Raw genomic sequence first — 72,089 nt, forward strand, 5'->3', positions numbered from 1 at the left:
TGAAGAAACAAATGCTCATTGCTACAACAAATACGCAATGAGAACTTACATATCATTCTATATTTGCTTTAATTGAGAGATCAAGTAACTGCTTTTTGAGCATCTACAAACTGCCCATGGATGTGGTAAAAGAAGAAGATAAATAAACAAGCAATACAACAATATGCCTGCCTTAGAGACATTACACTCTTGTGGGAAAGACCAAAAGCAACAAATACAACAAAATGCTTATACAGAACATATATATGTATAAAATAGTCTGTGAGCACAAAAAAGGGATATATTTAATTTTAGCTGGGTGGGAAATAAAAGGCTCGACAAGCGAGCACAAATTTTTTCCAGAAAAGTTATAAACCATCCTAAAATCCACAATCTTAATTTTCTTGATTTAATGACAGCCTTGGTATGACTGAGTAGACTGTTCAACTGAAATTATATATTCTTTGGGTAGGTAATGTATCGTTACTTTGTGCTGGTGTTCACCAAAACAAAATAAAACAAAAAAACACACACACTGACTAAACTGAAGAGCTGGTGTTTTTAATCATTTTCATGGCAGTGACCACGTAGAGGGGTGGGATAGGGAGGGTGGGAGGGAGGGAGACGCAAGAGGGAAGAGATATGGGAACATATGTATATGTATAACTGATTCACTTTGTTATAAAGCAGAAACTAACACACCATTGTAAAGCAATTATACTCCAATAAAGATGTTAAAAAAAAAACACACATCAATATAGCCAGTCTTTCTTTGTAGGTATATGTGGTTGTTATATCAGAAACCCTTTATAATATGAAAACAGAATTCACTCTCTCTCACTTTCCTGTACAGACTGTTATCTCTCAAAATAACCTATTTCATTTTGAGATACCTATAACTTTCAGCCCAGAAGCTTGTACCATTTTAATAAACTGCAATATGATGTGTCCAAATAATGGAATTACACTTTAATTATTTTTAATTAAATTTCAATAGAGCCAAAACCAAGTTCAAAATGGAATAGGTCTTCTATGGTCTTTCTTATAATGGTTTATTCACATTTGTATCCATTCAGATCTAATTCCGTATCTATCCAAAATCAGGCATTAGATATATGGTTATTTGAGCTTTTATACTTTCTGAAAAATGGACATTTAAAGCAATCTGCAATTTACAATAAAAAATGTTAGGCTTGAGGATCATATTCATGCATATAATTTTAAACTGAAAATGCATAAGAAACAAACTTTCTCACGTGAATTTTATAAAAAAAGAAAAAAAAAACTCACAGCATAGTCCAGGTACAGAAAACTTCAAGAGTGCCACACAATTTGTTTAAACTATTTTTTTGTTTCAATTTCTTCTGAGATTAAACAGACTTCTACGTCTATTGCATCAATGTGTTCATTGACTTTCCGGACTAATCAGAAGTTTTCAAAATGCAATGATTACATGAAATTAATGAACTCCTTTGTCCTGTGTAAATCTGGAATTAATTTGGTGATGTACAGTGAATGGAATCTGAAATATTTCAACAAAATTCAAAATAAAATATTTATTTCAGTTAGTTTTTGCCACAATTGACCTTACTATCCTGACACTTCCACAGTCATATTTCAAATGAAAAGAAAAAATACTTTATTTCAAGTGAGTGAAAGTTGAAATAAAGAAAAATTAAAAGACTTTTAGAATTGTTGACATTCTTAAAACCAATACTAATGTATCAAACCTCCAATTATTTCTATTCACTTTACATATACACACACATCTCTATATTTATATCATATGTATCATATTTCTTGAAGATTTGGGTTTTAATTTAAAATAATTTCTTGAATTATTTTTTATACTGTCTTCCATTTGGTTTCCTCTACTCTCTTTCTCCACAGTCCTTTTAGTTGGAATTTGGTTGTCCTAGATTGCTTAAATATGTTAACCTAGCTTCTCTAATTTTTTTGGCTGTGATTGTTTGTTTTTCTGTTTATGTACTCTTCAATTCACTGAATATATTTTTTCTCCAGGGACAGTTTTGGTTTTGTTGAGAAATTAATTATATGATTAATAAAGTAAAAGGAGAGGCTACTATGTGGTTTTCATTCATGAATGAAACCTGCCAACTGATGTATTTCATTCTAGAATGAGTTGGTGAAGAGTCTGACATTCCATTTGAGCATTCCCAAATGGCAAAATTCAGATGATTTATTCTGGGTTACAACTGCAGCTATTCTAGTCCTTTCCGTCATATAATTACATTTACTTCTATGCATTTACCTAAGGGGGGGATGTTTGCCATCTAATCATCCTGTGTGCAGGAATGGGTGATTTGGCATTGGCAGATCATCTCTCTCCTCTTTCTTCAGCCTTCTCTGAGGATGTCCTGCACTACGACTTCCACTGCCTTACTTTATCTAGCAAACATACTAAGTGTTCTTCTTCCAGGTATTTTTTACAACCGTTTTCCATTAACTACCTCTCCATCACTGTTCTGTTTATTGATGTGGGTTTATATGTCTTTTAAATCTTGTAATGAGGTTCCAGGAGGGCTAGCAGATCAATCTAGTTCAAAATATTGAACCAGAATCACCAAATACCTATTAATGTTTGTTGTTTTGATCAGTCTAAACCCGTGGCAAGAGATACTATCTTACTCATCTTTCCTTTGTTAGTACTTGGCATAGTGTCTGGCTCATAGTTGGCACTTGATGATGTCCATATGAGTAATTAATGTTTGTCTGTAATAAGTTCCTTTTGCAACACCCTTTACTGTTCTCAAGGGTATGAAAGAAAGAGATTCTCTTTCTATAGGTACGTGTATGCATTCTTGTTCTTCATAATTCCCCAAAAGGGTATCTAAGAGAATGCCATTGAACATCCTCTAGTTCATCCCAATTTCAGTAAAACATATATGACATCATGGACTTTGGAAGGCAAGTAAATTATAAACACCAAAATGAAAGTACGTTTAATGTGACTGAATTATTAAATGCTCCCAAATGGATTATGTAATTGATCAAGAAACCCATTAGTTTAAATGCCCAAACATATTTGTTAGTGTAGTATATCACATTGACTGATTTGCAGATATTAAACCACTTTTTCATCCCTGGGATAAATCCCACTTGAACATGGTGTATGATCCCTTTAATGTATTGTTGAATTTGGTTTGCTAATATTTTGTTGAGGATTTTTGCATCTGTGTTAGTTGGTGACATTGGCCTATAATTTTTTTGTGGTGTCTTTGTTTGATTTTGGTACCAGGGTGATGCTGGCCTGGTAGAATGAGTTTGGAAGCACTCTTTCCTCTTCAATTTTTGGTCATAGTTTTAGAAAGATAGGTGTTCATTATTCTTTAAATGTTCAATAGAATTCACCTGTGAAGCCACCTGGTCCTGAAATTTTCATTGTTGGCAGTTTGTTTGATTATTGATTCAATTTCATTACTGGTAATCATTCTGTTCATTTTTTCTCTTTCTTCCTGATGCAGTCTTAAGAAATTGTACATTTCTAGGAATTTATCCACTTCTTCTAGTCTGTCAACTTTCTTGCACTATAATTTTTCATAGTAATCTCTTATAATCCTTTGTATTTCTATGGTGTTAGTTGTAACTTCTATTTCATTTCTGATTTTATTTATTTGGGCTGTCTTTTATTCTTGATGAGTCTTGCTAAAGGTTGATAATTTTTTTTTACCTTTTCAAAAAATTAGCTCTTAGTTTCACTAATCTTTTCTATTTTTTTAATTCTCTATTTCATTTATTTCTGTTCTGACCTTTATTATTTCTTTCCTTCTACTAACTTTGAGTTTTGTTTGTTCCGCTTTTTTCTATTCCTTTAGGTTGTTCATTTGAGATTTTTCTCATTTCCCGAAGTAGGCTGTATTGCCATGTACTTTTCTTTCACTGCATCCCACAGATTTTGGATTATTGCATTTCCATTTTCATTTGTCTCCAGGTATTTTATTGATTTCTTCTTTGATTTCTTCAGTGACTCATTGGTTGTTTAGTAGCATATTGTATAGTCTCCACCCGTTTGTGTTTTTGCAGTTTTTTTTTTCTTGTACTTTACTTTGAGTCTCATAGTTGTGTGGTCAGAAAGATGCTTGATATGATTTCAATCATCTTAAATTTATTGAGACTTGTTTTGTGACCTAGCATGTGATGTATCTTGGAGAATGTTCCATGTACACTTGAAAAGCATGTGTATTCTGCTTCTTTTGGATAGAATTTTCTATATATATATAAAGTTCATATATAAAAGTTCATTTACATATATAAATAAAGTTCATTTGGTTTAATATATCATAAGGCCAGTATTTCCTTAAGGATTTTCTGTCTGCATGATCTGTCCATTGATGTAAGTGGGGCCCATAAAATTTTAAAAATATATAAATAGATAATCTGAAATATGTAGTACTGTCTTAGAATATGGAAGGACAGGCAGTACTGCAGGCTAAAAAGCTGGTGATCCTTATTATGTTTTGGCAAACATTTGGTTAAATTGCTGTTATTTGTTAACCTAGAAGGCACACCACATGCCCATAAGCCTATAGCTATACTGAATAATTCGGGGTATATCATATGTTTGGAGAAGTTATTCAACTGTAATTAGAAGGAGATATTATTTTTGTTCAGAGATTTGCTCTGAGGTCTCTCCTTTAGAATTTCAGCTAGATCTTGTGAGTCAGAACTGAGGTTAAAAAACAGTCTAAGACAGGTGTTTCAGATAGCTTACTGCTGCAGATGTTCTGATTAAAAACAGGGGGAGACAGATGATTCACTCACAGAAGCCAGTAACCAAAAAAAGATAATCAATAGATTTAAACATGATGTCAAGAATAGATTTTTAGGTTTGGTTACTCAACAGTGGAATGAATCAACTAGAAACCTACTACATAAATTTACTGCCAGAGAAATAAGTCTGAATTACAAAATTATCTCAGATTGTTTTATTCCTATAATGGCCCCGAGATTTCCAAACCTTCCCTAGCAGAAAATAGATTCAAAAAGCTCACCATTTCTGGAGAAGGCACACATTTCAACACTCATTAAAATGTGACCATGCAAAAAAAAAAATGATAGATTAATCAGTGTAGACTGAGTTTCACTGCAAGACTAAAATCTCTAGAGCATAAGACCAAAAAAAAAAAGTCTTATTTCTTATATCTACCATGTTTAATGTAAAATCAGACATCTCGCCAGGGCAGATGGCTCCCATGTAAATATATGTTTCCACCACCATTAGGATGCTTCCATATTTAACTGGCCAAAGAAAGCCATGTGGCCATATGTAACTTCAAGTGGGCATAGAAGAACAATTTTTTCCTCTGCCTATAAGTGGAGAGAAGCTCATTAGTACTGAATATTAATAATATCTACCCTAAACCAATTTTAAAACTATCTCTCAAAGAACAAAACCAGGAACCATAGAAAACAAGGTATACAGAGTTATTTCCAGAGAAAAGAACAAGGTGCAGGCTGATGGGCTAACAGAAGTACTTAACTCTATTGACAGAATAGGATTCTCCTCAATTCCAGCCTATCAGGAGTTGATAACTGAATGTGTTTGCATTCTTCCTTCTTCCAAGTGGGAGTTTTTATTGTATTCAACAAGTTCCAGTTTTGTCATTTTATATTCAATGTGAGAAGATAACTAGCATGTTTTATTAAAAAAATTAAATCAGTTTCATATGCTAATTGGATAGAAGGGAGATCACATTATTCAGAGATCCTGAATTTTAAACTGGATGAAATAACCATATGGGACTTTGGATTTTCTTCATTGGAGAGAGAGTAAATGTGTTCTATATTTGGAGAAAATGACATGAATTGATATTTGGTGGAACAGAATTGAAGATCATTATTGAGAAAGTAAAATGTTCCTGGGATCCATTATAATCTTCCTCTTGTGTGACTGAACCCCTAAGATTTTAGTTAAGCACATGACCACTATCTCATTCTGGGTCCTCTGAGAAGCATATGACAAAGTACAATTAGATGTAAAGGAGATTTAAACTCCAGGCTAAGTGAAAAAGGATTAAGAGCTGGCGAGGAGCACTTTCAGACTATGATACAGTATGGCATCTGTGAAAGGAAGAATGGAATGTAAAATGATTAGGTAATGAGGTCTGAGTTTAGTGCAGCTTTGAGGAAGCATATGCCAGACATTTAAAGAGACCCAGAAAAAAATGATTACCCATCAGAGAGGTTCTAAACAGAAACAATCTAGCTTTAGTAACCCAACAAGCACAACTGTTGACTTGGTATTGGCCAAAGAGAGCATATCATTGGCTAGAATGCTACAGTGAATCCAAAAGTCCAGCAGCTCGATGACATCTGCCAATTACATTTCTCCTAAACTATTCTCTTAAAGAGAGATTTGAGCCCTGTATTTTCATGACTGACACATTACTCAACTAGAAACTACATTTATTAGTCTCTCTTGAAGCTAGGTATATAAATGACTGATTTTGGTCAATGGAATAAGTGATTTTTGCAACTTATAGCATTTTATAAGGCAATTTCTTGCTTTCCATTTTCTCTTTCCCTCGTTACAAAAGTGTGTATTATATCATGTGAAATAAGAAAAAGGCCTTAGGTAATGATAAATTGAAAAGATATAAGAAATAAAAATTTCTTTATGACTTTCAGGTGGGCTGCTTGCCATGCTAGTTTAGCAGCCCATTCTTAAATCAATTGCCCATCTCTAGATTGTTACTTGAGAGATAATTAATCTCCTAACTTGTTTGGGTAAAAGATGTTAAGAGTCTTTTTGTGGTAGCAATTAAACCTATCTAATACAAACAAACATTACCCAAATATGAAAGCAAAGGTAACCAAGCTTCAGAAATTCGTTCTTTAAGTTTCTATCACTAGTAATCAATAGAACTAGTGCTCAAATTCCAATTGTAGAACAATCTCTAACGAGAAATATTATTAGTGTTTAAGATCCTTCCTAGATTCAGAAAATTGGCGTTCAAATTCTGGCTTCACTATTACTAGCTGTGTGATCATTGATGTCATTTGTAATAACTTCTCTAAACCTCAAGTTCTCTTTCTACTTTGAGGTGGTCATTATAATTGTACATATTTAATAAGATTATGAATATAACTTAAAGAGGATGGTATCCTCAATAAATGTAGAGCTTAAACATTATTGATAATTATTTAATATTATTAGTATTTTTGTTCTATATCCCTTCCATTACTCTCTTTTTCCCTAACTGTTCTAACCCCACACTTACTTGCACTCACTTTTTGTAGGTGCACAAATACAGTTGCTAATATTTTAAAATAATCCCACTATAATCCTAAATGGAGATATCCTTTATTTATATGTTCATTTATAAATTTTATTTTATAAAGTAAAAACAAAAACACAGAACAGACTTTGATAACACAGTATGGACTATTAAAGGGTATTTCATTAGTTTAAAATGTGCAGAAATGAAAGAAAACTTGAAGGATTAGGAGAGATGTCAGAAAAAAGTTTGAAGTATTAGGGGACAATTAAAAATGTGACCAACAGTGAACTAGCTATCAATAACCATACAGATCAGTTAATGAAATATAACCAGTGACTCTGACAAGCCTTCAGAAAATATAAAGAATGTAAATGCTATTTGTTGGTGTGGAAAAGATATTGTCTATGAGGAAAAAATAGATATAGAGTTAGGAAGAGTAAGGTTTTGTTGTTGTTGTTTGAGTGATTGTTCAAACATATTTTTATGAATATTGAAATGAGGGGGAGAAACAAACTTCATATGAGACAAATTGAAGTCAAATTTATTATAATCAATGTATTTTAAATATATTTATTTAGGTGAAGAAATTACACTCTGAGAGTACTGACATAGGGAAGGGAGATAATAAAATGCACATATATTTTATGGCAGTGAGTTTTTGGAATAACGTCTTTTAAAAACCTGGAATTTTAACGGCAGCATTGGGCTAAAAGTGCATTTGGCTTCTGAAAAGGAGGCCTGGAGTTGACTTGAGGTGTTTCCAATTAGAGACAGCAAGTTCTGGCACAAATCTATACACACCATCTGTGATTAAACATGCAAATACCTACTAGCTATGAGAGGTTAACTACTCTCTTGATCAATATCATGTTACTCTAAATTGCTGCTCTAGATGTTTGTTTTTAAACATCTGAACATTTAAGCTCATTCTTTTTTTTTTTTTCTTGTCTTTCACTAAAGACAAACCTTAAGATCTAAATTGGTTCTAGTTTGAACAGAATGAGGTCATCGTTATCAAAAACATTTACTATTTTCCTGTTAGTTTTTGAGGTGTTGCAAAGTAGATAAAATTGCCTCACACCTTTGCCTCTTTCCTCTCTGGTAAAAATGGAAATATTCCTCCCATAGAAAGGCTAATCTCACCATCTCTATGCTATATTCTATCACCTCCTCTTCATGCCTTTAATAATTGTCTCTTTTATTCACACCCAAAGACCAAGTGTCTCTTTCATTCCCACTAAGACTTGTGTCCAACCTTTCTTTATTCACACCTCAAACTCTTGCAGCCTGGGGTCTATACTCAAATCTTTACCAAAACAAGTCTGGTTAAAGTTGTGAATGGTCACTTTGTAGGAAAACTGACTTTTAGCTATTATTTTTCATGGTTTCTCTTTGATTTAATCAACCTCTCTTTTTCTTCCCATGATTTTTTACCTTGAGATCTGCGAAAAAACACCTTCCCATATTTCCCCCTACATATATAGCAACTTTTTCTCCATCTTTTTCATGGCATTTTTCCCTATGCTAAATTTTTATCTGTTGGTGTTCACCAGTTTTCACCACCCACCATCATGTCTTCTAATGGCACACTCTACTTAGTGAAAACATTCATTTCCATGACTTCTTTCATCACCTAGATTTTTAAAATCTTTCCAGAATTCTGCTCTAAGATTATATTTACTTATTTACTTCTATATTAGAAATTCTGATTTGGACATCCTAGAACAAATACTTCACTCAAAATGTTTTCAAACCAATTTGTTTCCCATTTACCACAAAATCTCTCCCTTTTCTGGTGTTAATAGAGATGGACATTGTGTAATAGCCAGTGTCTAAAGCTAGAAATCTAGTTTTTAGTTGTCAATATTTCCTCTCTTTTATCCCTGCATCCAAACACTGATCCATTCTCCTTGTCTCCATTGACATTTCTTATTTCACATGACCTTCACTTCTTATTTCATACCTCTCACCAGATTAATTCCACAGCCTTCTAATTATCCTTCCTTTTTCTATGTTTGTCTTTTCTCCACTCTTCTCCATTTTCCACATTGATTCCAGAATATTCCTTTTACCAAAATAATCACATTATTCCTTTCATACTTCTTTATTGATGGGAGAATCAATAATAATTCAGACTAAACTAGAAAATATATAGAAATAAAACTTCCATTTGATCCTAGAAGAATACTTCTTATCTCACACAAGCAACTTCTATCAAAACTACAGGGCTTCCCTGGTGGCGCAGTGGTTGAGAGTCGTCTGCCGATGCAGGGGACACGGGTTCGTGCCCCGGTCCGGGAAGATCCCACATGCCGCAAAGTGGCTGGGCCCATGAGCCATGGCCGCTGAGCCTGCGCGTCCGGAGCCTGTGCTCCGCAACGGGAGAGGCCACAACAGTGAGAGGCCCGCACCGCAAAAAAAATAATAAAATAAAATACGGCGTTGTTTCTCATCATCAAAAAAAAAAAAATTAAAAAAAACAACAAAAAACTACAAATAGTTTTAATTTGAAGCAATGGGAACTAGGTTGAAGGTATGTAGAATTCAGTGCAAGTTCTAATCATGTTCCTGTTTCAAAGCATTGCTGTAAAGATAGGATATGATAAGCCAAATGTATTTTGCGCTCTATATAGTTTCAAATATAAGCATTATTTGTATTCATATCACTGTTCTCTACCTTCTTTCACTAACTCATTGTGGTTATGCTTTTCTACATGCATTTTCTATTCCTACTCTTTGCTGTAATTAAAACCTGATTCTCTCCCTAAATCTTTAAATAATCTTTTAAAAATCACTGTTTAGCATTATTTAAGACTTCTTAAAATATAACAACAGCTGTTTCACATTTTCCCCCTGTCAATTCCCTGCTATTGTGTTAGCAACCTGACAGCACATTCTTTTAACCATTCAGGATCCTGGACAATATAGTCATTTAATGCCTATGCAGACCCCTTCTTTCTTGCCCAATTAGGAACTAATATGATACATCAAACTTGAACAAATGATCTTTAATTCATGTATAATAACATCTGCTTCTCTCAAGTCATTATTCATTTTACATTTGCTCAGATCCAGTTTCTATTCTAGAATCAGCTGTCATGTTGTATGACACCAAAAATGTTTATTAAATGAATAAAGTCAAATCCGGATATATGTTGAGCCCCTATTATGTTCTCTGCTTTGGTGTGTGTTGCAACTGAAATAGAGAAAACTGAATCAGGGCTATCAAGAAATTAACATAGCAATAAATATATAGCATTTTAAGGAAATTAGCACTAGCCTGGGTAAAGTTGGATTTAGAGTAGGGAAGAAGATGGTGGTAGGAGAAATTAAAATGATAGATTATATTACACAGAATATAAAATGAGGAGGAAATGAAATTTTTCTATTTTGTTCATTGTTCTTTTTGTGGTTTTTAAACTCATTTCTTTATCTCAGTGGTTAGAAGGATAGCACATAGTTGACACTGTTTTGTTTTTTTTTTTTAATAAATTGCTTCCCTTAGAAGAGAGAGACATGGCTTTACAGAGGATTTGGAATTTTAAAAAAAAAAGCATTAAGATTTCAATGATCAGATATGCAAAGTCAGAAAATTCTATGTTCATAAGATGCTGATAATTATGGACCTTCTCCGACTAAGCCCTCATTCTCCTATAGAAGAAAAGCAACAATAGATGCTTTCCCATTTTGTTTTCCTTCACTGCGGGAGTAAGGATAGAGGGAAGTCAGAAATAGAGTTTAGTTAAATATCACAAGAGATTCTGAACGCACTTTGAAGAATCTCTACCTATTTGGACACCAATGGAAAACAACATTGATTTCTGAAGCAAAATAAGCATAGCACATTGAATTATAATTTCACAGGATAACTATGCAAGGGAACTGTATGGTTATGTCAAGGGGGAAATACATAAGGGGAGAGACCATTAGTGAAACATGTCAAAATGGGATTCTTCCTATCTCAGAGGTGGTTCAGGCTAAAGAGGTCAAGACTAAACTACAGATCCAAATACCCCACATTCTAAATCCAGTTGCTAAACCACCTGTACAAGGTATGCTAAGAGATTATAATAGTGGTTCTACTAGCATTAGGCTTTCATCCCCCACCCCCAGGCAATATAAGAAAGACAAAGAATTTATTGAGCTTTTGATGGGACTAGAGAGTGAGGTTTTCTTCACAATAGAGTTGTTAGTTTATTATGTAATATATGGATGATTTCCATCAACTCCAGTCCAAGGAAAAAGATATCAAAGAGAACAAATTTGGAGATCTTTAAAACAAAACTTTATAGATATAGTTTAAACTATCCTTGTACTTCCTCCACAATCTCACTTTTTTCTTCAAAGCTAAGTACTACTGCATCTATGTTCTTATCATTTGGTGCACATGTACATACCTATATTTGCACATATCTATATACATATGTGTACATATATACTACATATACATGTATAAAAAGTGACAAAACACTGGTGTGTATAATCAACAAAACTTGCTATCATAATATATGTTTGCAACCTTTTTTTACACAAAATTGTTTTTACAATCTTGTAATACTGGATAATTCAATTTGGATAATTCAAGTATTCAAGTACAACTGCATTCACTTTGCTGTTGTTTGATGATCCATTGTATTTATAGTTTATTCATGCTTTACAATCTTGAAATCTACTTCATTTGTTTTCTTTTCTAATGCAAATAATGTTGAAATGAGTAACATTACACTTATCTCATCATACAAGTATAGGAAAGTTTTCTCTGGGATATATTGGTACCAGGGGTTTTCCTGCATCTTAGAATATGAGTATAAGACTTTGTCTGATTTAATAATAATGATAGCCAAAATGTTTAAGTTCTGTTTCTGAATAATCTATTTGCCTATCCCTGGTTCAACACCCAAATTCTTGAATTTTATAGATTTGTGTCTTAAACCTTTAAATGTCATATCTTCTCTCCTTGGGTTTATGTTATATTGTCTGGTCTATTCGTGGCTTTTAAAATTCCCTAAAAATTTAATGAAGGGTTTTTCAATTTTAATGGAAAAAAAAAAGTGGTGGTTTTGATTTCACTGCTTTGAATTTATAAATTAATTTATAGAGAATTGATATCTATTGAATATTGAACATTCCCATTCATGAACACGGTACATCTTTGCACATAATTATCTTATTTTAAAACATTCATTAAAAATTATAATTATACCTATAAATATCTTGCCTTTTTGGCTTATTCCTAGGTACTGGAACATGCTACTACTATTGTGAGATATTTTTAAATTACACTTTCTAATTAGTTGTTGCTAGTATATAAAATTTTTTAAATGAGTGTATATCCATGAACTTGCTATGCTCAGGCAATATTTAATAAATAAGTATTTTTTTTCTAGTTTTTCTATTGGAAATAAGAATACTCTCTGTAAATGAAGAAAAGTAATCCTAATTTCTCATGTGCATCTATATCACTATTATTATCATTATTATGATTTCACCTAGGACCGCCCATGTAATACCAAAAGCAGTAAAATAATGATGATGTTTTTACTTTTATCGATACCTAAAGAAACATTTCTAATAGCTCTCCATTTACTAAAATGTGTGTAGGTTTTTGTTTTTATTTTGTTAATGTGGTTAGGGATATTTACTTCTATTCCTTCTTTGCAAAAATGTTGAATTTTAGTAATAAGTATTCAGTATTTAACAAATAATTTTTTGTATATGTTGAAATCATTATCAAAATGTTACATTTTATTTTAATAATAAGGTAAAACGTACTGCTAGATTAAACAACCTACTGTTAAATAGTCATTCCATTCCTGGTTCCTTGGCTCTCCAAAATATATGCACCTTCTTCATGTATGAGGTTGACTACCTTATTCTCATTCATACTTCTGAGTTTCCACTGTTGCATGGAATTATTTTTTTCCTCCTCTAAAACCTTGAAGGACAATATAACCTCACTTCAATTCTAAAATTTCTTCTCAGACCCTTAGAATCCATATCAATGCCAGGTTCCCTTAATTTATATTGTCTTTACAGTCATTACAGCATGTAACTATTTAACTCAAGCCACTTTTCTTTCCCTAAGTTTATTATAAACTGTTTGAAGGAAAGAATCTTGCCTTAGATTCCTTTGCATCTCTTCCATTTTTTACCATACTGTGGTATAAGATGAATAATTAATATATAATGATTGATTCATTCATTAAAAGAGAACAAAGATAGAGACAGAATACATAAATGGGGAGAAGAACACACACACACACACACACACACACACACACAGAAAAATATGCAGAGAGCTCAAGTTATGTATTTGCGATAAAGGAATGAACAGTAGGAATACAGTAAAACGTTTTTTTTAAAATAGCTTACAAGATTGACCAAGGCAAAAAGATGAATAGAAGAGTACTTTAGTGGATAGTGTTTGAAAGTAACTACTTTGGGAAATTTTGATTTTCTGTTCAATTATTACTGCTATTTGTTCAATTAAAAACAAAAAACAGCATTCACAACTCAACAGCTCACCTCTGAATGTTATGGCAGTAAGGGGCAAGGAGAAAGGGTACTGATTAGACAAGAAGACAGATTATATATATACACATATATATATATATATATATATTTCTAAACCAATTTGTAAAAACTGTATTTGTTGCACTGTGCACAAACTTTTTATACTAAATAAATATCAAACTACATTCTTCTAAAAGATGTTTCTAATATTTCTTAAGTTAACTCCATATATATTATGTACAGTGAAGACATTTTTAAAAAGCAATAACTTGGGCAAAACAACCCTAATGGTTTGTTAAACCATTCCTATGTTCTTATTTAAAAATCGTAAGATTGTGCTTCTGTATAAAGTTTGTACATACAGCAGTGTAAAATACTGACACATTTAAAAAATAAAAACAAAGTTGAAACTCAGAATCCTTTTGATTATATGCTCTTATGTTTTTGAAAAAGAGAAAAAATAATGCAAGACTCAGAATTTGGGAGTGGTTAGTGTGCCTTGTTTTCATTTTACTTTTTGACTGGCTGCCTGTATGCTGATGACAATGTAGCTGAGCTGTTTGTGCTACTGCTGCTGCTATAGCCATATCTTTTAAATAAAGTTTTGTCATTAATTATCTGTTTGACTCTGAGCAAAACACCAAAGAAATTATCTTAGTCCTTTTTTACACTGATGTGAGATGAATAGTTCGCCTATACCAACATTTCTTAAAGTGTGTTATTTGGAACAGTAGTCCCACGATATATTCCTCAAACAGCTATTTGTATATGTGTAGATAGATGGATAGATAATATGTATGTGTGCCTGCGTGTGTGTATACACACATTTTTTTCCCTAGAAATGCTGCCTACTATATCATCCCTTAGAGATTTACAATGCTCTTGAACCATATTACATAAGATCTCAGAATTCCTGCTGTAAAGAAAATTGTTTGACCATTTGCTCCAACATTTTTACAAAATACTTTTAAAACACAGATCTATGACATTTTCAAGGTCACCGTCATATCATAATTATTCTTATTTGATAACTCTAACCCTAGCAACCTATTTTGAGGGAAAATAATTATTGAGCTGCAAAAACAATGCCCCACATAATAATCTCATTGACTGTAGCATTTTAAGCTGACAATTTGTCCCAGGCTAAGAGTTTTTAATATTTAAGACAGACTAGAATACTAGCCTAGTATTGGAATACTAGAATACTAGAATACCAAAGTTGTCTTGGGTGAAATAATATAAGAATTCTGGGCATGATTATCACATGGAGAAAGACCCAAGAATTCATTTATGTGCTTATCTCAAGAAACAGCAGAAGAAATATTAGACATGTATAAGTTGTGTTCACACATGTTTATACGTTCGTTCTTTGGAAATAACCATTTTTCAATTTGCACATAAATCTTTGATTTTCAGGATACTGCAGAAACTTCTTTTTTTAAACATGATGTAGTTGAAGCTTTATGTATTTATATATTATTCTTCTGATAAATTAGTCAAAAATAGAACAATGCTTAAGTGGTATGATTTTTAATAAATATCTTGAGCAGTGGAAGTTTCAGAGTTAAAAAAAATGAAGGTATAGAACAGAAACATAATTTAGGGTTCTTTAAGGGATCTTCTGAGCACTCTCAAAATTAACAGAAAATTAAACTTGATTTTTAAAATAATTGCATTTTTAAAGAAAAGCCTTTTTTCTTTGCTAAAAAATGAATAGTGCTGCTTTAATAAACATTGTATGTTTAATTTTTAGTTATAATAAGCAAGTTACGAAAACTCCAGTCTTGTGAGAATTGAAAGAAGGAAAAGCAATGGGTAAAAAGAACATTACAAAGACAGAGTGAAAGAAATTTTCATGACTTTCCTGAACAAATAAAAATATTTGTGAAGAGAGCTTCAAGATGGAGGAGGAGTAAGATGTGGAGATCACCTTCCTCCCCACAAATATATCAAAAATACATCTACATATGGAACACCTACAGTACACTTACTGGACACTGGCAGAAGGCCTCAGACTTCCCAAAAGGCAAGAAACTCCCCACATACCTGGGTAGGTCAAAAGAAAAAAGAGAGACAAAAGAATAGGGACGAGACCTGCACCTCGGGGAGCGAGCTGAGAAGGAGGAAGTTTCAACATATTAGGAAGCCCCTTCACTGGCAGAGACAGAGCATGGGGTAAGCGGGGGGGGGGGGTTGGTAAGCGGAGGGGGGAAGCTTCAGAGCCACGAAGGAGAGGGCAGCAACAGGGGTGCAGAGGGCAAAGCAGAGAGACTCCCGCACTGAGGATCAGTGCTGACCAGCTCTCACCAGCTTGAGAGGCTTGTCTGCTCACCCACCGGGGCGGGTGGGGGCTGAGAGCTGAGGTTCGGGCTTCGGAGGTCAGATCCCAGGGAGAGAACTGGGGTTGGCTGCTTGAACACAGCCTGAAGGGGGCTAGTGTGCCACAGCTAGCTGGGAGGGAGTCCAGGTAAAAGTATGGAGCTGCCTAAGAGGCACCACTGGTTTCAGGGTGCGCGAGGAGAGATTTCAGAGCACCACCTAAATGAGCTCCAGAGATGAGCATCAGCCGCGGCTACCAGCGCAGACACGAGAGACGGGCATGAGACGCTAAGGCTGCTGCTGCAGCCACCAAGAAGCCTGTGTGCAAGCACAGGTCACTATCCACACCTCCCCTGATGGGAGCCTGTGCAGCCCGCCACTGCCAGGGTCCCATGATCCAGGCACAACTTCCCCAGGAGAACATACGTAGTTCCTCGGGCTGTTGCAACGTCACACTGGCCTCTGCCTCCACAGGTTGGCCTCACATTCCGTACCCCTCCCTCCTGCTAGCCTGAGTGAGCCAGAGCCCCCAGTCATCTGTTACTTTAAACCCATGCAGTCTGGTGGAGGAGGAGCAGATGCCCTTAGGTGACCTATACGCAGAGGTGGGTCCAAATCCAAAGCTGAACCCCAGGAGCTGGGCGAAGAAAGAAGAGAAAGGGAAATTTCTCCCAGCAGCCTCAGGAGCAGCGGATTAAATCTCCACAATCAACTTGGTGTACCCTGCATCCGTGGAATACCTGAATATAAAACAAATTATCCCAAAATTCAGGCAGTGGACTTTGGAGCAATGATATATATATTTTTTCCTTTTTCTCTTTTGTGAGTGTGTATGTGTATGCTTCTTTGTGTGATTTTGTCTGTATAGCTTTGATTTCACCATTTGTCCTAGGCTTCTGTCTGTCCTTTTTTTTTAGTGCAGTTTTTAGCACTTGTTATCATTAGTGGATTTGTTTTTTTGGTTTGGTTATTCTCTTCTTTCTTTCTTTCTTTTTAATTTTTTTATTTTTAATAATTATTTATTATTTTAATAACTTTATTTTATTTTATTCTTTCTTTCTTTTTTTTTTCCTCCATTTTCTTCAGAGCCGTGTGGCTGACAAAGTCTTGGTGCTCCAGCTGGGTGTCAGACCTGAGGCTCTGAGGTAGGAGGGCCGAGTCTGGGAGCAGACCCACATAATATCAAAGGGTGAAAGCTTTCTCAGAGATCTCCATCTCAACGCTAAGACCCAGCTCCACTCAATGACTGGCAAGCTATAGTGCTGGACACCCTATGCCAAACAACAAGATAGGAACACAACCGCTCCGATCAGCAGAGAGGCTGACTAAAATAATAATAAGTTCACAGACACCCTAAAATAAACACCGGACACAGCCCTGCCCACCAGAAAGACAAGATCCAGCCTCATCCAGAAGAACACAGGCACCAGTCCCCTCCACCAGGAAACCTATACAACCCACTGAAACAACCTTACCCACTGAGGGCAGACACCAAAAACAATGGGAACTATGAACCTGCAGCCTGCAAAAGGAGATGCCAAACACAGTAAGTTAAGCAAAATGAGAAGACAGAGAAATACACAGCAGAGGAAGGAGCAAGGTAAAAATGCACCAGACCAAACAAATGGAGAGGAAATAGGCAGTCTACCTGAAAAAGAATTCAGAGTAATGATAGTGTAGATGATCCAAAATCGTGGAAATAGAATGGAGAAAATAAAAGAAACATTTAACAAGGAACTAGAAGAACTAAAGCGCAAACAAACAATGATGAACAACACAATAAATGAAATTAAAAATTCTCTAGAAGAAATCAAAAGCAGAATAACTGAGGAAGAAGAATGGATAAGTGACCTGGAAGATAAAATAGTGGAAATAACTACTGCAAAGCAGAATAAAGAAAAAAAAATGAAAAGAATTGAGGACACTCTCAGAGACCTCTAGAACAACATTAAACATACCACCATTTGACTTATAGGGGTCCCAGAAGAAGAATAGAAAAAGAAAGGGGCTGAGAAAATATTTGAAGACATTATAGTTGAAAACTACCCTAATATTGAGAAGGAAAGAGTCAATCAAGTCCAGGAAGCACAGAGAGTCCCATACTGGATAAATCCAAGGAAAAACATGCCACACGCATATTAATCAAACTATTAAAAATTAAATACAAAGAAAAAATATTAAAAGCAGCAAGGGAAAAGCAACAAATAACATACAAGGGAATCCCCATAAGGTTAACAGCTGATCTTTCAGGAGAAACTCTGCAAGCCAGAAGGGAGTGGCAGGACACATTTAAAGTGATGAAAGGTAAAAACTTACAACCAAGATTACTCTACCCAGCAAAGATCTCATTCAGAATTGACGGAGAAATTAAAACCTTTACAGAGAAGAAAAAGCTAAGAGAATTCAGCACCAACAAACCGGCTTTACAACAGATGCTAAAGAAACTTCTCTAGGCAGGAAACAAGATAAGGAAAAGACTTAAAATAACAAACGTAAAACAATTAAGGAAATGGTAATAGGAACACACATATTGATAACTACCTTAAGTAAATGGATTACATGCTCCAACCAAAAGACATAGACTGGTTGAATGCATACAAAAACAAGCCCCATATATATGCTATCTACAAGAGACCCACCTCAGACCTAGGGACACATACAGACTGAAAGTGAGGGGATGGAAAAAGATATTCCATGCAAATGGAAATCAAAAGAAAGCTGCAGTAGCAATACTCATATCAGACAAAATTGAGTTTAACATAAAGACTATTACAAGAGACAATGCAGGATGCTACGTAATGTCAAGCGATCAATCCAAGAAGAAGATATAACAATTGTAAATATTTATGCACCCAACATAGGAGCACCTCAATACATAAGGCAAATGCTAACAGCCATAAAAGGGGAAACTGACAGTAACACAATCATAGTAGGGGATTTTAACCCCACTTTCACGAATGGACAGATCATCCAAAATGAAAATAAATAAGGAAACACAAGCTTCAAATGATACATTAAATAAGATGGACTTAATTGATATTTATAGGACATTCCATCCAAAAACACCAGAATACACTATCTTCTCAAGTGCTCATGGAACATTTCCAGGATAGATCATATCTTGGGTCATATATCAACCCATGGTAAAATTAAGAAAATTGAAATCATAGCGTTGTTCTGACCATAACGCTATGAGACTAGATATCAATTACTGGAAAAAAACCTGTTAAAAATACAACCACATGGAGGTGAAACAATACACTACTAAATAACAAAGAGATCACTGATGAAATCAGAGGTAATCAAAAGGATACCTAGAAACAAATGACAATGAAAACATGATGACCCAAACCTATGAGGTGCAGCAAAAGCAGTTCAAGAGGGAAGTTTATAGCAATACATTTCTACCTCAAGAAACAAGAAACATCTAAAATAAACAACCTAACCTTACACATAAAGCAATTAGAGAAAGAAGAACAAAAATCCCAAAAGTTAGCAGAAGGAAAGAAATCATAAAGATCAGATCAGAAATAAATGAAAAAGAAATGAAGGAAACAATAGCTAAGATCAATAAAACTAAAAGCTAGTTCTTTAAGAAGATAAACAAAACTGATAAAACATTAGCCAGACTCATTAAGAAAGAAAGGGAGAAGACTCAAATCAATAGAATTACAAATGAAAAAGGAGAAGTAACAACTGACACTGCACAAATACAAAGGATCATGAGAGATTACTACAAGCAACTATAATAAAATGGACAACGTGGAAGAAATGGACAAATTCTTAGAAAAGCACAACCTCCCAAGACTGAACCAGAAAGAAATAGAAAATATAAACAGACCAATCGCAAGCACTGAAATCAAAACTGCAATTAAAAATCTTTCAACAAACAAAAGCCCAGGACCAGATGGATTCACAACTGAATTCTGTCAAACATTTACAGAAGAGCTAACAACAATCCTCCTCAAACTCTTCCAAAATATAGCAGAGGGAGGAACACTCTCAAACTCATTCTATGAGGCCACCATCACCGTGATAGCAAACCCAGACAAAGATGTCACAAAAAGTACAGAACAATATCACTGATGAACATATAGATGCAAAAATCCTCAACAAAATACAAGCAAACAGAATCCAACAGCACATTAAAGGATCATACACCATGATCAAGTGGAGTTTATCCCAGGAATGCAAGGATTCTTCAATATATGCAAATCAATCAATGTGATATACCATATTAACAAACTGAAGGAGAAAAACCATATGATCATCTCAATAGATGCAGAAAAAGTTTTTAACAAGATTCAACACCCATTTATGATAAAAATCCTCCAGAAAGTAGGCATAGAGGGAACTTACCTCAACATAATAAAGGCAATATATGACAAACCCACAGCCAAGATAATTCTCAATGGTGAAAAACTGAAAACATTCCCACTAAGATCAGGAACAAGACAAGGTTGCCCAATCTAACCACTGTTATTCAACATAGTTTTGGAAGTTTTAGCCACAGTAATCAGAGAAGAAAAAGAAATAAAAGGAATCCAAATTGGAAAAGAAATAAAACTGTCACTGCTGGCAGATGATATGGTACTATACATGGAGAACCCCTAAGATGCTACCAGAAAACTACTAGAACTAATAAATGAATTTGGTAAAGTGGCAGGATATAAAACTGATGCACAGAAATCGCTTGCATTCCTATACACTAATGATGAAAAATATGAAAGAGAAATTAAGGAAACACTCTCTTTTACCATTGCAACGAAAAGAATAAAATACTTAGGAATAAGCCTACCTAAGGAGACAAAGGACCTGTACGTGAAAAACTATAAGACACTGATGAAATAAATTAAAGATGATACAGACAGATGGAGAGATATACCATGTTCATGGATTGGAAGGTTCAACACTGTGGAAATGACTATACTACACAAAGCAATCTACAGATTCAATGCAATCCCTATCAAACTACCAATGGCATTTTTTACAGAACTAGAACAAAAAAATTCACAATATGTATGGAAACACAAAAGGACCCCGAATAGCCAAAGCCATTTTGAGAAAGAAAAATGGAGCCGGAGGTATCTGGCTCCCTGACTTCAGACTATACTACAAAGCTACAGTAATCAAGACAGTATGGTACTGGCACTAAAACAGAAATAGAGATCAGTGAAATGGGATAGAAAGCCCAGATATAAACCCACTCACATATGGTCACCTTATCTTTGATAAAGGAGGCAAGAATATACAATGGAGAAAAGACAGCCCCTTCAATAAGTGGTGTTGGGAAAAGCGGACAGCTACATGTAAAAGAATGAAATTAGAACAGTCCCTAACACCATACACAAAAATAAACTCAAAATGGATTAAAGACCTCAATGTAAGGACAGACACTATAAAACTCTTAGAGGAAAACATAGGCAGAACACTCTATGACATACATCACAGCAAGATCCTTTTTGACCCATCTCCTAGAGAAATGGAAATAAAAACAAAAATAAACAAATGGAACCTAATGAAACTTCAAGCTTTTGCACAGTAAAGGAAACCATAAACAAGACAAAAAGACAACCCTCAGAATGGGAGAAAATATTTGCAAATGAAGCAGCTGACAAAGGATTAATCTCCAAAACATACAGGCAGCTCATACAGCTCAGTATCAAAAAAACAAAAAACCCAATCCATAAATGGGCAGAAGACCTAAATAGGCAATTATCCAAAGAAGATATACAGATTGCCAACATGAAAGGATGCTAAACATCACTATTCATTAGAGAAATGCAAATCAAAACTACAATGAGGTATCATCTCACACCAGTCAGAATGGCCATCATCAAAAAATCTACAAACTATAAATGCTGCAGAGGGCATGGAAAACAGGGAACCCTCCTACACTCTTGGTGGGAATGTATATTGATACAGGCACTATGGAGAACAGTATGGAGGTTCCTTAAAAAGCTAAATATAGAACTACCATACGACCCAGCATCCCACTACTGGGCATATACCCTGAGAAAACCATAATTCAAAAAGAGTCATGTACCACAATGTTCCCTTCAGCTCTATTTACAATAGCCAGGACATGGAAGCAACCTAAGTGTCCATCGACAGATGAATGGATAAAGAAGACATGGCACATATATACAATGGAATATTACTCAGCCATAAAAAGAAATGAAATTGATTTATTTGTAGTGAGGTGGATGGACCTAGAGACTGTCATACAGAGTGAATTAAATCAGAAAGAGAAAAACAAATACCATATGCTAACACATGCATATGGAATCTAAAAAAAAAAAAAAAAAGTTTCTGCAGAACCTAGGGGCAGGACAGGAATAAAGACGCAGATGTAGAGAATGGACTTTTGGACACGAGGAGGGAGATAGGTAAGCTAGGACGAAGTGAGAGAGTGGCATGGACATATATACGCTACCAAATATAGATAGCTAATAGGAAGCAGCCGCATAGCACAGGGAGATCAGCTAGGTGCTTTATGTCAACCTAGGGGGGTGGGAAAGGCAAGGTGGGAGGGAGATGCAAGAGGGAGGAGATATGGGGATATATGTTTTTGTATAGCTGATTCACTTTGTTATACAGCAGAAACTAACACACCAGTGTAAAGCAATTATACTACAGTAAAGATGTTAAAGAAAATGTATGTGAAACAAGTGAATGAGGAGAAACCAACAAAAAATGAATGGTTAAAGAGGTATGATTTCTTTAGGTTAATTACTCTAATTCATATAAATGAATAAATAACTATTTATTTATTCAAGTCATAAATAAATCTGAGCAAAGGGAATTTAGAGACCTTGGAGACCTCAGACCTTCATAATAAAAGAGACTCAATGTGTTCTACTTCAATAGGAGTACTTACTACAATCTATTTTTATCTTGTGATTATCAGTCTTTTATCTCATTAGACTATAAGGTATTGGAGGGTAAAGAATGGGTATAAGGGTTTTTTATGTTAGCCATACTCAGGAAGGTAGACAGGAACAAGGCACTCTTACTGCCTTTCCAGGAAGAATAAATAGTGACCATCTGGATTTTGATATCTCTGGGATATCCTGTGGAGTCTGTCTCCTTGAATCTATAATATGCAACATTTGAATTATCTAACAAATCTTAGCTTGTCCTTACGAGTTATTTTCCACAATGGTGAGATCACATTTAATCTTATTTATTATGAAAATCACACTTTAAGATAGGTATATTTAAATTAAAATGTGTACAAGGAAAATGAATAGTTCTGAAATACATGCATTAAAAAAGTAGTTGGAAACTGAGTCTGCTAGCCTGCAGACAGAATGACTCAAGATGAGAGGAGTGGTGGAATATAATGGTTCCTTTCAAATATTTGAAAAACAGACTAATATGAGTGAAATCAGATACAATGGTCCTCACAGATACAATCTGATCTCATAATGCAGTTGGCTAATGATTTCCCTTAAATACCAAGATGTACTTTCCAACTGTCTGCCTCAGAAAGTAGTGAACTGCTATCATTGGTAGTATCAAAGCATAGCCTGGCAAAAACAGGCATTTGTAGAGGAATTAAACATCAGATAGTTAACATTTTTTTAGGATTTTATCTAACCCTCAAGCTAAATTTGTGGTTAACCTCTGCAAATAAGGTCTAGACATCGAAGAGAAAGTTATATTCTCACTATATGTGTTCTGCTCATTCACTGATGTCAAATTATGAAATCAGCTTGTTTCTTTCTTTGCATTACTTATAAATAATTTTTTTTAGGTTGAAGTTGTTCATCTTTTCAGCTTTGCTGTAAATCTGTCATCTCAGAAGGGTTCTTTCACTTTGGTATTTCATCTAGAGCTGAAAACTGAATTGTCTATCACATGGTGAAATCTGTAGTTTAATAATTCATCAAATGTGAGCCAGCCAAGGGAACTTGAAACCTCCTTTTTTGCCTCCACTTGAATTCTTTTGGCCTTTGTTCTGTATCAAAAAAAGGTTTTAACATGTGAAGGAAATCATCAGAAACTTGAACAAGATTTTCTTCTTAGACACGTAAACTTGAACAAATTCTTGCCAGTGACAGGGCTATCAAAGGAGTATGACATCCATCTGGGCAGGTTCTCCCAGATAGTCCCCCAACTGACTGAACTTCAGGCAAGTCACTGGATGCCAGTGTAAGTAAGCACTATCTGGCCAGTCATTTCCCATAGTGCAGCGAGCCAAGAATCCAGATGTTGCTGCTGCTGTTACTATTACTGAAAATAAATGTGTGTCAACCAGGTAACCAGGACATGCAGCTGTACTATTCCCTTTACATCCACTGTACTTTTCATTTTATTTCTAGAGAAAAACTTAGAATTAAAAAAGTTCAAAGAGTTATACACGATGTGGAAAACATTGGGAATTCAAAGGTGCATTAACTACCAATTATATCTCTTAGCTTAAAACAGTATGTTGGCCCTTGTTAGTGTTCAGTGTATTTGGCCAGTGTTAATGATACCTTTTATCTTTGTGGAGGGCATTTTTCTTCACCTGTGGCCTTAACAGCACTATCCAACCTAACTTCCTACTTAATGATATGCAAAGACATGCCTAATATATCTGGCCACATCAAAACAATAAATAATCTTACTGAACATGATGTTAACACACTCAAGGTTCAATTTTCATCAGAAAGATCAAAGACAGTGATTTACTATAAGAGTGTGGTAGAATATGTTCTTCCTATTGTGAGCTGCTTAACAACTTGGTGACAAGCTTTCTAATGATTAATACTAAACATACATTAAACCTCACCTGGAGATTTATTCCATAGTACAATTTTGCTAAATCACATCCAGGAAAATAAGCTATGAACTAATAGTAGCATATGTTTTAGTAAGGATGGTTAATATATTCTCTTTTTGGAGAAACAGATTGCAAACTAAAAGAATTTTAAAATTTTACATGTAAATGTATATTTACAGTCATATGAAATTTACATGTAATCCTACAAATATTGTTACCTTACAGAAACAAATTTCATTTTAATATTCCTTGAAATGAGTGGTTTCTATCATGAGAATTATTCTTCAATAATTTAAATCTTATTGAATTATTATGTTTATATTTCAATAGTTTTATAAATATTTTAAAAAGGAATTAGCTGAAAAATGCCTCATAGACAACTAATGAGTCATCCAATACTATAGATATTTTTTTTAAGTTATTTTAGAACTACACTCGGTGAGTCTATATTATTAACATTTATAGTGAATGCCTGTCATGTAGGGGAAAAAAAGAGCACAATACTTATTCTTTCTTCTTGGGAAAGTAACATCTAACTTTATTAAGTAAAATTCTATTTTAATTTATATATTAATTTATGTATTTAAATATGTTTATTTATTAAATAAAGTTCTTGCCTTTTATTAAACTTTTTAATCTCAAATAGGGACTCTTTGCCCATTTCCTAATGGCTATTAATGGCTCCAAGAATGAAGCTCAAAATCTTTGAAGAATCTTACTCAATATTCAAAAGGCCTGTGGGTCTATTTTATATAACCAGCTCTATCTCTCTGCACTCTTTCCCTTTTAATTCATTATCTACCCTGACATTTCCTAAGAGTGTGTTCTGGGTTAAAACATATTTAGTTTAAAAAAATTAAGCCAAATCCCTAATACATAGTGTATTTTTTGTGAAATTCCCAAGGAGGAGAAGATACTAGTTTATTTGACCACAGATGCCTTTCATTGCTGACCATTTCTCTGGAATAATACTTTAAGGAACACATTCTGCAAAATGCTTCAGCTGCATTTATGGCTCTTTTTTTTTTTTTTACCACCATGCACTGTCATGCCTCTCTACCTGTTGCATGGAAAACATTCTTTACATTTCTCCTCCTGGTAAAGTCTTTGTGTATCCTTCAAGGTTCAGTTCCATTTTCAATTTTTTTGTCAAATATTCCCCTGACACCTTCAGACTATGCTAATTCATTACTCTCACTCTATATTGTACAGCTCTTTTTTCCTCTATTTTAGTAGTTTTCATATGCTATTACAATTACCATATTTCATCAAATATAAAACATAAATGGGTGTACCAAAATTTTTAATCCTCTAAGAAACCAAAACTCACTGTTAATATAATTAATATTAATGTATCATTCTACATAAAATTATATATTATTAGTAGAAATAAGTGTTTTAGACTTATTTAAAATAATTTATTATATGATACTTTTGTGCAGATCTAAGAAGGAAAATGTAAGTGAAATAAAGAGGGTAAAGTGTTTCTAAAGCTATTCAAATTCTGACTTCAACTTTTGCTAAGTTACTTTTCAACTCAGGATTATAAATATTTGTTATATAGTATCATTCTCTATCATCAAGAGCATTCATAATCTATTTCTTAAGAGAGGGCTTCAGTAATATCTTTGGGTTTTACTTCTAAATCATACCCTCCCATTCTGTAATTTTTGATGTTGGCATTTTCTTGATCACACAACAGTGTCCCATGCATGTGAAAACAATGACAACTATATGACAATAACAACTTGACAAAAATTGTAATACACTATTGACTCTGAGTCATCCTAATTTTAGAGATATTACAATGTGAAAAATATACACCTTAGAACTGAGGAATTGTGGTATTTTCCCATATCTCCAGTAAGCAATGTATCTCTTGAGGGAAGGACCTTGTCATCTTTAGAAACATCCACAGGCAATCTCTATTCCCACCTACAGGTGTACACACAGACACACACACATACATACGAACACACTTTTTTGACAAAGATTTTCAAATAACTAAGCTATTGTTGGTGCACTTGTATAAATATCTCCTGCTGAGTCTTATGATACACACTTTTAAAACACTTTTGATGCTGTAACCCCTAAACTGAATAATAACTAGGTGAATAGATATGTACAGGTTTGGAATAGTTGAGCAACTCCTCACTGAGCCTTAAAGATTTACTCCTTATTGCTGATAACTTTGCATATATTGAGCCAATTTGTTTCTTAAAATCAAGAAGGCCTTGCCAATATCTATTTGCAGCCAAGAAGTCTATGGGGATATTGTTATCCAATAAGTATATCTATAGTGTCTAAACAACAGCATAATGCACTTTCTTGTAAGTCTTACGCATACTTAGAGAAACTTTTTTTTGCATAACTTATACACATTCAGAAAAGAGCTCTACCAATTTCTGAGAACATCCTTCCCATATACATTTTTAAAAAATAGAATTTTCCTCCTGATGAGTAAGTCTGTTTGTGCAGACAGATGGAGCATTGACTAAAGTAGCTAAGCAGTTTTAAATACTAACAGAAAATGCTGACTTATTATTTTTTTTTAATCTCACTTTTCTCAGGCAATTGAGCACTTGCATAACTTGATTTATTTCATGATAATTTAACATGCTGTGAAAATCTGCCTGGGGCTATTTCCAAATTCAAAACAGAATTTAAAGTTAATATCCCCTAAGTAGGTATTTTTATCTTGAAGAAACCATTGCTTTCTAGAGAACCACAAGAGCTGTTACAGGTCAAAGTACCAAAATCCATACACTTGGAGTGTTTGGACATTGGATAAAAATATTATTCATAATTTTTGTCATTGTTTTTTAATATCTGAGATAATATTTTAAATGTCCCATCAACTTTTAGGAAATATTTAGTGTGAGATAAGAAGGAAAACATTTAAAGGAAGAAAGAAAGGCCAAAGAAAATGAAAACACTAATTCACAAATATACATTCACCCCAATGTTAATAGCAGCATTATTTAAGTAGCCAAGAGATGGAAGCAACCTACACACACACACACACACACACACACACACACACACACACACACACACACAGTGGAATATTACTCAGCCATAGAAAATGGAATTATGAAATTTTGCCATTTGCTAAAACATGAATCAATCTGGAGGGTATCATGCCTAGTAAAAAAAGTCAGACAGAGAAAGACAAGTACTCTATGTTGTCACTTATATGTGAAACCTAAAAAATAAAACAAATGGATATAACAAAAACAGACTTGCAGATTTAGAGAACAAATTAGTGGTTACCAGCAGGAAGAGGAAAGTGGGGAGGGGCAAATAGGGATAAGGGATTCAGGGGTACAAAAAGATTATGTATAAAATAAATAGGCTACAAGGATATAGTGTACAACACAGAGCATATAGCTAATATTTTATAATAAGTTTAAATGGAGTATAACCTATAAAGATATTGAGTCACTGTGTTGTGCACCTGAAACTAAAATAATATTGTAAATTAACTATAACTCAAAAAAAGTTTAAAGGTACTACTTTGTCTCATAAGTCTTAACACTCTTATTTTCATGTTGTTAGACAAGTGTGTCATATGATTTACTTACTGAATTTAACTTAAACAAAATATGACTGGCCATCAAAATGTTGCATAAGAGTTAAAATAAGCCAGTTATATTTAGAAAAGTGTGTGAATGAAGATGAACAAGTTTTCTCTCTTTAGGAAACAGTATCTTTTAAAATAAAATAAAAATAATGAGAAATGAAGTCAAAAGAAATTAAAACAATGGGTTAAATAGTCTACTGAGTCATGTAAGATACTTCCACTGAAAGGAATTACATGTATAAATGTAACAATGAAAGCATGGTTGGAATCTAAATGGAGAATAGTTTTGATGAAGGTTTTCACATAGTCACATCTTTTTTCAATCTTGCCTTCGGAGCAGAACTAGAAAAAATTAGTTTGCTGCAATCTTGGCAGAGAGTCACGACAGCCGAAGTGTGTGTGTGTGTGTGTGTGTGTGTGTGTGTGCGCGCGCGCGCGCGCAGGCGTGTATGCATGTTTGTGTATGAACATACCAGAATGGAGTAAAACCAAAAAGAATACTGTTCTCAAATATTTTGAATACAAAAAATAAAGGAGTGTAAGCTAATGTCAGGATGTTGAAAATATAACATAAACATTACTTTAAGTAATAAAATATGTAATACTTCACAATTTTGCAGTGTTCTTTTTTACTCTTGTAGTAAGCACTAAAATTATTTAATTTGATTATATCATTTCTGTTACTGACTGACTGGTACAGCAATAAATAGTGCATAAATTTCTCTGAGGAATTTTTGGAAATAGCCTCAAATACTTTGTATTTGTATATAAATGTATATATATATATATATATATATACACACACACACACACACAAATATAATTATACATGATATATTACATATATAATTATACATAATATATAGTATATAATATATACAAAATACTGAAATGGAATCAATTAATCTTAATTTTTGTATCATTCTTAGAAGCTAAAAAGTTTAAACAACTGAATCAATGTTTTAGACAGAGAAGTTACATCTAAAAAGACCAGCACTGTATCTTGTAAGTACCCCTATATTCTATATGTGGACATCATAAAATGATGTAATTTAAAAGTTTGATTTAATTAAAACATTTGAATCACATAAAAGTCATGATGTTCAAAGAAAATATGATTATTTTTTCTATTTCTATAGTTATTTTTTTAAGTATGGAAAAAACCTGAAGGTATAGTCCTTACATACATACACTTTTTAATTGCAGAAATCATTATTGTTTAATGAAGCAGTGTTGCTGCAATGCACAAATGCAAGGCTACAATTTGGAGGTGTAATCTGGATATTAGTTTATTCATTGTCCATTCTATTCTCTTTATAGTGAAACTTTAAATGGTAACAAATATTTTAAAGCAAGATGGAGACTGAAATGAAGTATGGTGATTTGGTAATTGGCTCCCTTTGGAAAATATAATTTGAGTAGAATTATAGAGGTTATAGGAGACTAGGAGAAGTGAGGAACTTGAGACAAACACTGACTACTCTAATAGCATTAAGAATTTTGGTGGTAATAGTGGGTTCAATTGTGGCCACTTCTGAAGGTTCTCTGACCCATTTGATACCTTTATTTAATATAAGAACAACAGGCAAATGTTTATTTCCTGAGGAAAATAATGTCAGTAGGGAGAAAGAGCTTATAAATACAAAAAAACAGAAGGGCTATTTAAAGAACAGTAGCTGAAAAAGGAAGGATGCCAAGGGAGCAAAAGTTGAAGTTATAATAGTGTTTTAGTGAAGACTTAAAATTCTTCATCTTTAAAAATATGAAGTGAAAATAACTATACTTGTATCCTCTCAGCATGGTCCCTAGAGAGTTGTATGTTTTAAAACTACTTAAAAGAGAGTGGAAAACTATATAGATAAATCACTGGACAGACAAAAGTTCCTGCGTATTTTGTAGACTTCGAATTAACAAAAATGGAATGTAACACAAAATAACAGCCTAGAATAGATCCATTGTTTACTAGAGACAACGCTTTCTTGGTTTTCTGGTTTGTTCTATTTATCTCTGTAGTCTTTTTCCAGGTCACACAGCACATCAATATTTGTATTCTTTTAGTACTAAGAAAAGTGTTTTAGCATTATGATAGAAATTATAGCAATAACTCTTTTTTTTTGATCCTACAAATACTACTCTTCCATTTTATTCTAAAATGTGCATCTGAAAGACATTATTTTTTTTTTTTATGAATGCTAACATGCTAACAGGAGCTGCCCTTTACTGGAAGAGCCTCAACTGAAATTAACATGTGGATACTTTGGGAGTAATGTATAATATATTCTGTGGCCCAAGTATATTAAATTTACTAGGTAGGATTTTTGTCTAAAGCACAACTCTAAACAAACTTTGTATTCCCTAGCACTTTGAATATTAATACCCTTTCCTTGGCAAAAGTTCAGATAAGAATTTGACTTAAAAAACAGAAACCTATTTAAGGTGAAAGATTTTTCTACCTACAGATTTTTCAGACCTGACATGCTTCATTTTGTTAAGAACATGAATGTCATTTTTCTATTGTTTACAGTTGTTTTTTATCATTTTTACATTCATCTACTCAAAGGTAAACGAATGGAACAAATTATTATTTCTTAAAATCTAGAGGGTTGTTAATATTAGGGTTTCTTAGTCATTTTAATTAATTAAAAGTTTAATTAATTAAAAATAATTATAAGTTGTCTTAGTGAATTCTGAAGTAAGAGACTAGCCCAAATTAATTTTTAAGTATTTTTTGTTTATCCTTCAACATGAAGAGATGCTGTAATATCATGAGATTAAGGGGGGAGACGCCTCTCTGAGATAACTTCATTTCTTCCATATCAAAGTCATGGAATTAGGGTCTTACTAGGTGTTTCATGACAATATATCCTACAATAAACTCTAGGATTAAAGATATAAATGAGAATGAAAGAAAAAGTTACAGAGAGGGAGTAGTAGGGAGAGATGGGGGTAGTGGAAAGGTAGAAGAAGGGAATGGGAGAGAAATAAGCCAATGAAAAGAATGGAATCCTAATGAAAAATAAATGATTTTCACTATGGTTACCTTAAGCAAAAAATGAGAACAAGTGGTAAGGATACATGGCAGTCTCCAAAAATCCAAGGACATGCATACAGCTAGGTCTCAGGAATAAACTTAAACTAGAGACTGTAATGCCTACTAGGGTCAGATTCATGGGCTCACAAACAGCCACTCAGAGTCTCTCACTCAGAAAGGCTGATGCTTAAAAGTTTATCTCTGAACATTTATCTCTGAAATTGTATTTGTAGGTGAAGTTCCACAGGACACTGGAGCATGTCGTAGGGCCCTGGAGCCTAGGCACCTAGGTGGTCTTGCCTCCTGCCTCTCCTCTTCCCAGGTTGCCTTTTCCCCCCGTCCTCTGGCACCCTGGCCTGCCAGCCCATATCTCCTCTCAGCTGACCACTAGTCCCTGCTGCACTTGCCCCCCAGAGGCTTGGCCCCTGCACTGCTCCCCAACCCCTGATCTACCCAGCAACTGTGGAGACCTGGGCACAAGTCAGAGTTGGGAATGCAGCATGGGCAGCAGACATCCCCACCCCAGGCTGGCAAAGCCATGGCACATCCATCAGACAACTTGGTAGGTTGAGACTGTCGTGTATTCATGATTCAGGTATTAATGTGCCCTGGCACAGAGATCACAATCCCTTCGGAGTCTTCTCTTACTCTGGGTTGGGAGTGATTGGCTTATGGAAAAGATTGACTTTCCCTGGCTGGGTCACAGCATCTTAGACCTGGTTTGGGGGTAGGGGATGCATAGGGGAGCAGAGTGTGCATCCATCAGTGGGTACTTCTGAGGGTCTGCGCTTGCCCTGCAAGTATCCTCATTCTTTTTTTTTTTTTTTTTTTTTTTTTTTTTGTGGTACGCGGGCCTCTCACTGTTGTGGCCTCTCCCGTTGCGGAGCACAGGCTCCGGACGCACAGGCTCAGCGGCCATGGGTCACAGACCCAGCTGCTCCACGGCATGTGGGATCTTCCCGGACCGGGGCACGAACCCGTGTCCCCTGCATCGGCAGGCGGATTCTCAACCACTGCGCCACCAGGGAAGCCCTCCTCATTCTTAAGGAAGCACAAAATTACGTAGGAAATTAAAAACAACTTGATAGGTCAAGAAAGGGACCACAAATGACGGAGGAAAAGCTTTATATTTTTGTACCTTTAACAGCACTTTGTTTTTGCTTTTTTGAATAAGAGGTCTCATGTTTTCATTAGCACTGGGCCCCACAAATTATGCAGCCAGCCCTGACACCGGGAGTACTTTTCTTCTTTATCTCATATTTGTTTCTTTCTAAATATCTGCTTCATTCTTCTATTTTTTGTAGCTCAACTCTTCCTCTGATATTATGACCCATAATGCAAACAGCACACACAAACACACACAAATATAGCTACTGGAAGTATTTGGATTTTTATATGAATCACCAAGAACTGATTTCTTTTCCAGAAACAAATTCGAAATGAAGAGACTCTAAGTTGTCTTAGGTCAATTTTAAGTAAGTCTGCTTCCACTCTAACCACATTAATCTTAGGAGTGGAAGAAAAGATGCCAGGAAAAAGTAGGGCGATAATGCCAAGTACATAGGTAATAGAGTAAAATGCAAATAACAGGGTCTCAGGTTCAGTAGGAATTTTCCAAGCATACCTGTAAAAATAAATCCCATAAATAAAAATTATAATAAACTAGACTCAGTTAAAAATAAACCTATTACCTTCTAAAAGATATCAGAAAATTAAATTGATAAGAAGCAACTTGGTACATGTATAGGAAAACTATACCTCAAAACTATGAGGAGCGGTAGGTATCACACCCTTGCTTCTCCACTTAACATGAGAACTGAAATGACTGAAGCAAATATAACTTATCTGTTTGTTCTAGGAAATGTAAAACTTCAAACTAACACATCTTTTCACTGCTTGCTTCAGAATATTAATATAAACAAGTTTAACTGGGTAACCAATTTCCTCACCCAAGCAAACAGCTTTCTTTTTAGAGCAATTTTCTCACTTGAAGAAAACAGCTTGCTTATATTGTAAAGCAACAGCTTGCTTATCAAAATTCATCTACAGACCCTTAAACTTAAGCATTTTATCATTATAAAATGCCCTCTAAAGCATACTTCATTGCAACATCAGAGGCATTAATTATTCACTTAACAAAATCTAGACAGCTGTTTTTTTTTGATCGGTGCTCAATTTTCTATTGGCATGAACTGTCATGTTCAAATGTATCAGGTATTTTCCATTTTACTTATTTTTAAGAAACATACATGTTCTGTGGTGGAATATAATATTGGACAGCATGGTGGTATTCTGGTTTTATCTTTTGTTTGCTGAAAGATAAGCATTACTTGTTAAATCCTATACTATATATATATATATATATATATACACACACACACACACACATATATTTGCATTTCTTTTTGTCTTCAACCAGGGACAATTTTGCACCCATGAGGATATCTGGCAATATTTGGACACCTTTCTGCTTGTCACAACTGGGACAGGGTAATAGATACTACTGGAGTCTCGTAAACAGAGGCCAGGGATACTGCTCGACCTCCCTACAGTGTACAGAACAGCCCTCCACAACAAAGAATTTCTGGCTCAAAATGTCAAGAGTATCAAGGTTAAGAAACCCCGGCTATAAAATGAATGGTGTGTTTACATCTGAGCCACTAAGTGCAACGAGGGGGAAGGGATATGCTGATATATACAAACTATCAGTGGTTACTCCTGACGTTGAGAGCAGGATTAACCATCCCACGGCATGAAAAAGAGGGAGGTGCGGCTGCAAATATACTGAGTACAGTTTTGCCAGAAGTAATGAGCCCAAATTCAATAGACATCTATCATAATCATCTTTCACCTCCACTCATTGGAGATATATACATATCTATATTTATCTATATTATATCTATATATATTCTACATTTTTTACATTTTATGGTTTAAAATATTTACATTCTGCTCTCTAATAATAATTTCCAGGGAATTCCCTGGTGGTCCAGTGGTTAGGACTCCTCGCTTCCAATGCAGGGGGAACTGGTTGGGGAACTAAATCCCACATGCCACATGGCACAGCCAAAAGTTTTTAAAAAAATAAAAAAAAAATAAGCTCCATAGTTATTTTTGACCCTAGTTCTATTTTTATGTGGAGTCAATACTTTCTGTATCTTCTCCATTTATCACATGGTAGAAATAAAGTTTATTCTCAACTTGTTTGTTCAATAGGAAATCATGGATAAAAAGAATCTCTGAGTTCTCCCAGGTTTGAAGATAGCATTTTAACCAGAACAGTAGTGCATTAGTTATCTGTTGCTGTACAACAAACCACTATAAAATTTATTAACTTAATATATCAACCATATATTTTTGTTCATGAGTTTATAGATAAAGTAGGTATTTCTGCTGATCAGGACAAAGTTCCAGCTTTAGCTCAGCTTCAAACCCATTCTTCACTCCACTGCCTTCTGATGTGAGGGCTGGGACTCTGTGAATCACATTCTACTTTGCTAGTTGGCTCTTAGGCTCTGCCAAATGGGATGCTAGAGGGGATCTGGAAGTCTGGGGGTGAAGAAGAGATTGCTGCCACCTGTTTGCTTCTCCTTATGGACAATGTCATCACAGCAACCCTTCATCCTGGCAGCTGTGACTTATTCCAACCTGCAAAACTAGCTTGTTTTTGCTTCTTCAGATAACCCTGAAGATTCAGCACAAGTTGAGCAGTGGATACTTCTCCAAGGTCTAAGTTGACTATCTCAGTGTTACCCTTGTTATCCATTTTGGTTTATTTTTTTCAATAATTATACAACATTTTTGCAGTAAATATTCTCTATTAAAATAATTACTGTGGCACAGCCTTCTGTATGCTATAGTTCCTCTCTACAGTACTGACCTGTCCTTTAGATTACCCTCACACAATTACTCTCTTTTCAAAAATCACAATTGAAATATTATGGAAAGGAAGTAAGGAAAGCAGAGTAGAAGTACAGCTCTATTTCCCTTCAGAAGGACAAGATTGAACATGGCAGTGTCATAGTCATGACAACAAGTCCCCACTAGTGTTAAATTTCTGGCTGAGGCAATCATTTAGAAACAGATTAATGATCAAATATTCCAGATGATGTCCTTCTATCATTTTCCACATTTCTATGGAGTCACCTATTAACTGTTGACACCAGATGCCAAACATCAAGTGACTCGGTCTGCAAAAGGAATTAGATAGGCTACTTATCAATTTTGCTGCTATAAGTGATATTTTTCACTTAAAAAATAAACTCCTTATCTTTCTGATGTTTTACTTATGACATGACTGAAAGACATCTTCACTCAGAGTCTTTCGGAGTCTCATCCTAACACTGTTTAAAACAGCTCACTTTTCTCTGTGTGCCACGCTGCTTTAACCTGACATATTAAGTCTCGGTATTTTATGTGTAGGGAATAAATACTCACAGTGACATTTTCAGGACTAATGTCAGATTTAGGCAAAGTGAAGACCCACGTGAAGTGTAACACTCTTTAAACAGGTCCTGGATGTAGTTTGACATTGTCTCTGTTCTTTCTTAAGCTATCACTTCAAACTGTTCTTATTTTCAGCATATTTTGCATCTCTAAGAAATAGTGTTCTTACTATCTCTGAAATTGGCTGGGAAGATCTAGTTAGCTCTTTAGTGAGTGTAAAAACACAGAACTCTAGTGCTTATAGTTTTTGTCTTTTTGATTCATATTAGTTTGTTTTGTTTGGGGGGAACTTGATGGTACTCACATATATATGGTACATTAGTCACATATCCAGTAGTGGGATTACTTTCTCTAGACTTTAAGTTACCCACAGTTTTGAGAGAAAAGACTCGGTGTCATGAGTTTTTCTCAGAGAATGAGGTCATTTTGTGACTAGAGGAGATATGAGCAGGATGCTTGTAAATGCTGAACATCAGGCTCTCTAGAGAAAAAAATGGATAAAGAAAGCCCTGTTTTCTAGTATTTGCTGATTTCCATGGTGTTAATACTCCTAGCATGGACAATTTCAAGCTACCAACGTGTTGTTACTGAACACAGAGTTGGGACAAAATCACTCTCAAAGTAAAATACAAGTTACCTCTAGCACACCATCGTGAAAAATAAAATATGCAAATACTCTAGTCCAACTACACAGTGCCCCCCTACTGATTAATCGGAACTAATTTCCAGGATAGTCATCCCTATATACGATAGTAGATGACAAGCTTCAAACTTGTAAAATCACATATTTGGTTAAGCCTTAATTTTTGATTACCTTCTCTGTTAAAGACACTTTGTTCCAAGGAATGCTTTAAAAAAGACACATCAGGCTTCCCTGGTGGCACAGTGGTTAAGAATCTGCCTGCCAATGCAGGGGACATGGGTTTGAGCCCTGGTCCAGGAAGATCCCACATGCCACGGAGCAACTAAGCCCATGTGTCACAACTACTGAGCCTGTGCTCTAGAGCCCGAGAGCCACAACTACTGAAGCCCACACACCTAGAGCCCGTGCTCCACAACAAGAGAAGCCACCACAATGAGAAGTCCGAGCACCGCAACGAAGAGTAGCCCCCGTTCACGGCAACTAGAGAAAGCCCGCGTGCAGCAATGAAGACCCAAAGCAGCCAAAAATAAATAAATACAGAATAGTTTTTAAATAATAATAATAAAAAGGCACATCAACAAAAGAAACTGACAAATACATTTTAGGTTGTTTTTCTCAGATTTCTTTTTAGTTTTCTATTTGAAATTTTATTCTCTCCCTTCCCTCCCACCAAACTCATCACCCATTCTCATGGTTTCCCAAAATTTTTGTAGGAATATATTCAATGTGTCTATGTGCATGTATCCTTCCTTCATATTTAAAGATTTTGGAATAGTTCCATTCCTCCTTTTAGAGGTAGGCAAATTCTTGGTTTTGCAAGGCAAGAGGATGTAATTTCTGAATAATGAGACAAAACTTTTAAAATATTATGAGGTAGACAAGTATAGAGGCAAAAAATAGATATCCTAATGAAAATAGAAAACATTGTCTATTCTAAATAATGGTGATTATAGGAAATTGTTTTCAATTGTTCTATGACCATTGGAGTTTTGTTGTGATTGCAGCTCAATTATAGTGCACAACAGTGGTCTAATTATTTTTGAAGAAAATTTTAAAAAAATTTTTCACAGTGAAGACAATTTTAATGTTTATAAATTCCCTGTAGACAAGGAAGCAAACAAATTTAACTTGGAATACAGATAGCCATGTATAATCATTTTTCATATAAAGCATTCAATTTTGTTAGAAAATAATTGTGTTTCGAAATGCTAATATCTAATACTGATTTTTTATTAACAATGTTCAATATTTTTGAAATGCTCTCTATATGTCAGACACTGTTGTGTTAACTTGTACATATGTGTATACGTGTGTGTTTGTGTGAGTATATATATATACACCCATTTAATCCCTGAATTAAGTGCTGAATTAAGTCCTGCTTTCAGATAAAGAAACTGAGGCATGAAGAGATTAAGTCACCAATGGTAAATGATAAAGCTGAAATTAAAGTTCAAGCAGTCTCACTCTGAGCTTGGATTCTTTAAAGCAGCACTTTCCTGCATCTCCACCTCTATTAACAGATTATTAGACAGGGTGCTGTAAGTATATGATGTGCCAAATGGATTTTAGAAATGGCTTTTGACTTGGAAAATTTTAAACCATAAACTTCGGTTCTTGAAAAATTTTTTGCCTTTAGTTCTGTACATTTCTGCTTATTCATTATTTTCTGTAACTGTCTTTTCCAAGGAGATATGGTTAAATTTTAGTCAAATAAAGTATTTTTCACAAAACTTACATAAAACTACACATAAATCTTGTGAGGTAGTGTTAAAATGTCATTTAATTTGTGTTTTAATTATAGAATTACTATACTATTGTCACACTTTCTTTCAATTAATACCATTCTACATAGTTAATATATTTTACATTATATTGTAATATATAATAACATTAATGTTTCTGCATTAATCCATATCACTTATACATTGATTAGTACAGTAATTACAATAATCATTACAGTAGTTTTCTACCTAGCTAGCCTAGTTACAATCTCTCACTGACACCTGTATAATTTATATTTTTAGTAGCCACCTGATTCTTTTCATATGCAGAATTCTTTCACATATATTAAACAGCACCCTGATTTTCATCTGGAGGGCCATCTTTCCTCTACTCACTCCATGTAATTGAAGGGCTGAAGACTTCAATCTGAACTTGCCCAATTAGACAATCATGTCTCCTAGCCAAGATGTTTGATCGCCTTGAATATATACATTGTGATAGGACACACCTCCAGCTACTTGGATATTAACTTGTTAACAAATAGAAAAACATATAACTTAGTGTACAGCAAAGTTGGGTCCTACCAGAAAATACAGACAGCACAAAAGCAAACACAACAAAGTGATGGGCCTGATGACCCTATTTCAGTCATGACTAAAGCCAGCTATTTGAAAACACATTTCACTTATCTAGCCGCAAGCAAGTCTTCATCTAATAAGTATTAATATATATAATTACATTTATAATTAGTATATAATTATGTTATATATACATATTATAATTGTGTTATTGTTAATATTTACATAAGTGAGAGCTTTTTCTATTTGTCATAAGTAAAAGAAACCTAAATAAACAATCCATTACTAATAGAATACTAATTTTCTATGAATTATATGATCATTTTAAACTCATTTTGCTAAAGTTTCAAGTGTTTTTATTTTCAAATGCCCCTCACATTCTCTCTTTCTCTCCCTTTTATTCTCTCTCTCTCTGTTTTCCACATTTCTTTAATCACACACACAAAAAAGGTATGTTATTTTTTGGAAAATTAGAAAATACAAAGACTATGAAAAATATCACCCTAATTTCATAATTCATAAATAAAAAACTGCTATATCTTTACCTCATATGAGTCTAAATTTTCTACTAAATGCAATATTCTTTTCAAAAATGGATACTCAATATAAATATGTATATAATCTGCTTAGTTTTTTAAGACCATAAATATTATTCTACATTAATAAATATGCCTCTCAAACACTGTAAAATGGTTATATAGTGTGCCCTCATTTGGATAGAACAGTTTGTTTACCAATTTCCTTTTGCTGCTCATCTGGATTGTTTCCAGATTTGCACTATCATAAATAATGCTACATTAAATATTAATATGTAAAAATATATTTGTGTGCTTCTTGGATTGTTTTCCAAGAATAAAGTATTAGAAATTGAATTACTAAGTTAAAATTTATACACAATTTCAATGTCCTTCTATTAGGAAACACAGACAGCACATGATCATCCCCCAGCCCCCCTCTTAAAAACTCTTGCATTCTTTTTCCACTAGACTTGTATTTGAACTGTTTTCTGGTCTCTCTACCCTATTAGAATAGCCTTGAAAAAAATCTTTCTTACCTCTATAACTCTGTCCAGTGCAGTTTTTGCTTTGATAATTCCTATCCATATGGAAAATGAATTCTAGAAGAGGGGACAAAGAGAGCATATATTTTTAAATATCAAAACATTTTGAATACCACTTTCTGAGCAGAACAATAACATTCACTATACCTCACCCTTCCCACTTGTAAAATGGTAGTGATAATGCAGTATGGGATCTGTTTCAATGTATAAATGGTATATACACTTTGAAGCTAACTGGTGCATATTAATTATTCAGTATACCTTTGTTTTCAATATATACCATTGGGAATGCTATAGGAATGTTTCTCAATATTTTATACATTAACTTGTTCACTTCATCTCCCTGACTTTAAGATAAGGTCCATGAATCCAAACTCTACTACATCTGTAGACTAATTATAGTGTTAACTTTTAATGGTCCTTCACATCACTCTCCTTTAAAAAGCAGATTGGCAGATCAAATAAGCATCATGCCTTTTATATTCTTGGCTTTCTGAATGTTTGGATATTTATATATTAACAGTTTTCCTGTATGGAAATACAAAAGGCTATCTATGGTAATCTTTCCTGCCAAAAGCTACATTTCAAGGAATTATTCCCCAGCCCTTCAGATCTTCTCCAATGCTCTTAAGACAAAATCTTGAAACCAAATGTAGACTTTGTTGAAGAAAATCCATGTTACTAAAGCCACCAACTAAATCCAGATGTGGAAAAAGTCAAGCCATGGTGAAATTATGCCAGAGCTATGTAGGTCATAATAATTTAGGTGTATAGCACAGAATCACAAGTGTTCAAAATTTCCCAGATTATTTTATTTTCTTTACAAATACTTTGAAATTCACCTATTGATTCTGCTTTCAGAGCTTATTCTCATTGCTGTAATTATAGGTTTCTTTTTTTTTTTTTTTTTTTTGCGGTACGCGGGCCTCTCACTGTTGTGGCCTCTCCCGTTGCAGAGCACAGGCTCCGGACACGCAGGCTCAGCGGCCATGGCTCACGGGCCTAGCCGTTCTGCTGCATGTGGGATCTTCCCGACCGGGGCACGAACCCGTGTCCCCTGCATCGGCAGGTGGACTCTCAACCACTGCGCCACCAGGGAAGCCCTAGTTTTCTTTTTAATAGCATTGTCTTGAGTAAGTTTTTATTACACTCACAATCATGAACATCTAATATTATAAAATAAGACAATAAAGGATATAATATGTGTACATGTTTTCTGATTATTCTTTCCTATGTAGTTTAATCTTGTTATACAAGTCATTACTGAAATGTATAGGAATCCATTAGGGACAATTTACCATGTCATTATTATTGCTGTTTATTAGTGGTTTCCTTGAGCATAATGCAGGGTACAGTAGAGTAATAGCTTTTAAAAGAACAATAAGTAGAATTCCCAAGTGAGTTTGAACATTTTCAGAAAACCTTTCACTTCAAACTCTTCTGCTTTCCTCAATCAATTGGTGCTTTTGTCCTAGTTTATAAAATCCACACTTAAATGTGTGACATTAACATCTGGCTTACCAGGAGTAAATAATAGAGTAGATTTATTTTCTTCTGATATGTATCCTATTGTTCTCATGGTAATAAAACTGAGGAAACTATTATCTGTTAACAACTAAAGGTATTGAAACTATATGAATATGAATATCTGAACTATATCCTTTCATTTTTGCCCTCAGTACCCTGCCAATGTATTCTCCATACTGCTATTTGAGTGTTATTTCAGAAACGCAAGTCTATTATCTATTATTTCATTTATTATTATAAATGCTGAATTCCCAACACAAATAGGATAAAATCTTAAATTCCCAGTGCTGTGTACAGATGCCTTCAGGATCTGCTGGCTCCTGCTTATCTTTCCTTCCTAATGCAAGAGGCTTGCTGGAAGGATTACATGAGGCAATATGGCTGGCATGTAATAAGAGAGGCATACATGCAAACTCCCTTTCACTGCAGGCCTGAATCAATCTGGAGGTAGGTCAAGGAGAGCAGTGGAAAGACTGCAGAGACCCTGACACTAAGCCAAAGTAGTCAGATGAGGTCCATTTTTTTTGCGCTTCAGGCTTCATCACTGCCATCCTATATTGTTTCCTCAGCCTCTCGTCCTAATCACATTCACCTATACCCACTTTTTATTCTCCAGGGTTACTTCTTTCATTTTGAGCAGTAGCGTAAACATATCAAGATCTTTAAGGAAATTTCTTCCACTCAAAATACCCCTCCTCCTTTGGATTCCTTTGCAAATGTCTGATTCAGTCCTCAAAACTTCCCTCTGATTTCACTTCGTTTTTGAAGCCTCCTTCACATATTTGTGGCACCCTAGGATCACTCTGCCTCTGTACATTGAAACTTATTCAATAATTTTTTTCATATCACTCCATTATTGAATTACGTTCTAGATCTATCCTTCCAACTAGTCAGTGGACAGCTTGAGTGCAGAATCATGTTTTATTCATATTTTTTCCTTTAGCACTTAATGTAGTATTTAGAAGAATTAAGCACATAAAGTTATGTGCTGAAGCTGAATTTGAAGAGATGTGTGTGTATATGTGTATGTACGTGTGTATGGTATTAGAACTGTATTAATAACCACACGCATAATACTAAAATGGACAATTTGAATTTAAAAACTGAAGAGCTATAAGGAGTCATGGTGATGAGCTTTTATGATCTTACCAAATTTTCAATTAAACCAAATAAAACAGTTAAACTACATTAAGAAGAATATTGAGGTAGTAGACTCTTATGTATTAAAAGTTTAGATAATTCAGATTATACATTTCAGTTGATCAAGGTAAAGTGTTTTATTTTCCTCAATTGCAATAACTATATTTAAGTAATGAGATATCTTGGTACTCAGATAAACCTGACTAGATGAATGGTTAAATAGTTTGAAAGACCTGATTGACTCATGTCCCAAATTTTTAGATGGATTCTGCCAAATGGAAATCAAGAAAAAGTTTAAAACTGTCTTCTGACAAGACACTTCAAATCTTCCAATATTCTCGTTACTCAGACTCTAAACCTACCTTTATATTTAACACCTTCTTCCTTTGCTCCACATCAACCTACTTAAGGCAAACAATTATTGCGTCTTACAGAATCCTCTCTTTAAATATGAAATGCATCAGTCCACTCTTTCCTTGTCATGATATTACCTATTTTATTCCTTCTCAACTTGTGTATTTCAACAGTATTTTCTGATTTCCTTACTCAATTACTCCCTAAAAGAATTTTAAAAGAGACATATATACTCACATTCTTAAGATGAAATATGAAATTGTTCATCTTGTCTCAATAATTGTAAAGGAATTCTATAGACTGACTTTTAAAACAAACTGTTGCAATGCCACTTAAAGGTAAGTAATAAACTCTAACTATGATAATGACTTAACATCCACACCATTGATTTAAATATTCACGTAAATAACTTTTCAGACAGTCAGAAATTCTCAATTGCTGCTTGAAATCATAGTTGTATGTATTGAATTTGAATTTTACTTTTCTGAAGAACTTTACCCTAAAAAATTTTTATGCATATAAACTTTACCTTATATATATTTACATACAAACTATTTCTCAAGAATAAATTTTTCATATGTTTGTGCGTGTGTGTATGTATATATGTCTATACATTCTTTGCACATAGTTGTAGTCATACAGTTATCATATGAATGACCTCATTACCTTTATTCAGTAACTTTCCACATTTGGCAACTTAATTCTGGAAAGGGGAAGGAGCATTCTGTAAATGACTGCCCACCCCCCTGTGATGGATGGCCACATGCTCTCCCTTGGCAAAAATCCCCAGCCTCATATTGTGCAGCATATTCAAGCACTCACAGATACACACAGACATAGAAGCGCACCATACATACTAGAATCAATTTATTTAAAAAAAAAAATCACTCCCTTCTTCAGTCTCCAGAGAACCCTACAAAGCCATATGTCCAGTTATTCACTGAGAAAAGAGGCATGGAAAGATTGAGAAAGCCTGCTGAAATGTTGAATAGTAATCACTTTACTGATTCACTTATGCCTTTATTTTGAATAAATCTAAATTTGTAGCACTTTATTGGTAAAACAGACACATCAATACAATTCAAACAATATTCTTTAATACTGACTACAATATACTGCAGGTACATTATCATCTGCCTAATCAGATTAGCAATAATTTTTTTCACTTTGAAAATTAAAATTTACTTAAAAGAAAACTAATAACTAATATCAAATTAAAGAAGAAAATGCATCAGGGAAGATTACATAATAAAACTATACCAGAATCATTAATAAAAATGGATAAATAATTTCTAAATAACTGTGGAATTAGATTCAGTGTTCCCGGATGTGGGGTTTGCCTTCTTTTTTTATTTTGCCTATGGATAACTATCATTATTAGTTTTGTGTAAAAAAAAAAAAAAGCATAGGACTTTAAAAAATATGCATGTTGCAATATTACATTTAAATATACATTTGTTTTCATAAGTGGAAACAGACATGTCTCTAAGAACTTGAAAATGAGAAAATAAAGTTGCTTTTTGACCAATATTATAAAGTCATTCTATAATTGATTACATCACAAGTATGTAAGATCACCTTAAACAAATAGAATGACACATAGGACACTGACACATATGAGAAAGAGTGAATAAAATAGTAACATTAATTAAAAATTTGTCAATACACTGAGGGTGTTGTTCCTGCTGGAACATATGAGAAGGACATTCATTGAGGAAGGAACTTCCAAATCTAGTCCAGGGCAAAGACTTCTTAGGCCTAAAGAATGTGACTGGCTTATTCAAATGGTTTACAAATCTGCCTTATAAAAATAAATTACAAGGACTTTGTACTAGTAACAAGATTGTACAAATAAATAAATAAATAAAACATTTTAGTTTCTCATTTTGCCCATGTGATGCAGGCAATCATAAATATATATTTTTTAATTCTTTGAGGGTCTTATCACTAAACAAATTTATGATTATAATTTGGCTTTCCCATGTTCTTTTATAACAAGAAAGAAACATTTAACAGATAATACAAATGCATTTCTTTCAGCAGATATATTTTCACTTTGAATTAATATATTGTAGTTCTGGTTTGTATAAGAGTATCTTTGAACTTGTCTATTACATATATTCACTCTTAACAGAAGGAGCTACTATCATTAGGCAGAAAAATCATGATTTTAATTCTAAAACTTAGATACCTACCAGATTTAAAGACCATCTTGTGGAATCTCTTGATGAATAACCAGATGGTTCTCTCTCACTTACAAAGAACCCTCTGCTCATACTGTGTATCATACTGTTCTTTTAATTAATATGTTTAATGGGTACTTGGTGAATATTTACTAAATAAATAGTATTAGAATATGCTACTGAAATGGAAATTTCAGTTGAATGAAGATCTCTTCAAATACATACAAAAAAAGTCAAGGAATAATTTAGTACTTTCATTCATTCATTTATTCATCCTTTGTAATCATCATGTCTAGTTTCAAATACAATACAAACTTTCTTATCAAATAATGACAAACCAAAATGTTTAAATACATAATGCTAAAGCAATGCAAAATAACAATAATGTAGTAAAACAATATATGACCTGGAATAATTGTAAAATTGATTTCTGAACTTTCTAGAAACCATTACAGGAAAAAATAATAAATGATATGATTTGTTGGGTCCATTATAGGCTTTCTTAGAATATTCTGGACATTGCTTTTTGGCAAAAGCTCCTATTTAAGTATAATAAAACTAGGGCCAAAATGTTAATTCTATTATTGCTAAACTGTAAAATTCAATTCAATCTCATTAAGATTCAGCTTCCTCAATTTGCATACTTACTAAGTTGTCATGGGGATCAAGTGAGGCAATACACCAAGAGGTGCTTCGGATTCACAGACAATTCTATTACTTCTGTCATTTGAGCTCTAAAAAGTTTCTTAGAAATGTTTAGTCATACTGTTCTGCTTTTTTTTAACATCTTTATTGGAGTATAATTGCTTTACAATGGTGTGTTACTTTGTGCTTTATAACAAAGTGAATCAGCTATACATATATATATATCCCCATATCTCCTGCATCTCCCTCCCATTCTCCCTACCCCATCCCACTAGGTGGTCACAAAACACTGAGCTGATCTACCTGTGCTATGCAGCTGCTTCCCACGAGCTATCTATTTTACATTTGGTAGTGTATATATGTCCATGCCACTCTCTCACTTCATCCCAGGTTACCCTTCCCTCTCCCTGTGTGCTCAAGTCCATTCTCTACATCTGCGTCTTTATTCCTGCCCTGCCTCTAGGTTCTTCAGAACTGTTTTTTTGTTTGTTTGTTTGTTTTTAGATTCCATATATATGTGTTAGCATATGGTATTTGTTTTTCTCTTTCTGACTTACTTCACTCTGTATGACAGAATCTAGGTCCAACCACCTCACTACAAATAACTCAATTTCATTTCTTTTTACGGCTGAGTAATATTCCATTGTATATATGTGCCATGTCTTCTTTATCCATTCATCTGTCGATGGACACTTAGGTTGCTTCCATGTCCTGGCTATTGTAAATAGAGCTGAAGGGAACATTGTGGTACATGACTCTTTTTGAATTATGGTTTTCTCAGGGTATATGCCCAGTAGTGGGATCGCTGGGTTATATGATAATTCTATTTTTAGTTTTTTAAGGAACCTCCATACTGTTCTCCATAGTGGCTGTATCAATTTACATTCCCACCAATAGTGCAAGAGGGTTCCCTTTCCTCCACACCCTCTCCAGCATTTATTCTTTGTAGATTTTTTGATGGCGGCCATTCTGACTGGTGTGAGGTGATACCTCATTGTAGTTTTGATTTGCATTTCTCTAATGATTAGTGATGTTGAGCATCCTTTCATGTGTTTGTTGGCAATCTGTATATTTTCTTTGGAGGAATGTCTATTTAGGTCTTCTGCCCATTTATGGATTGGGTTGTTTGTTTTTTTGATATTGAGCTGCATGAGCTGCCTGTATATTTTGGAGATTAATCCTTTGTCAGTTTCTTCATTTGCAAATATTTTCTCCCATTCTGAGGGTTGTCTTTTCATCTTGTTTATGTTTTCCTTTACTGTGCAAAAGCTTTTAAGTTTCATTAGGTCCCATTTGTTTATTTTTGTTTTTATTTCCATTTCTCTAGGAGGTGGGTCAAAAAGGATCTTGCTGTGATTTATATCATGGAGTGTTCTGCCTACATTTTCCTCTAAGACTTTTAGAGTGTCTGGCCTTACATTTAGGTCTTTAATCCATTTTCCATTTATTTCTGTGTATGGCATTAGGGAGTGTTCTAATTTCATTCTTTTACATGTAGCTTTCCAGTTCTCCCAGCACCACTTATTGAAGAGGCTGTCTTTTCTCCACTGTATAGTCTTGTCTCCCTTATCAAAAACAAGATGACCATATGTGCATGGGTTTATCTCTGGGCTTTCTATCCTGTTGCATTGATCTCTATTTCTGCTTTTGTGCCGTTACCATACTGTCTTGATTACTGTAGCTTTGTAGTATAGTCTGAAATGCAAGAGCCTGATTCCTCCAGCTCCGTTTTTCTTTCTCAAGATTGCTTTGGCTATTCAGGGTCTTTTGTGTTTCCATACAAATTGTAAAATATTTTCTTCTAGTTCTGTGAAAAATGTCATTGGTATTTTGATAGGGATTGCATTGAATCTGTAGATTGCTTTGGGTAGTATAGTCATTTTTACAATGTTGATTCTTCCAATCCAAGAACATGGTATATCTCTCCATCTGTTTGTATCATATTTAATTTCTTTCATCAGCATCTTATAGTTTTCTGCATACAGGTCAAAAATTCTCAGTAAAATACTAGCAAACAGAATCCAACAGCACAATAAAAGGATCATACACCATGATCAAGTGGGGTTTATCCCAGGAATGCAAGGATTCTTCAATATACGCAAATCAATCAATGTGTTAAAACATATTAACAAACTGAAGCAGAAAAACCATATGATCATCTCAATGGATGCAGAAAAAGCTTTCGACAAAATTCAACACCCATTTATGATAAAAACCCTCCAGAAAGTAAGCATAGGGGTAAGTTACCTCAACATAATAAAGGCCATATATGACAAACCCACAGCCAACATCATTCTCAATGGTGAAATACTGAAACCATTTCCTCTAAGATCAGGAACAAGACAAGGCTGTCCACTCTCACCACTATTATTCAACATAGTTTTGGAAGTTTTAGCCTCAGGAATCAGAGAAGAAAAAAAAATAAAATGAATCCAAAGAAGAAAAGAAGAAATAAAGCTGTCACTGTTTGCAGATGACATGATACTATACATAGAGAATCCTAAAGACGCTACCAGAAAACTACTAGAGCTAATCATTGAATTTGGTAGAGTAGCAGGATACAAAATTAATGCACAGAAGCTTCTTGCATTTCTATACACTAATGATGAAAAATCTGAAAGAGAAACTAGGGACACACTCCCATTTACCACTGCAACAAAAAGAATAAAATACCTAGGAATAAACCTACCTAGTCATACTGTTTTAAACGAGAAGTTTGCCTTCAAACTGAGTTTAATTGTAATGTTTGAGATGGGAAGAGGCAAAATCTTGGAAACATTATTTAAAGTTTCATTTTGCATCATTCGCATTTACTTAATACCCCTACTAAATTATAATAGTGTCCTTAAATGAACTTCTGCATAAGAAAAAACTAAAACCATATAAATCAAATTCATATCTATTACTTTCCATATTTCAAATATTTTTCACTCATTTTCATTATATTAAGCAAGCAAAGTCAGAGCATTATGTACAACCAATTTACTTCTAAATTTAAAATACGTGTAAATGTGAAACAAGTGACACATTACTTCCAAAACTGAAAATGCAAAAAGTTGATCAAAAAAACGCAGAAATCAGCTTTTATATGTTTGCTTCATATTTCAGAAGAATGACTTCTTTTGTAGCACTACAACATAACTGAAAGGCCTGAATCTTTTCCTTTATTTCACTGCTAAATTTTTTTAAATAACAGAATTCACTTGATAGCTCCACTTCTAACCTCCTTTTCAAACTTAATAATTTGGCTTCTATTCTCATCGCTTTAGCTAGCTGCTCTTTGGATGATTTACAATGACCTTGTAATAGATAAATCTATTACATCTTCTCTGTGTTCATCACTCTTGATTTCTCTGTAGTATGTGTCAGTACAGCCCTTGTCCTCTGCGACATTTTTCTCCCTGAGTTTCTGTGATGTTACACTTTTATACTTTTTACACTCAAAAGTAAGAGAAAAAACAAACTCATTATTTTAATTCCCAAGTCTCTTCTTCCTTTTTCTTTTTTTCATAATGGAATCACAATTCAGATCAGACAGAGTCAAAGCACTGGAGACATCATCTACTATTCATTTGACTTTGTGTGATCCATTTTTTTATAAGACAGCTTGAGTAAAATTTCAAAACCACTAGCTAAATCTGTCACATTTCTACCTAATGTCTTCCAATCCCAATTGAAAAAAAATGATCAAAATTCTTTATGGTGACTTATAAAGCTCTCTCTACTTCTCTTCCTCTTACCATTCCATCCCTTGTCACTCACGCTCCAAGCATAGAGACCTTCTTCCTATCCTTTGAAATCAGCACGTTTCTGCATTTCCTCCTCAGTAGGCCTTGGCACCAACTGCACGCTCTATGTGAAGCGTTCTTTCCTTTTATTGTTGCATGATCTGCTGCTTCTTTACCATCACATTCCTTCTTCTACATCACCTTCCCAGAGAAGCCCTCCCTAACCAGTGTGATTTAGAACATAAGCTCCCCAAGAGTGGAGAGTAGGAAACTTCTCTATTTTGAAAATCTTTCTATTATTAGGTCCTAGAATAGTGTATGACATGTAGTTGACATTAAGTATTTTTTAAGCAATGAATAAATATTACTTCTAATTCAAAAAATATCTTCATTCATCCCTTCTTTCCAACATGTAATAGTTCAGAGTATTGTTGCCTTTCCACTTAGAATACTAACTACCTTGACTAAATTCTTTCCAATCTGGCCTCTCTGATCATATTACTTCCATTCTCAACAATCTGCATTGACTTTCCACTTCTCAAAGAATGAGGCTCCGTTCATGGTTTTCCATTATCTAACCCCTCCTTGCTGGTCCCATGCAGTGCCACTTATAACTCTTCCCTCCTCCCCTTTCCTGAAACTCCTCTTTCCTGAAACCAAGCTATCGCATTCACTCATCTTGATAAACTGGACTTATCTGTCTCTTGAACATATCTTGTACATTTGTCAACTATGGTTTTTGTATTTCATTTCCTAAACTCAGACTGCTTTCAAAATCTCACCAGCTAAAGTCATATATTTGCTAGTGAGTCTCAGTTCAAATCTCATCCCTTTAGGAAGGACATTATTGCTCCCTTTGAGTAGAATTAACGTGTCACCTCTGTGAATAATGTAAGAAGCACTTTCAGATAAGTACAGAGTGAATATCTTACATCAGTTGCTCACTCACCTGTTCCTATACAAGGTTGCTAACTTCACTAAGGCAGGAGTAAACTTAGTACACATTTTTAAGTTCTCATTTTATCTAACACATGTCTTGCACAGAAAGGCACTCAGTAAACAGATATTGAATGGATATTTGCATGTTTATAAATTCATAATAGTAGTATCATCTGACATTTCAGTTTATTACTTTCAGGAATTATTTCATAAAGTATATACTCAAAATTTCCAAATAGAGAGCAATTACTTAAAATTATATATGCATTTAAACTTCAAAGTTAAAGCTGAAAAGCAAAGAGAATTACTATCTTACTATTTCATATATGGATTTTATTTACTGTCCGTTCTCATATTTTTATTTTATGCTTACTTTAGTTTTCAACTGATGTTTTTCTCTTCTTTAAAATTTTTATTTCAATTCTTTGATTTGTTTGTTTTCATTATTCTTTTTAGGACACAGAGCTGAATGTTTGAACTTGCCCATCTAAGTTCTTTATACTTCAATTATAACTGTAGCTCTCGTTTGAAAGTATTTTTATCATTACTAGCTCTGAATACCTTGCTGCTTCTGAGATGTAAGCTGCCAAAACTCCCACCCATCCAACAATAATTCAACTTATCCTAGGGACTGTACTGTTATTTCTTATCTTGGGTTCTATAAAATTCAGTTCTTAGAATTAGTGAATTATAAGTGTTTTTTTATCTCAAAAAACAAATACCACATTCACACATACCCATTCATTGAATTTGATATTGAAAACTTTGAAAGAATTTATTATAAATAATTAAATGTAATTTCTTATTTTAATTAAATTGTTAAATGTAGTTAATGCATCATGCAACCTTGAATAAGTACACAGATTATGTTTGGCAATGATTCTAACAGAGGTTTTATGTAATGATTCAGATCCCAGTGAACAAAATACTTTTTTCTTTAAAAAAAAGTTAACTTTTCTTGTTGTTAATTCAAGAATTTAGAAGAAGTTTTGATTGGTTCCTTTTCTAGGATGTGTCATTCCTTAAATGAGATTTTAAAGTTTTATAAATTGAGAACTACAAAGCAGTCAGTACCTAATTTCCTTGTCACATCACTCTGAAATGTATTACCTGATGTTACATCTCTAACCAGTCCCAACAAAATGTGACAAAGCAGGCACCATTTAATGGTTCCATTTACAGCACAGAAGATTTTTATATCTGTTCCATTTTCCTGTAATTTTATATGGCAGATGTCTTCTGTAGAATAAATTAAGTATTGAGCAAATGATCAGACATTTTGAAATGCACCCTCTAGTTTAAACTACTCTGAAATCTTTAAGGGTAGTGCTTCTTTAAAAATAACAAAATAAAAATGTGAGTTAAAACAAAAAATAGTTCCTTAAGATTGTTCATGAAGGGTTTTTGTTGTTGTTGTGTTTGTTTGTTTGTTTTGGAAATTTCCTTTTTTGAAATACATATTTTTTTTAATATCTTCACATTTAATTTCCAGTTAATTTCTTTGAAAAGTTCTCATTGGAAAAGTGCAGGTATGAAACTAAGTCTTCTCCATTTGCTGTCCCTGAACAACAAAATATGTGGTGGAAAATATGTCTTTATTTTCAGAGCACTAAGAACTATTAAGTCAAATTCAAAATTTAAAGCATAATAAAAATAAAATTGATTTTTTTAAATGAATACACCAATACAACTACTACTACTAGGATAAGTACTGAGCCAAGTGCTGGACTAATTATATTCCTTGTTTTATTTAATTCATAAAACATCCATAGAATAGAGATGTAAAGAAATTCAGTATTTTACCAAAATTCTGAATGTAAGTTGCAAAAGACATATTTTATTTAACATCTAAGACAGAGATTATATGAACTGTTAACTGTTAATAATAACTGCTAACTGTTAATAATTCTGCTTCTTTCCTCCTTCAAACCAATATGTATATACATATTTTGCAAACATTGAATCAATTGTTATACACACACACACAATTGATTTAATGTGGGAAAACATATTTCAAAAACACTGAGAAACCTACTATTATGCAGAAGGTCTTTGTAAGTTTTCAAATATTTAGGTTCACACATCTCTGAAAGAAATCTTTTTTCCTCATGCTATCCAGTACAGGATATCAGAAGAAATGTTGGTTATTGGTGGCCAAATTAACTCATAATTCATTCTCAAGTCAGTTTAGAAAGCCATTTAATAGTCAAGAATTAGGTGCTATAGCTGTTTTCCTATCCAAGTCAATAGTTATTTGTTAAATATTCATTATTCAATATGTAGTATGCCAAAAAAGTATTACAGGGAAATTTAATCTAGCCAAAAGAAATTTATATTTTATTCAGCACATTTATTTTCTCCATTTATATTATTTGTTCAAAGTCTGTTTTTTCCCCAGCTTTGTTTCTTAGTTTAATGTTTGAGATATTTATAATAGGAAAGGGGATATACAAGTTCTGTGTATTTGTTAGGATATTAGCTGTTTTCTTATAATATTTTAACCAACTTACCTCTTGATTGTCTTCTTCTTTACTACATGATTTTGAGGCATTGTATAAATAGTAAATGTGGTGTCTGGCAAAGCAGTACATACATGCACACACACACACACACACACACACACCCCTAAAGTACTTTTTTTGTCCTCATAGTTTGAACACTGCTCATACAATACTAACTGAACAAGCTAATTCTCATTCACAGATCTGAAATTTATTTAGAAAAAATATTCCTATAATTATTGAGTTAAAATTTATTTTAATACATAATGCTTGATATTGTATCATTCCCTCTGAAAATTCCCAACCCCCCACACCATTGACTTAGTAACTGCTGACAATCCAATCATATTAACAATTTAACGTGTATAGGTAAAAGATAAGAGGCATCCAGGTAAAGAATTTACAAAGATGAAATGTCTATTTAACAAGTAATATCTTAGACTCTGTGCGACGAGTGAAATTTGAAATGGAGAGCAGGATAGATGTGGTCTTTCCCTCTGAGTGCTTACAATATAAAGCAAAAAGCAAGCAATTAAAACAAAAGTACAAAAAAAAACAGTGACACTGTGGTAGCTGAAGCTAAACAAAATAGGGAGCATGGTAAGAAGATAAACATTCCTGAAGTACATAAAGAGCATGACTTCTAAGGCAATGCCTGAAAAAAATGACTGAGATGTATTCAGGAAAACACGGCAGGAGATGATCAAGTGAGAGGTTACAGCCCGCACTAAGACTAAGACAGGAGAAAGACGAGCAGAATCAAGCAACCCAAGAATGGAGTGCAAAAGCAAGAAAGATGAGCACTGAAGCCATAGAAGTATGCAGGGGTCAGGCTGGAATGGCTCTGTGAGCCATTTCAAAGACTGCTGAATTATCCCAGGGGCAAGGGAAGCCATTTTAATTTGTATCTTGCATCAGCATATTTTCATTTCACTTCAAAATGTTAGTCTGCTTATGGTCAGGTAAGGAGATTGCAGGGGACTGTAAAAGTTGTGCAACAATAAGATGCAATATTTTAAAAATCTTGCAGATACAAAAAAATGTAGAAAAGACGTCAAAGCTATAACTGGCTTAATGGCGATCCTGAAGAGTACCGGGCCTGTAAGGAAAAACCATACCTACTCCCTAGATTTGCCTCCATATGGCAGGTTGAACTGAGCCAAGGTTGTGAGCAGACACTGAGAAGAACTGTAACGAGGAAAGGCAACAGAAACAGGAAAAAAATAAAAAAACATAAGGAATGGCAAGTCATTACTCATTGACATAGAACATGTGGGCCTATGAACAGAATGTAGGAGAGAAAGGAAACATTTAAGAGTTCTTATGTCATTCAGCATAAAACGAGACTTATTTGCTGTTATCTGTTCCTCTTGCCTCATATTTTGCATTAATGTATATGCACAGCTGTTGTTTCAGACCCCAGAGACTTTATATTCAACCAATTAGTCTATGGTTTTAAGGGGATTTTTTTTTCATAGTTGTCATTCATCAAGCTTTTAAAGTAATAAGTTTAGTTAGAAACACATGTTTTTATCCCTTGTGGAATAACCTCTCAGGTAAATTAATACTGTATTGCAAAACATTCTAAGATCTGTAATATAACATTTAATGTTCAAAATCATTAAGCCATTTGAAAATCATTACCTTCCTATTTCTTAAGTAATGTACTTTTAAATCTTATATAAGGTTTTGCCTAGAATTTTAAAAATAAATGGCAGAGGAGAAATGTATATTAGAATACTGCTGCAAATTATGTTGTACTGGCACTTAGACTCTATTTAATAAAAATGATTGCTTAGATTATTGAGGTCTTGATTTAGTCATTAAATGTTTCCTCTAGCTTTCAAGAAATATTAGAAAAATCATAATCAGAGGAAGGGCCTGTATAAAGAAGAGTTTGGAGTCTAGACAAATGTACTATCTCAAGGAAACAAAATATTTCACATGGTTCTCTTGTTTCCCAGACTTCCCATATACTGCTCCCCAACCATATTCCCACTACATGCCAAATTTTGGTCTCATCAGATATACACCTACACTGCAAATTATAGGAAATGTTATGGAAGGCTTATGATTTCAAGCGAACTCATAGCATGAATTTGAATTTGTATCCAAATTCTATCATTTAATAGCTCTTTGAATTTTTACAAGTTACTTAAAATTTTGCTTCATTTCATTCAACTTTAAAGAGGGATTCATAAAACATACTTGAAATAAGATTGATAATTAAAGTTGATAATTTAATGAGCTGGGATATATAAAAGCCTTAGTTTCTGCTTCATACATAGCAAATTGTCAAGAAATAACAATATTACTATTTTATTACTACTATGTTTATTTCACCCACAACTACTTTCAGTTTTAAAACAGTACATCTGGGAAACTGAATATTTTAAGTAGAAATTGGTGGTAATAATTTATTCAAAAATTGAATTTTTATGATGTGTATAAGTTAGCAATCAAATGCATCATTTGATTATACCTGATACTTGATTGAAAAATGAATTACATACATTGTTAGAAAAGCACTGATTCCTTACAGCATGGATATAAAAAAAGGTGAAGATTGTTTCTAAGACCCATTAGGGAAAAACAAAAAGAAAACGGTGGACAATATCTGAAAACCCAGTTAACAAATATTAATTCTTTAAGTATCCAACTACCTAAGACTGAAAATAGGAGGACTTTAACTCTAACAATAATTAATTGGTTATTTCATTAAGCCATTGCAACATGACTATATGTTTATATGTATAGATATGTTATAGCATTTTTGGTAATGTGCTTGATTGTCCTTAACTCAGCACCACCAGAAGTCCCTTCTAAAGCTGGGGACAACGTTTCCTAGAATTTCCTTCCATACCTGGTCATGGGTTAGAGTTTGCTAATGAGGGGCAAATCATGTAACATTTGGGAGGTAGAAGTGACAAAGAAGTCATTCTGCTCAAAAGGTCATGGCAGCCAGATGCGAGGAATCTGCAGAACTCAAAGACCTTTAAGAACTTCCTTTCATGATGGTGACAGAGGTAGCAGCAAATCAGCTGACTTCTCCATGAGTTCTGGCTTCTACCGAGCCCTGTTCTTCTGGCTGAGTCCTTAGTGATTGAGTATGGATGGCCTTTCAGACCCTCACTGATGCAGGCTCCACTCACATTCTTGTAAGCCACAATTTACATATTAAATACCTTACTTTTTTATTCTAGTAGTGGCTCAATTTTCCTGAAAAAGCCAAACAGCTAAATTTTTCCAACACATGATGCATTTATCTGTGAATATCTCATTAACATTCTAGTGATGATCACATACGATAGGAATTTTAGGCTGTCTGCATTATATATATTTCATATGTCATTTGAATAAAAAAACACAACCCCAACAAGATTTTTTGCATGCACTCTACCAAAATATTTCATTTAATTACCTGAGTTAGTCCTCAATTTATATTAAGAAGTAGAAACTATGGATGCTTTAATTCATAGATTTCAAAAATATATTTAAAATGTGTTTTGGTAACATTGAAATTAACACCATCAGTAATTAGTCATTCTTAGGATACCTTCTACTGTCATCTCCAATTAAAAAGAGTAAGCTTCAATAAAGAGATGGTTCATATGCTTCAGGCAAATACTAAACACTCTCATCTCTATCACTACTATTACTCCTGATAATACCACCTATTTCTCACTTTACAACTGGATATGTTCCCGGAAATCCGCCATTAAGCAAAAAGCCCTTACATGAAAGAGAAATTCCTATTTTAATGGGAAAAATTATATGTTCTATTCCAATCCAAGACACCAAGCCAACTCTTAAAGATATGTAATGCCTTTTGATCAATTGAAACATTATGCATTAGAGTACACAAGTAATAAAAAAGTTGTATATTACATAATATAGATATTAAAAGCTACTGATGTTAATAAAATTAGTTTGTATATCAATATAATGTAAGGAAGACATTTATTTTCCAATCAAGAAGAGAGGTCAGAGACAGTGGGTGGTGGTTGATGGGGGAGGGATGCAAGGGACAAATTTGTGGAAGGTGATGGAGAGTCAACTTTTAGGCAGGCAGTTTTGTGGGGTTCTTTTTCATCTTACACTCAAATTGCACTTAAAATTATAGAAGAGTAAAACAGCCTTAGAACAAAATAAAGGCTAACCATGAAAAAGCTTTCAAATACATGGAACTATCACATATACACAACAGACTGAAGTGTCATAGAAAATGCTACCCCTTCACCACTCTCACTGGGTATGTGTTTGCAAACAAAGTGATTTGTGTTTATCTAAACATGGAGGGCAATTAAATTTTTCTTACTTTAAACTGGTATCATAAACTGGTAAATATGTCATTACCTGAAATCATAATGTCAAAATATCACTTTTTTTTTTCCTCTCATTGTGAGATTTTAATAAAATGAATAAGATCATGGAAAGTACCTGGAACCATACTTTTTTTTTTAATGATCACATATATTCTGTGAACTCATATGTAATTTTCTGTATCTCTTTTTTTTTTAATTTTTGTATTTTATTTATTTGTTATACAGCAGGTTCTTATTAGTTATCCATTTTATACATATTAGTGTATACATGTCAATCCCAATCTCCCAGTTCATCCCACCACCACCACCCTACCTCCATCACCCCCCAACCGCCGCTTTCCCTAAATATCACTTCTTAAAGCCTTTTTTTAAGTACCATTTTTTTCTATTAAGCCTAAAATTGCTCTCCGAAACCTTCTACCTCCTGACCAGAGCTAGCATTCCTACTCAGAATGGTTGCTTGAGTCTGAGAAGGGCTGCAAAAATTGTTGATAGGTGTTTGCTTTCTGGATCAACCCTTTCCTTCACTTGCATTTGCTTCCAAAAGGATTACCAAAAGACAGAAATTCGTGGGAAAGTAATGTTGACCTAAAAGTATAAAGGAATAGAATTCTGCCTCCTGTTTCAAAGTGGCTCTTTCCTTAAACAAACATAAAGCTACGTAGATAAAGTTCTTTTCCCAATTTAAAATCCTTTCTATAATACGTTACTTTAAACTGTTTAAAGACAATTATAGTCTATGCAAGATTTAACACCTGTCCTTTCATATTGGCTGGTATCCTTTACTACCGTACTATCCCTTCCAGCTTTCTTCTAAATTTTTGTTTTAATTCTAATGTATTCTTTCTTCCACTGGATCAAAATGTAAATAACTTAGTTACAAAAATCCTGTTGGCACTGGCTGTGATGTTAATTTCCTTTCTAATAGCTATCTTTCCCTACGTGGCTGAGTGTTGACATCTGTTCTTTGGTGCTACAACAGGATGAATAATTATTTTCATGTGTTTGGTGAATATCCAGTGTTTCCCAGTGGTTTCATGATCATAATGTAAGTACACTGGAAGAAGCATAATTCCAAATTGAAGTTTATTGAAATCCCGAGCTTACTTAACATTTTAAATAAAGGATTCTTACCTCCCTTTATTTCGATTCACAGTTCTTTTAAAATCACTTTAAATTTGAGGAACTTTCTAGAAAAATTGCATTTACTCACAAAATGGTTGGACTGATAACAGAATCCACTTCTTTATATTCCCTAAATAACACAAAACCAGTGTAAGAGTTGCCATTTTTCTGCTCCATCTTAGGCTCCTGTGCTTTCTTCTTATTAGGTTTGACTGGAGCTGTTTGTGTGCAAGTAAATACACATCTAGAGAAAGCATGCCTAGACGCATGAGCTTTTGTATAAATTCTATTTTTTCACCTAACATTTCATAAAGGATCATGAGGGGGTCAGTTACCCTAAATCTGAGAGGAACTCATGTTCATAAATTTAAGTAACTGTATAAAATATAAATGGACAAGAGTATGTATCCAGGCCAGATGGAAGAATTTTTCAGAGGTAGTAGGACACTTTTGCTTCTTTCCTTCAACAGGAAATTTTTACAGCTCTCTGAAACAGTGCCAACATTTTTGGTATACTTCTCTCAAATTCCTGATCACCGTTAGCATACAAGCATGAAAAGTCGCATTTCTATAGTTCACTCTTTTTTTTCCAAGTATGTAAATGAAAATAGTTGAGCTTTGCATAGTTTTATTCTGAGTACAATCTTAAGAAAGTATTCAATCTCTAGCACCAAATTTCCAAAGGAAGAAGGGGTATATAGATCCTATAATTCTCCAAGTCCTTAATTATAGTAAGATAGAATGAGTGGAAAAAAGCCAAGAAAATGGCTACAAATATTCAGGAAAGTTAACCTTTCATGATTGTCTTTGTACTCCTTTAACATGCTGCCTAGATAGGAGTGCCTTCTCCTCTCCAATCCTCTTCTCCTCCTTCTCCTGTCCAGCCCCAGCCTCCAAAGTCCACCCATCTCCTCTCCTCTAGCCTCTGGTCAGTTTGCCTGGTATACATAATCCAAGTTTATTTACCATACAAAAATCATCAAGGCACTCTTTGCATATTTTAAAAATTTAGGAGTTAAAATAAGTTCTTTATTTTAATAATGCTTTATTCAGATATATTAAAGTTATGCAATTCAATGAATAAAAAAGAGAGTGTCTACACAAAACTCAGGGTTTTTTTTTATAAGTTTAGACTTCTTGGTAGTCCATTCTGTTTTCACAATTATTCATATAACCTGTGTCACCTGAGAAGTAAAATTAGAACATACTTATGACCTATGAAAATAGTCAATCATTAGAGATTGTGCTTAAAATATAGTATTGCTTTAAATCTTTCATTTTTTGTAAGATTTTTTTTATTTTCAAATTATCATATTGTTTCTGCTCAAATAGAGAAAAGCAGAAAGATAATATGACAAAACATTGAAATGTCAAACTACTGCCAGGATTACATATAAAATGAAACAATTAAATATTTCCATTACAGCTGTTAGCATGAACAGGTCACAAGTGAGCCAGAACACTGAAAGCAAGATCTTTCCAGCTTCATTGCACTGATTACCAAAATTTTATGGAAAAGAGTCTTTGCAATGACCCAAATATGCAAATATAAAGCTTGTTTCATCTGAATAAAAGTATCAAAGATAAAGTCTTTCTTTAAATGTTGCTTCATTACATTCATATTAAAGTGAGGCAATTCATGAATAACAATATATGCACATAAATTTAATTTTTTTAAATTTATATTTCTTTCTGGAAGTCATTTTCTTTGCAAAGTTTTTTACTTGATCTCAGTTTAAACTGAGAAGCAGACATAGAAAGTGTCATTAACATTATGGAAATGTTGGGTGTTTTGAGGTGTTCCCTTTTCTGACCTTCAACTTTCTCTTCACTTTAAATTAACTTTTTTCTTTTTTTCTTTTTAAGTTGGGCAATGTGGAAAGGATATCAAGTTTATGTGTTTGGGGACAAGTGAGGCTTCATGGTACAGAATATCTCAGACCACAGAAGAAAAAAGAAGCCAGTGGGATGTCAGTGAGAAGGAGCTTTTCTAAGGTCATCACAGAGGAGGAGCCTGTCACTGCCCTATATTAGTTAGTGTTCCTATTACTGCTGAAACAAACTCCCACAAATTTATCAACATAGATTTATTGTCTCACAATTCTATAGGTTAGAAGAATGACCTGTATCACACTGCACTAAGATCAAAGTGTTGGCAAAGTGTATTCCTTTCTGGGGATGCTAGGGGAGATTACATGTCTTGTCTTTCAGTTTCAAGAGGCTTTCCTTGTTCATGGACTTCATCCAAAAGAAAGCCAGCAAAGTTGGGCTGAGTCTTCTCCTTCTGTCACCTCTCCAGTTCTGATTCCTTTTTCTACTTTTAAAGACCTTTGTGATTATATTGGGCCCACCCACATAATCCAGAATAAACTTCCTATCTGATTAACAACCTTAATTCCATCTACAAATTTAATCCCTTTCTGCCCTGTAATCTACTATATTCACTGGCTCTGAGGATTAGGACAGTGCCATCTTTGGGGCCATTATTCTGGCCATCACAGCCCTCTTCCTATAACCCCAAACTAAACTCTAATATTGGCTGCAGTGGTAGTGAAAGAAAGAATGAGGAAGTTAATTCAGTTTTCCAGAAATATTTACTACTATTGTGTGATCTAAAGCTGTTCTAGGAAATAGGAATTTCTATAAAGTCAGAAGTGCACCCTGATTTTGAGTGTTTATGGTCTAGTCATAGAAACAATAACATAAACAATTGATTACAAAATAATTTACTAATTCAAATATGCATTTTTTTTAGTTGTGAATCAGACACAATAGAAGATGTTTGATGAAGATAGAAAATGAAACAAAACAAAAATCTTAATTAAAGGAACTTTGTAAGACTTGTATTTAGAGAATGGCTTTAAAATAAATTGTATAACCATATTGTGGCAGTTTATCAACTAATTAATACCATTTGGTACAGAAATTGCCTTTGATTTTCATTAACAGATATTTCAAAGAACAAAGATCTACTTAGTTATCAAACTGAAATGAGCCTGGAAAAATTATGATCTAAACACTCTCTTCACAACTGGAACTCAAATAGAGCATGGAAGGATTATCTTCAGTAATATGTGTAAATCTACTCCCTATCCTCCCTATATAAAATAATACTGAGATATTTATTTGATTGAATTAAAAGTTGTTTGACTTATTTTAACTTATTTAGGAGGCATAAGGAAGCTAATGATTTGGAATGAGCATATTCCTTGACCTTCTCTGTCTACACCAGAAGGTGCTTGGCAAGTAGGGTCTTCACAAGGGCAGTGGGGGAAAGCAGCCATGAGCAATTGTAAAGTTAGACTTGGGTAGACTCTGTGTCATTGAGTACTGAAAGCCTTCAAAGCATAAGAGTGATGGACATTCCATGTTCCTCTAGAGAATCTAGAAGTCCATATAAGAGATAGAACATGAAAACCCCATGTTTACTTTTATAAGAAAAGAGGAGGAGCTTGAATAAACTATATCTAATTACTTTTTAGAGAAGTCAGAGTGTCTTCTGATAAAGATAGTCACAAAATCACAGTTCAAACTGTCTTCATAAGATTATAAAAAATACATTAACACACTATATAGCTGGAGAATCTAGAGACAAGGGCATATCTGTATTGGTTCATTCAGCAATGTATCAATAAGGTTTCTAATTATCTCCTTTTGTACTGCCTCTCTGCTCAGCAGTCTACAGGGTCAAGGGCAGACTGTAGGGGTAGGGGCTGAATACTACTTTTGCATGACCAACAGATGGGAGAATGTGCTGCTACAAATAAGAACAAATATAATTGGTTTAGTTCTGATTGACCTTGCCCTATTTAGTGACTCCAGGGAAATACAGAGCACCGATAAGCTTTTGGTATAATTGCATCTTGGAACAGAACCCTCTGTCAGAGTAGATGGGATTATCCAGATTGGCTCAGATCATTGAAGTCCCATCCCTGAAGCTGGGGGTAATATCAGTCTCCTTACAGCACATGAAACTTGAAGAGAAATAATGAACACCAAATAAGGGTACCCTAAAAAAAAGGAGAAGGAGCTAAAGCTGCTCAGAAATCAACTAGAAAATACTCTATTTTATACCCTACATGTAATTTTTTTTTAAATCTTTTTTGCAATACGCGGACCTCTCACTGTTGTGGCCTCTCCCGTTGCGGGGCACAGGCTCCGGACGCGCAGGCTCAGCGGCCATGGCTCACGCACGGGCCCAGCGTTCCATGGCATGTGGGATTTTCCCGGACCGGGGCACGAACCTGTGTCCCCCGTGTCAGCAGGCAGACCCTCAACCACTGCACCACCAGGGAAGCCCTACATATAATTTTTAACTGTATCTGGAAAGTAAAAACTTATAGTCTATGCCATTATTTTTTAAATGATGAGAAAATTAAATAGATCTAGACCAATGTGAAATATACTAGGAAACATTCATAGATAAAATTTGTACATACAAGTGAATTACTTTGAGGGATTGAACTAAATAAACTATAGAATATAAACATGAAACTACAGGTATTGAAGCCTTCTGGTGAATTCTACTCACATATTAGGAAACATCAATCTAAGACTCCTTTGAAAATAGAATAGTAATTGTGAAATAAAATTCATATTTTATGGCAAGACAAGAAAAATTCAAACATAAAAATTATCTCTGCTCTTTGGCCTCTCTCCCCACACTGTGCATTGTGTACCTGCATTATGCATTGACCAAACTTCCCCATTGCCAGAAATACCTGCTCAACCATAAAGGGCAACATTAACAAGACAACTCCTTAAAAGATAGCATTCCTTCTTGATCTTGTAAGGGACCACTTGACACTTAGATCTGCATTGTGTAAACAGTCAATAATATTTAATGTACAAAAAACTTGTATAACTGTGCTTTGACTTCTAATGGGCACAACAGTCCTCAGAGCTTTCTGAGATGTTCTTCCTGGGTTATAATCCTCAAATTTGGCTCAAATAAAGTTTTCCATTTCTTTCTTAGATTGGCTGATTAATTTTTCATTGACATAATGAAAAAAATAGTTAATATAGTTCATATAGATTTTTTCAAAATCTCAAATTAAGTAATGTATGCCTAAAATTGAAAGAGTTATTGAAGTTATATTTCAGAAGAAGCCATAATCCTTCACTGCTTTAAACTATAGTTATTAAAAATAATTGAATCATAGTTTTAATTTTATTTAATGCATTTTACATAATTATATATATTCTTAATTCACCTTTCAAGTTGAAATATATGAACTTGTATTTCTCAAATGTTTTTATATAAATTATAGGAAATATATTAATTGGACTATAATAGTGTAAAAACTAGGAAAGAGGGTTGATTTAGTTTTCCTTGACAATGTCAACTTGAAAAAGCTTAAGAAAGATACAATTGATGGCACAAATTAAACTAAAGAAAATGGCAAAATTAATAGAAATTTTAAAATGATTCCTGGAACTGATTTTCCGAGATTCAATTTTCTCTAATAATGCTGTCATTCCCAAAGCTCAGCTCTGCTGTCATCCTGACAGCCCTTGTCCCAACACATACACCCACACACACTTCCTCTTTCTCTTTCCAAATTCTAATCTATCCTATTCCATTTCTCTGCTCAATTCTTGTCTGTCTTCTCTATAATAATACCATATACCCCTAGGGGTTTGGAACAGGCTCATGATGAAACAATGGCAAGTAGACAAAACTAACATGAGATCAAAAGTCAACAATAGATCTAACATGAATATTTAATGTATTTGAAAATTAATTCTGATAAAAAATCATAAAACTAGAGGACTCTGCCAAAATTGTATTACTTATTCCTTGAGTTATTGAGAAATTGAAGTTAGAAAATAGTTTAGTACATTTCATATTCTTGAACTGCTTTAAATAACAGAAACAATAGAGTTAATCTCAAATTTCTATAAATTCAATTTTTTTCTCTCTCTTAATCTCCCTCTCTCTTAGACATTACTCTGTCAGTCAATTCAGTTTTTTTAAAAGCTCTTCACTCTAAAAGTATTTAGGGTGCTCCAGGTTATGCTTATGCTGGTTATGCTCCAGGACTATTTCATATTCTTGAGGTATAATAAAAATGACAATGGGCTTGATTCCTGCTGAGACTCTAGTGTCAAAACCAATTAAGTAAGTGACTAAAATGAAATGTGATGGGGCAAACCCATAGTTCTATGAAAATAAATAACTGGAGGCCCTGACCTATTCTATAAGTGAGAAAGTATTTTATACAAGATGTAATAATTAAGATTAAAGTTTTTTTTGACATGGTGAAGTAAACAAACCAAAATATATGGGGCTCTGTTTGCCTAATTATCCAGAAATAAAAATCCAGAAGCCTCTAGATGGATGCAAACTCTGAAGTGAGATTGCAGAGAATATGAATTTTGTGCAAGTTCCTTACTCTGCATCTTCTTCTTTGTAATGGAGAGAATGACATTGACAACCCCATAGAATTTAGAGATAATGCATGCCCTGCACAGAGAAGTATGCCTGGCAATAATGTGTCCAATAAACTTTAACTAGTATTATTAATATTATTATGAATGTATTTAGCTAGCTATATATCCCTTTCAGGCTAGATGGGCTAAGATGATCTAGGAAACAGGTCTGCACTCCAGCCCGAATTTTATGAGAGTGAACAAAGATAGGAGATGCTTTCAATTCATATATAGAAGTAGACTGTTAATGGTTAAAGTATTCAGAGATAAGGAAGTACATTTCCAGAAGAACAGAAGTGAATACTTTGCTTAGAGAGGTAATGTGATATCCAATACACACTTCCATCCAAATCATTCCCCCAGGCTATTATTCTGAAAACCTTTCCTTAAATCTCAGCCTCACTCATAATCTAGCATATAGACACAAGTAACTTGGGATGAAATCCAAACCATAACTTGGGACTTCCTATTTCTTTATTCTGCTTTATTTTTTCCCCAAAACTGATTCTCATCCTCTACCAACTAGGTTGTATGTTTATTGAGGAGAAAGATTTTCTGAGTTGTTTTAATGCTGTACCTAGTGTACCTAAAACAGAGCCTGACATATGGAAACTGCTCTATAAATATTTTTTGAGTGAACTAAATTTTACAGAATAGAACAAGGATATAGCAAAGAGCTCAGTAGTTAAAGTCCCTTCCTCTTTTCCATTACTTCACCTAAGAATAACTAGGGTTATTATATTTGGACATGGTAGGCACATCCAAACCACTGAACCACTGAATTACATTATTGATAATATCTTTATGTTTATTAACTTATTTATTTTACTTCATATGTAAAAGGGTAATGGAATAATTTAAAAAAAACTGTAAGTCAAATGTATATCACATTTGAAAATATATGTGAAAAAGTAAAATGTATGTGAAAAGTATGGTTTATATTGTAGTGGAAATTCAGAGGATAACACTTATCATTTAACCACAATTTATATATACTGATCTATTATTTCTAACTAGATGTTTATGGACCATGTAGGTAAACACACTTAATTCTGAATATGAGGAAATTGTGTATATCTTCCTACAAAAATTATGGCATGAATTATGTTTTGAATAGTTGTACTTCCTTTTAGTAAGTTATAACCTAAAGCCATATGGATAGACTATGAAATATGACTCAAATAAGAAAATATGAATAGTTTATGGCCTTTTTATTTTCTGTGCAGTACTAATACTAAGATGCTATATTTGGCAAAATTCTGTGTTTGACAGTTCTGGTTATATGTTTCATGTTTTACTGATATTAAATTAATGTAGATACCAAGCTAGGAGCCAAATCCCTTTAGGTAACAAGAATGTTGCCAAGGGAAACTGAAGGTAGCATTTTTCTTTTTACTGTAATGTTGTCCTGAAAATGACATAGCAGAATCTTTTTGACCAGTTATTAACTCTTTTACTCAACTGGTTGAATGTTGTTGTTTCTTCTCTCTCTCCCTCACCAAGTCACAAAAATCTAAAGTTACGTACGAAATGTGCTTGGAATATAGTAGTTGTTCAATAAGTATTTTCTGAGGGAAAGACATAGAAAAAAGGAAGAAAGGAAAGAAGAGGAGGGAGAGAGAAGAGGAGAGAGGGAGACAGAAAAGAAGAAAGGGAGAGAAGTGGAGAAGGGGGAGAGAGGAAGAAAGGAAATCTTTTGTGGAATGTGAAACTGTCAATGCCATCAACCCTTCTCTATATGGAGACTTTTGCTCCCCAAGAAGTCCAGTTTATATTATTGTACACTGGGTATCCCATGTGGAATGTATATATCAGATCACAGGTACCTAACATTCTACCATAATGAATCATTTTTACTGATTAAGGAATCTATCCCTGTTATGACTAATGCATTGTATGATTAATTCTAAACATAACAACCGGAAAGAAAAGTATTTTTCCTGAATATTAGAGAAGCAACATATGATTCTACTACAAAATAAAGTAGTCATATGCAATGCTTTTCTTTTTAATGGTTCTATTTTACTACCTACTGAACATTTTTTGTGTTTTACAATCTATGGATGAAGCCAAAGTGCAACAATTTCTCAAGAAGAATTTCATTGTAAAAACTCTGTTTTTCTCTAAGATTATTTGCAATTATTTTATGTGCTTCAATATTTACTTTTTACACAAGACATAAAAACTCTTCATAGTTTTTTGCATTTCCCTATAAACCACTGCATGACAAGGAACATTCAGTTTCCTTTACTTAACAAAATTCAGTAACACAAGGTAAGCCTATGAAATATTTCCAGTAGAACATGTAAAACTGTCTATTGCCCCTTTTGAATGTTTGGCAAATAGAGAATATCTCTGCCGAAATAAATTTTCTTAACATCTAGGATTCTATGATATAACCTACTTATTCCACTTTGTTCAAAGATAAGAAAATCACCATAGGAGAAGATCCGTGTATTCAAGGTATCATGCATGACTGAACATTTGTAACAAATTTTACTTTTTATTCCACCATAGAATGGAGAAATTTTGACTTTGGGTCCCTGCTAACAACCTAACAATTTTGCCATGCTGGACTATCATTATTCAAACTAGTTATTACAATAAAATCTACCTAAATCATGCTTGATTGCCAGCTATTATCAAGTAGGTATTTAGATAGTGTGCAGTTTGAATAAAATCTGGCCCAAGTTATGTGACTTAAGAGGACGCCAGGTATGGAGAAAATATTGTGATTCAAGAAATAGTCTCCAGATGGTGTTTCTTTAGAATTGGAAGAAACTTCATAGATCATTTGTTCAAATACAAAGATTTAATGGAGTCTAGATCAAATTTAATATTACCCAATTACATAACTGTTTATTTTCTTATCTATTTCTCCATAGACTTTAAACTGCTTAATGAATAAAACAATATTTTTATTTCTTTCTATAGTAGCTACTATATAATTGGTGCTCAATATAGTTAATAAATAAGTTTATATAATACCATTTATTATAAATCTACATTTAAGATTATGTTTATATTTTTTTAAATACCTAAAAAATAACTTAATATGTCACTCTGCCACACAATTTCAAATGGTCTCAAAACTAATTAATTAATTAATTCAGAGGAAAGTACCATAAAAATTCATTGGTAACATGGCTATGATAACTTCAGACTAAAATTTCATTCACTGGTTTCATCTCAATTCTTTTTTTTTTAATAGTTTTAAATTTATTTATTTATTTTTGGCTGTGTTGGGTCTTCGTTTCTGTGTGAGGGCTTTCTCTAGTTGCGGCGAGCAGGAGCCACTCTTCATCGCGGTGCGCGGGCCTCTCACTATCGCGGCCTCTCTTGTTGCAGAGCACAGGCTCCAGACGCACAGGCTCAGTAGTTGTGGCTCACAGGCCTAGTTGCTCTGTGGCATGTGGGATCTTCCCAGACCAGGGCTCGAACCCGTGTCCCCTGCATTGGCAGGCAGACTCTCAACCACTGCGCCACCAGGGAAGCCCCTCATCTCAATTCTTTTCAAACTTTTTTTTTTTTTAATACGTAACCCTCAAGATTTTTGAATGTGTAGGGGACAAACCTTCTTTGTGAGTAGGTCTCAGGTATCCTTTGTGAAGTAAAATTCATATTCAATAGCAAAACAAGAAAAATCTAAACATAAAAATTCTTCTCTGCCTTTTGGTCTCCTCTCTCCCTGCACTGTGCATTGTGTATTTGCATTATGCATCAACCAAACCTCTCACATCAGAAGGAATACCTGCTCAACCATAAGAACATTGTCCTAGCATCAACAAGACAACTCCTTAACAGATAACATTCCTTCTTGATCTTGTAAAGGGTCACATGACTCACCACAATGACCCTTAGATCTGAATATGTAAACTTCCAATAATACCTCACTTGATGTAAAGCCCTCTGTCTCAGAAAATTTATATGACTGTGCCTTGACTTCTAATGGGTGGAAGAATCCTCAGAGCTTTCTGAGATGCTCTTCCCGGGTTATAATTCTCAAATTTGGCTCGAATAAAATCTTCCATTTTTTTCTTAGATTGACTGATTAATTTTTTTGTTGACACCTTGAAGCATTAATTGAAATCAATCCTGAAAATATTATCTCATAGGATAGAACTTTTAGAATGAAAATATCAAATCACCACTTTAAAAAAGCAAAAAATTAGCATTCGTAATGGCAATTTTAAATTCTCTAATAATGCAACATGATCTATGTGAGGAATTCTTTTCTAAAACTGTGTGGTTCGGGCTTCCCTGGTGGCGCAGTGGTTGAGAGTCCACCTGACGATGCAGAGGACACGGGTTTGTGACCCGGTCCGGGAAGATCCCACATGCCGCCGAGCGGCTGGGCCCGTGAGCCATGGCCGCTGAGCCTGTGCGTACGGAGCCTGTGCTCCGCAATGGGAGAGGCCACAACAGTAAGAGGCTCTCGTACCGCAAAAAAACAAACAAACAAACAAAGAAACTGTGTGGTTCATCTCAGGTACTTACTACCCTGTCAGAGTTCTTTTCTTTTTTCTTAACCTATGAGCATTTAGGCAACTTTTCCTTAAAATGTGCAGTATCCAAGAACAATAATATGATATGTAAAGACAAAAATGGGGCCTCTGAAAAATCTTGCTCTTGAATTCATATTCTGCATAAGCTCCCTTGTCTTCCAGTCCTCTCCTTTGTTAGCTACTAAGGATTTATTTTTTGCTTTTGTCCTGGCCATTCAAGTTTTTTCTGCACTTTGTGGAAATATGCAGAGCGTTTCCTCTCTTCTAATCCTGCCACTTTACTTGATCTTTGATCTTCCCAGCCCTGGTGTCACTCTCTAGTGTCTGTATTATCTTGATTATTATTATTTACCTTATCCCTACACACCAGTCTTTATTATAGATTATTTGCTTGGCTAGCTATTGAAACTAAATGGCATAGTTTCTGCCCTCAAGACACTTAGAGAGATGCAGTATGTGTATGTGGTTAGGGCCAAAGCTTTTAGGATCAATGGAATCTAAGGCTCTCAGGATGCTGCTTACTAGGTTTTCAAGCTTGGAAAACATAGCTGAGATCTCTGAGATTCATTTTTTCACTACTGTATATTTCACATAATGTGCCAGTTATAAAATAAGTTGTCTAAAAATTGGTATAGGATCTGATTTATAATTGGTATTTAAAATATTGTTGTGGTGTTATTATTGATAATATATCATTATAAAGTACTGATTATTATATCTTTATGCCTCCTTCTTATACCATGACACTATTTTGAAGTCCTCAAGGGTAGGCCTAATTCTTCTCTGCATTTCTGCAGTGGAATATATTTCCTTAAATGAAAGATTGTTTCCTTGGGGACCTCCTGGAAATTATCCATTTACTACCTAAAAGATCATGAAAGAATAACTCAGGATGTCAATGTGTAAAAATGCACCATATGCTTGGGAAGAGGTAACAGTTTGCTCTATCTAGAATATTCCATGGGAGGGGAATGAGTATAGGTAGTTCTGAAAGGTTAAATTCCAATGAATTTATAGAGCATTATATTCTATGCTACAGATTTATAATTTACCTGGAATCAACAGAAACTCAGTTATTGGTATTGATGTTTTATTTTTCTTATTTATCTATTTTTTCTTATTTTAGAAAGATGACTAGTAGTAGATCATTAGCAATGTAAAAACTGTGGCTAATGAAATCTAACAGAAAAACATTTATTAATCCAGATGAAAACTGATGAGTACCAAGTACCTAAACTTGGATATTAACCATAATGATGGAAGAGTGAAAATGCAAGGATAGAATCATCTTACCATGTGTTATGTAGATATCCAAGTGTGACTGGATAACACACACTCAGCTCTTAGTGAACATGAAAACTGTAACAGGAATGTTACTAAGTCAAACTTATCTTCCTATTTCACATGAATTTAAACTAGAGAGCATTTAGCATAGATTGTTTTCTTTCAAAATGAAATAGAAACTCAAGCTTGTGCTACTGATGTTACCTGATGAAGATCAGACGCCCTAACAACTCCTTTCCTAACCATGAGTAGCCAGTAGGAAACTATAACAATTTTCTCAGCTCCAAACACACCATTTTTATACTCCCCTCTATAAAGTTGGGTCTGTGACTACACAAACTACATTTTTTTCTTTATAACTGATTCCTTGTTAAGTTATTCTAAGTGGGGAAAGTAGAGGGAGACTGGAATATAAGAGGAAAGCCTCATTTCTGTTCACTTCTCATCCTTAGTAGCATCACTCAACAATGCCTTCGCACTCAGGCAGCACAGCTAGTTTCTGTTTCCAGATTTTTCCCAGTCTTTTTGCGCCCCTGAGAAATATCAGCACCAGCTGGGCTGCCTCTTTCTCAGATCCAAGTTCCAGCTCTGGGGGTCTCAGGCTCTCTCCTCCGAGTTTCTACAGAACCATCACCAGCCATCCTCTTCAGATTCTTGGTATCAGAACCACAAAGGCCCTCCTCCAAGCTTCAAGATAATGGTAACTACTAAATTTCCCCTCCTTTCCCCATTCTTAAAGATGGTAGCTGCTTGCTGAAGTTACTAAACCTATATTACTTCAGGGTTCCCTTGTAATATTTTCAGTCCTCAGAATGTACATAACCAGCACATATTAAAATCTCTTGACATTTATGTATACATTGTGATATAAAAGCCTCCAATCTCACCTAAGTCTTTCCTTTTACAGAATCCTCCTCATCTTGAACTTCTCTAAGAGATGAACTTCTTTCATTCACTTACATTGATTCCAGATATTTTGTTCTTCAGAGAACGATTTTCTAACTCAGCTGTTTCCTCTGTTACACTTCTTAGTCTTTGGATTTAAATCTTCAGATGCTGAGATAGCGGTCATTTGGAAAATACCTTTTATTGTCCAGACCCGTATCGGTCAGAGGCCCAGAAAGAAACATATACTCAGTGGTTCAACAAAAGAGAATTTAATAAAAAAGAAAAAAAAATTGCTAGAAGATAATGAGAAAAATCTAGATGATATTGAATTTGGCAGTGACTTTTCAGATACAATACCAAAGGCATGCTCCATGAGAGAAAGAACTAATAAGTTGGACTTTGTTAAAATTAAATTTCTGCTCTATATGATACTGTTAGGAAAATGAAAAGTTAAGCCACACACTGGGGGAAAAACTATTTATAAAACACATATCTGATCTAGGACTTGTAACCAAAATGTACAAAGGACTCTTAAAATTCAACAAGAACAATAACAACAAAAACGACAAAGTTCAAAAAATGGGCAAAAGATTTGAACAGACACCTCACCAAAGAAGATATACAGCTG

The sequence above is a fragment of the Globicephala melas genome, chromosome 10, assembly GCF_963455315.2.
Source record: "Globicephala melas chromosome 10, mGloMel1.2, whole genome shotgun sequence".
NCBI lineage: Eukaryota > Metazoa > Chordata > Mammalia > Artiodactyla > Delphinidae > Globicephala > Globicephala melas.